General features: G+C 33.0%; 1 protein-coding gene and 1 long non-coding RNA gene across 3 annotated transcripts in view; one reads left to right on the forward strand and one right to left on the reverse strand.

Moving 5' to 3' along the window:
• Window positions 1–1618: 1618 nt before the first annotated feature.
• On the forward strand, window positions 1619–38230 carry LOC149483667 (uncharacterized). 2 transcript variants are annotated; one of them, XM_089702825.1, is made up of 6 exons: window positions 1619–1829; window positions 10989–11762; window positions 12533–12638; window positions 17520–17613; window positions 36356–36466; window positions 36935–38230. In XM_089702825.1, exons 2-6 carry the CDS (start codon window positions 11051–11053, stop codon window positions 37880–37882), a joined length of 1971 nt encoding a protein of 656 aa, XP_089558951.1. In that variant the 5' UTR covers window positions 1619–1829; window positions 10989–11050; the 3' UTR covers window positions 37883–38230. The 2 variants fall into 2 exon arrangements, with proteins under 2 accessions (XP_089558951.1, XP_089558952.1); XM_089702826.1 differs by having other exon boundaries at window positions 12551–12638.
• An 11627-nt stretch (window positions 38231–49857) lies between these two features.
• Window positions 49858–72089, reverse strand: part of LOC149483668 (uncharacterized) — a 35531-nt gene continuing 13299 nt past the window's right edge. The window contains exons 2-3 of the long non-coding RNA XR_016316521.1: window positions 50067–50652; window positions 49858–49940 (exon numbers count right to left, since the gene is read on the reverse strand). This is a non-coding gene — a long non-coding RNA (uncharacterized LOC149483668). The remainder of the gene's footprint in view (window positions 49941–50066; window positions 50653–72089) is intronic.

Below are 72089 nucleotides of genomic sequence, written 5' to 3' on the forward strand. Positions count from 1 at the left end.
TTAAATATAAATACACTTGTTATGTCTTTGCGATCATCGCAAAGCGTTAATTAATGTAATTATTTCCCCCTTTCAGGAGCAATGTCCCCGGGGTGAACGTCCTTCAGGATAATTGGCGATTATTGGGGACACGATAACAATTCCATAAAAATAATGATAGTATATAATTTATGATTGATTGTTGTGTAGGGGGATTAAAAGATAAATCTTCTTTGTTTTATTGTTTCGTTCTGCGCAATTATTTTATTTTTAGCTGGTTGTTACGACTCTGCCTAGTTTTTTTCGCACGTTTTAATTTTTTAGGCGTTTCGAACAAATTACAACGTGGTCACGGGTAGAGGTAATTGTTACGGTTATGATGATTCAAAAATTATGGAGTGATGATAACTACGCATTTAAGCGCGTCACACACGGTGAAGATGCTATAATATTTTATCTCAAGATACTGTAATATTTTAAGGTATCCGGTATCAGCGTTCTGACCATCATTTTTCTTTTTGTCATTGCGTACTAAGACCCCTGTAGAACCGCCATCCTGTTACAAATGACCCGAAATTTTGTGGGTGAGGCGTGAAATATCTTAAACTGCTTGACCTTTTTAAGTGACAGAGAGATTGCTTATGTAGAGATAAAAAGATAAGATAGAGACGCAGCCTTTCAAAAATATAGCCATTTTTGTTCTAAGTATTTCGAATTCAAACTTAAGGAAACTAATACATTTTTTATTATAATTAAAGTCTAATAAAGGGTTTTTTATTGAATGTTATCGGTTTTCAAATGTATTCCCATGTAATACGTATGGTATTTGAACAGTTATAGGCAAGTGAGTTTTTAAAAGAGCTTTTGTATATGTATTCTGATAATATGAAGATTTTTTTTAAACTTAAAAGTCCTAACTAATTTAGGAAACCCGTATTCAATGAGTTGTATATTTTAATGTGTTTAATGTTTATGCTAAATGAATCAATCTTTTCGTTTTATTTTCAAGAAGCCTTTTAACGCCTACGCGCGCAGGAAGCTTTTAGCTCGATACGGGGCATGCAATATTATGTTTAAAAGTAACTCACGTACTTATAGTTCATTTAAAGTTATTCAAAAGAGTAAGTAAAATTCTTTATTTCATATAAAGTATGTTTTCAGGGTATCATTCATTAAACCGCCCCAAAAAATCTAAAATTTTCATAACGACCGTCACATTTCATACACTATTCACATCTTGAAACTCGAACGTGTTTAGACAACAAATTGAGATTATCTGCACTATACGATTTTCCCTCCCTTTCCAGCACACACAGATCCTATCTCTATCTCTTTCGAATTTCCCATTTGACGCCTGCGCGTTAAGGCTTTTCCCGAAGAGCCACTCGCAGCTTCATAAGGTGAAACTTATTCAGAATCGCAAGATGAAATAACACATATGTACATATTGGTTTTCCTATTCACTTCACAGCTGTCGTTTGTTAACCAATTATTCAATAACAGTGAGGTGATAAACGTATAAACATTTTTATTAGCTCGCCAGACGGTTTATCTAATTTACAACAATAGTTACGCAAGAGGGGAGCTGCAGCATACGAAGCTTCGACCGGTAGTCGAGAGTCAGCCTCCGGAGCTCAGGGCATAGCCCGGTCGAACCACGTCCTATAAAAAACACGATTTATAAGTTATAATTATCAAATAATAATGTTTCAGTGTTGCGTCGAGCGTTGGTCGGATTTTAGATTTTTATTTTTTTACAAAGGCGTTTTTTTATCGGCCCGTGAGTGAATTGCCAAATTTGTGACCGAACAATTTATTTGAGGATTTCCACTGGCTTCATGGACTTTCAGGTTCGTATTTTATACAATATTTAAATGATAACATAACAAGAAACGTTATTGGTGGTACTATAATATTTTTTAACATATTGAAACATAATTATTTTTTTGACTTTCCTATAATTCAGGGTTAACCTTCAACCTACGTCTACCGTTACTTTTTATGATATTAGTATAAATATAAGATAAAATATATTCTGTTATCTGGTGTAATGAATTCTTTATGTTTGTTTTCAATTTATAAAAATATATTTAAGCTCCGTCCAATTTTTATTATAAAGATAAGAGAGTTTGCTCGCTAGTAATGCTTTTTCCCTAAAATTAATTTCATTTTGATTTTAAGGGTTTTATATATATTTTTTAGAAATAAATAATGAAAATATGTATCTTTCACTATATTATAAAATGGTCAAATCAATTTTAGAATTTGATAAAGAAAATCCGCATGTTTATCTCAATATATGTAAGTATGGTACTCAATTAAGTCGGAATTATTAAACCCATATAAGACGTTATAGTAGCGTTACATCTGCCTCACGTAGGGAGTGACAAGTTTAACCTTACCACAAGCAATGTCGCGGTTAATAGCAAGCTAGCATGTACTGCTTTTAAGTTTGGCTTATTAAGTTCCTACGTTGAATATTATTTAATGAAAATAGTATGGTTTTGTAGGGTATTTATTTATTAATTTTCATGCATTTTCGGCTTAACAAGATCCTCGGTTAATTATTATTATTATTACATGCAATACCAAGGTTTTGTAGGTGATTTATTTATATGTAACAGCTTTTCAGTTTCTCGTCGATGAAATAAATGTTTTTGAGCGACGTTGCAAAGTAGACGTTGAAATAATATACAATCCATAGGTCTAATTTTTATAAAAATGCCCAAATAAAAAAAAAATTAAACGAATTTCTTTTCAACCAAAGACATATTCATGAAATAAAAAAAATTGTTTCTTTGATATCCCAGAAAAAGCATCATCGGGAATACATTAGTTAAAATAAATTAATTTTATACGCGTTCATAAACTATGCTATAGCAAGGTTTTGTTATACTGTCGAACTATTATGTAAAGCTTTTCATATAGAATTTCTGTATCCGAAGTTATGTATTTCACCTATTCAATTCAAACTCAAACATTTACTTATTCAATTAGACTTCTTCTAGAAGCACTTTTGAATCGTCATTATATAGTTCAATTACCACGTTTCTGTAAGAAAAACAGTATTATCAGTGAAATAACTATTGTAGTTGTTCTTTAAAAATCATGTCAATTTTACATAAGAAGCATTGATTCAATTAAAAATATCGTTATAGCTCATATAGTGTGAATCCGTTTTTGCGTTTATATATATTTATGTATACACAATATAAATTAAAGTTGCTGTTAGCGAGAGTAGAACCTAAAATTAGATGGGTCTGAATATACAGGCACACCTACGCATATGCGGAACATTTTTAGAACAACTCTTCATCAGCAATTATGAGTTAAATTTTTAGATTAGTCGTATATTTGATATTCATTGCTCGTATTCAACTAACATTATATATCACATACCATACGTAAAAAGCACTGTACTTAGAACAAACATGTTATAAGGAAACGGATAATTAAAAAGCTTCGTAGCCGCGCTACGAAATGTCTACGCAGCGTAGCCGCGTAGCAGTTTTGTCAACGTTACGAAACCGCTTCTAGCTTTTTCATTAATTATACGACCGTAATTTGCCCACGAAAATATATGAGATACGTTTTTCTTTGCTTGTGTGAAGTTTATCTACACTTAGGTATATAATTTTTCGTACAATATCATTATTGTTAGTAAGATGGTTTAATTATTGTTAATGGTTAAACAGATCGCTTAAAATTGCTGTATTTAACAATATTTTTATATTGACGAATAAAATACTGCTACTTAATATTGCTATTAATATTATATTATTTGAGTAAAGCTCAATAACGAATACATATCTACTTACACCTCATTATAATCATCAGACCATTATTTCCAAGGACAAACGTCTCTTACGTGGGTTTTAATTCTTACATTTTCCAAGCTCTATATAAAAATAAAATGTAAGTATTGGTCTCCACACGGCTCCTGTAATCAAAAGCTTAATTACAGTCTCCGAGTTGAGGTGACGTATTCGTCTCAATATCTAATTACTGTCTAATTAGAGCTTAGTGAAACCAGCGTAAGGTGAAACTTTTATGTGTTTACTTGTGTTACCGATTATACACTTTTGTAATTAAGGTAATAAAGGATGTGTAATAAATTTAATCCATCTTAATATTATAAGTACGAATGTATTACAACGCATTGGTTTTCTACTTTTCTGAAATTGATTTTTGACTCATAAAACTCAGCAGCTATTTTTATATCACACTTATATTTCGTAGTATAAAACTATGAGGTTTATAATGCATCTAAACCTTTCGATTTCGATGAAGCCTTTGTTCTAAAAACTTTTAAACTGAACGGAATATACGTACGGGTTGGTAATGTACAGATTGGTTAAATTAATTTGCCATTAACAAAACCTATAATCAATTCAAATTACTCCTATAACATTCCATATTAAATTAATTCATCTTTAATTCGAACCCATTCCAACAAAACCGACTATTTAATCAACATCTCATTCATACATACACGCTTGCATTGTAAATGCCTTTAATAAATCCCTTAGAGCAAACACACGTGTGCCTGTGAATATTTTATAGCTAAGGGTCGGTACATAATTTGTTGCCTTTCATAGCTATGCTGGGGGAAATGTGCCATTGGCCGCGGGCTGGATAAGGTACAGGCTAGATTTAGGCTAGCTAGAAGGGTTAAATGTATGTGAGAATGTGCCTTTATATGTTACGTGTCTATTTATTTGAAAAGACTTTCAGGGGTCGTATTATGACATCTTATTTCCAGACAGATTACGCCGTGAATTGAATTGACTGGCAAATTCATATTATGATCGCAATAACCAGCCGTATATTATGGTTTTATATGAATTCGCTAGTCAGTTCAATTCACGGCGTAAACTGACTGAGAATAAGAGGTAATAATACGGCCCCTGAAGTGCTTTTTGAATCGTCGTTATACACAAATTAATACTTACAAATGCTTTGTAGTTTCCATTGAGAATAACCGTAATTGTATTACGAATAGAAATGGGGTTCCATTTCATGGATTTCATTTAAATATATTCGTTATTATTGTAGTTGGTAATAAAAATATGTTTGAAATATTGCACCACAATAAAATTCCTCGTGGCCTGGCTAAGCTATGTGTCCACGAATTGATTATTTACCTTAAAAAAATACATATGTACTTTAGGACGTTAAAATGTGTACACTCTTAGTACATTCCCTACACGTACAATGTACAATTCTACTAGATACATTCCCTTTTTTGCGTAGTTGGGTAACAATTTGCATGCAAAGAACCTCCAAGGCCGAAGTAGATGTACACTGCGCTTGACATAGGTCTCGTCAATCATTATTATCTTGATTCTAGACTAGTGTCTACGAACTAAAATCACATCTAAAACTGCGAACAAAGCAAGTCGAACATCTACTTTATCATAAAGATTTTGCAATTTATAAATACACACGCTTTATGTTATTATAGAACTTAGAAAGATTTGAAAAAAAAAATGTCTTTGCTAGTCTTTTTTAGTAGGTACCTACTTGAAGACCATAATAATCTATCTAAATAAAAACTCATCCAGTTCTGATCAGCAGTTTGACGTTTTTAATTATTTCAGTAATACTGCTAAGTAGATAGCGATTATACACAAACTCTGTTATTTTTCGCAAATTATATATGAAAATATAAGTCAGAATGGTTTTAAATAGCCTATCAGTAACTTTGTAAACGCGTTGTGAAACTGGCCCTTGATCTTACAGTACTTCTGAAATGCTCTTGAGTCTTGGAGCAGAGTCGATTGGACAAACTTTGTTCAAGATTAATCGAAAATACTAGAAACTATATTTCTTCAACCCATCTTCATCCGTATTCTTACCATCCATATTCTTCTCTTACGAATATATAAATTCGGAAGTGTGTTTTTCTTTCTTTTATTTCTAAACAGAGCAATCCCTACTAATATTATAAATGCCAAAGTAACTCTGTCTGTCTGTTACCACTCAACCGATTTTGATGAAATTTGGCACAGACAATCTTTAGACCCTGAGAAAGAACATAGGCTACCTTTTATCAAAAGCCCACGCGGGCGAAGCCGCGAGCGGAAGCTAGTTTTATAATATTTTATGTGTGGAGAAAGTTATAAGGCTAGAGAGGAATACTAAAGGCGTTTTTTGCCGCGATAAAACATCTCAATCCCATGGGAATTTCCTTTGGCTAAAGGAAACTACGGAAAGCCATTTATAAAAATAACATAAAATAACAATAAACTAGCTTCCGCCCACGACTTTGTTCGTGCATCCCCGTTTTTCCCAGTTCCCGCAAGAATTTCGGGAAATCCTTTCTTAGCGGATGCCTACGTCCTAACATCTACCTGCATGCCAAATTTCAGCCCGATACGTCCAGTGGTTTGGGCTGTACGTAATTGATAGATCACTATATCAGTCACCTTTGAGTTTTATATATATAGAAGATAGTATATTTTAAATACGCGGAAAGTATTGTTATTACCTCACTAATATTATACACATTTAAATATGTATGTATGTATGAATGTTTGTTCCTTTTTTACTCGGAAACCACTTAATCATGATACCTTCTTGACAGTTATACGTAAGCTTATGTACCAGAATACCACGTATGCTGAACAAAAACTTGCTTTTGCCCGTGGGTTTGTCTGCAGAAACCTCGTGGCACAGCTAGATAATATAAACGATCTAGAATCCATACTAATATTATAAATGCGAAAGTAACTCTGTCTGTCTGTAACTCAATCACGCCTAAACTACTGAACCAATTTGCATGAAATTTGGTATGGAGATATTTTGATACCCGAGAAAGGACATAGGCTACCTTTTATTGCGAAATATGTACCACGGGCGAAGCCGGGGCGGGCCTCTAGTATTATAATAAGTATACAAAGCTTTATATGCCAGGAGGCATGAATACCCTGAGGTCAGGTCTCAGGTCGACACAGTTTTGTCTTAATTACCTAGCCATTTGGTTCAAGGCAAGTCTAGATTATTCGTTTCTATATTTCTATTTAACAGAGGACTGGGCATAGCTTTTAACCAACGAAGAAGGGAGGTATTATATTCTATTGTATTTTTCTTACGTTGTATATTAGTTTATTTGAAAGGCATTTGTAAATTATTTAATAAATGGTTAAATGTAGCTTATTACACACCACATTTTTATAATTACAATAATGAACAACTGAATTGTAACAATTCATTTTCCTATAAGAAAAAAAGGTGGACACTATTGTATCCTTGTTAGATAATTAAATAATAGATATATATTTAACTAGGTTTCCGCCCGCGGCTTCGCCCGCGCAGTCAAAGAAAAACCCGCATAGTTCCCGTTCCCGTGGGATTTCCGGGTATCAAAATATCTCCATACCAAATTTCATGAAAATTGGTACAGTAGTTTAGGCGCGATTGAGTAACAGACAGACAGAGTTACTTTCACATTTATAATATTAGTATGGATTATTCTCTGTCTTTCGTATAAATGATGCTGAAGGTAAAAATACCGTTTTAATTAATATTCATTTACGTCTTCTACCTCCAATCTTTATTTTTTTACGTAAAATGCTAGCAAGTAACGCCGCGGGCGAAAGCCTACCTAGAAAAACTATATTGTAAGAAACAACACGGGAGGCCGGGTTAAATATTAGTTTGAATGTAATAAGAATGTACTGCGATTCTACACAGCTACCTAATTGATGTAGGTAGTTGATAACAAAACGCAGCAAGTCAACGACTATTATTAAAGTGAGGGTAGTTGGGTCGAACGTCGTATAAACAACGTCTGAGCACCATGGCACGATTCGTACGAATGCGCCACGAGACAAAGGAACGCGGCAATTTATAGTATTCGACAGCTAAACATGTTCGGGCAGGAAACAGTGACAATTATTCATCCACAAAAATATTAAATCAACAGTTACGTCTAACAATATAGCAATTAGTTGCAATGAGTAACAACTTAGGAGCCGAGGTAATATCGATTGACACTCGCTTCCTATAACAATGGAAATTCATTGAATAGAAGAGCTTTGATCAAAGCTGAAAGCTTAAAGTTCCGTTTTATCTTTGGTTGGTGTGGTTAGTAAGCTTAAAATAGACGTAGTGATAGTTAGGAGTATATATTTGTTAATAGTTGTTGAAATAAGATGAAAAAAAGCTCTAACTATGAGTAAATAATATTTATTTATAAAGTATTGTTGATTAGGATAAAAAGAAAATAAAGCTTATGTAAGAATGTAGCTTTCTGATGAAAAAAGGAAGAAAATTGAGTGTTTCCATTGTTAATAAACAAAATATCAAATATATAGGTAAAAATATATAAAAAAAAATGTTTGTTTAAGTCTTGGTTTGGTATGTTAATATTTATGTGCTACGATCCTAGACTTAACGTAGTTCTGTTCATTTGAAAGTAAAAGTTTTAAAGTGAAACTTTTATTACATCGTCTCTTCACTTTTTGGTCTGTGTAGCGCATGTCGCGTGTATCGCGGCTGCCGAGTAGGTATACCTACTCGGCAGCCGACCGTCACGCGACATGCGCTACACAAAGCAGTGTTCGGAACCGTTCGAACAGTTTCACTTTTACCGTGGTTTCATAAAACCACACAACATTTTATATTTATTGGTGTGTGTTTGATAATAATAATATTAGCAAGGTTGGACGTTTAAATAAAAATCTGTGTCTAATTAATAGAAAGATAAACAGTTTTATACTGCGATTAAAATGTAGGTCAAAGCCGAACGTTATATAAGATACCCCTTTTGATATAAATAAAAACAGTAGGCTAATAAAAGTCTAAACCTTATTTTATATTAACCACCGGAATCTATTTAATCTAAACACATAAATTTAAACACCATTTTAAGAAAAAATGGCGGTAAAAACCTTTTTTCATTGGTGTGTAAAGCCAGATTAACAAAGGTTCTAAAGCGCTGACAGCGCTCGTTAATCAATACAGGAGATTTGTTGCAGCGCTGTCGTAATCGACTTCAAGCGCTTGATATTTATCTTGTTGAGGATCCTTCCGAGTTCAATTGTAGCTTTGGATAAAGGATGTTTCAGAATCAATGGTTGTGAATGAATAAACTACGAATTGTTAGTTCAACTTCGAAATGTGAGGATTGGTTTTAGTATTAAGAGAACTAAACAAATACATATATTTACCTACAAAGTTACTACTTCAGTTTTTTTTTGTTAATTGGGTGAACTAATTTATTAATACAATGAATAGATTTAATCTTTTTTGGGATCATAGAAAAATTAAATAATACCTTACGTATAACACTCTATATTCTGATAATTTAGATTATTTTCATAAAATAGTATACCTCTGTTGCTTATGTTTACAGCTCTTCGAGACTACTAAAAAGTTTTTTTTATTGCCAAAACTAAAATTAAAGGGGAAAATAGTCGGAAAATTTGAAAGGACAACAACTGTTGATAACGTGATGTGCAATGTGCATGCGAGAAAAGGGGGTTCGCGGGTGGAATCTATCTAGTGTCTGGTTACTTATAAAAATATAATGTGTCAAAATAAACAAATAAGGATTTTCAGTTACATAGTAGCTTGCTTTGTTTAATTTGAAACTGGCTGGTGTTTCATTTCTTTAGTTTTATGCAAGTTTTATGTTACCATTATAAAGAATAAAATACTAGACGTGTAGATAATAGCGCTATTCTCAAAAACCATCGGTAGTAACTACTCCGTTATCCGTTCTGCTAGTTCGAATTATTGGAAAATACTGTACTATGTGCTCATAGCTAATTTATCGAGGAAGAGCAAACGAATTCGAGGTATGCTAATAAAAACCTGAACATTGCAAGGGTATTTTAAACGTTAATATATCCTAAATCCTTCTAATATTATAAATGCGAAAGTTTGTGAGGATGGATGTGTATGTTTGTTACTCTTTCACGCAAATACTACTGAACCGATTTCATTGAAATTTAACACACATATAGATAGTAACTTAGATCAACACATAGGAGAGGTTTTATCCCGGAAATCTCACGGGAACGGGAACTATGCGGGTTTTCTTTGAAAACGCGGGCGGAGCTGCGGGCGGAAAGCTAGTAACTATATATAGCAAACCAATTACTGTTTAGTTACAACCGCTTTACTCAGATTCAGCATAATGTCATAACATGCATGACATTAACATCCTCTGAGTTCGCATTCAGGGCGGACATGACAGTTCGACCAGATTGGTCTGTGTGAAAACGTAGGGTTACATATTTTATAAGTCACGTGTATTGTGAGGACCTATGTGAATTAGATTTTTAGCAACTTTAATTCTTTTAGCTATGGTATTACCTATATTGAAAGTATGTACCACCTTGTATAAGATGTTGTTTATAAAAAAAAGTGTTTTGTTCTTGATAAAATTTCAATGCGATAAAATTTACTCAAAATCACAAAGTGTGTTCGTTATTTCTATACCATACAATCCTCAAAAACAACTGAATCGATGCGAAAAAGATATTGTTATTTTGCTCAATAAACTTAGACGAAAGCGGGAGAAGTCGGACGGCAAAGTATACTGGCGTTATTGTAACAGCTGCTCGCGTGTGTAATTAACTGAAATAGCATTTTGATATTACTCGTAAATAATTATTCAAATGGATATATTTATTGGTATACAAAATTGGTTTCCGATATTGCTGCCTTCTGTTAGTTATTCTTCAATTTTGTAGTTTCATGTCATTTTTTTTATTATTTTATTTTATTGTGGTTATTATTTAAGTGCTTAGAGTATAGAACTTAAGAATTTAGTAATAGAAAAGGAATGAAAGGACCATTCTTTATAGCGATCACTGCAAGTTCGATAAAATTTACTATTATTAAATTTCTTGATTTTATAGCAAGCTGTCGTTCCCCAATAACATGTTTTTCACTATTTCCAACTCGTAACTTCTTCAAGACTTGCACAACGTGAGCTAACATTGTTCCTCCCCTAACGATAGTAAAAACTTTTGTTCAATAGTTTATTTTGTTCCCAGGGCCGCATCATGTCTCCAAGAATCGCGTAACACTTACTATGAAGCCTTGATGATCACTCAAAATGACAAACGTTAAATTAAAACTACTTTTCTTCCTCTTGAACGCGCTCCTGTCAGCTGATTTGGTGCACTCTCGTCCTTACTCCAATAAAAATGTCACAGAATTCTTCATGAACTTTTCTAATAACAGCACATACACTATACCAGTTGATACCAATTCAGACACTCTTATCGTAGCTAACGAAGACGATGAACAACGAAACGACGATGAAACACCGGAAGAAACAAATAAAAGTTCCAACAAACAAATGGAAGCAATCATGAATGCGGAACAAGACAGGGACGAAGCGCTATCAGAGAAAGTTATAAAAGACCAAGTCAGTATTCTAGAAATGACGAAAAACGAGGCTGAAGCATTCGAAAAACAATTGAACACGTCAAGTCCGTTGTTAGAATCAATGATTGATTCAGAGTCAGATCGCGAGGAAACTTTAACTGATATTCTGTTCAGGCCTGAATCAGAATACATTGAAGGACCAAGATTTGAATTCCTAATCGCAGCTAGGGTTAACGAGAGTGATGTAAACAGGACTGCTGTGTTTAGTGATAATAATTTAGATAAAGTTGACAGGAACTCTAGTGATGTTCTTCGAAAAGTGGACTATGTGGAGTTAGTAGAGGTTGCGAAGCCGAAAATTAGTGAAAACAAAAGTGCTTATACTCTTGGTAATATCACAGGACATGATATAGATAACGATTCTGCTCCGGACACAAGTGAGTAAATATTAAATGTTTTACATTCATTTCTATCTATTCAATATTGTTTTAAACCAATTATCGAATGAATTATATCTTTTAATTGCAATTTCTTTTTAAGAGATACAAAGTCTGTAGCGTTATTATTAAGTCTAGATTTATTCAGATCTCATCTCGTTCCGCATTTACTATCCATTGACGGTTCAATTAAACGGAAATCTCCGGGATTCGGATGAATTTATGTTAAAATAAACTCGTGATAAATTCTCTTTTACGTAGAAATGGGATTTACTTCTACATAAATTAATGGCATGAATATTTTTTTCTCAATTATTATTGAATTTAAAAAGGTCCATTAGTTAATTATTTTGCTAATGGAGGCTAATTTAACAATTATTTTTATAGTAGCTCAATATTTATATTTTGTTTATGAAAATTTAATTATGGATTTATTGGATTTGTATCAGTTTGAACGACCTGTACATTAATAAATTAATTTGTTGAATTATGTAATGATTTGTCTTGTCGTGATACTGTCATTTAACCATCGTAATTCCCCGTATGGGATCATCATGGGATCATGTAATCACGTGACGTGCCATTCCCCACACGGGGTCACTCGCACCTTTACATTCAAACTGTCAGTACCCCGTATGGGACCATGAACCTTGCACCTTGTCGATTTGCACCATTACATTCAAACTGTCAGTACCCTGTATAGGATCATGTTACCAACGTGCAGTTCCCTATACGGGGCCACTGGTGCCCTGGCATGTGACCTGTCGCAGTTCTATCTATGTTCTCAGGCTTCACGGATATGCAGACTCTGTTTCTGGCCTGCTTCGGGACCCTGCTGCCTCTGCTGTTCGTCTTATTTGCTACGCTGCTTGTCAGGTAATTTTGTTTATTCTTTACGAAGTAGTTATATTATTTTTTGAAGCAACTAAATGATTAACTATACTACTACTAGATAGATAAGCTTCTTGCTAGTATCACAGTAAGTTATACCAAGACGAAGTCTTACCTACACTGTAAATAAATTGATTAATCTTTATAACACAACGTACATATTTACAAGAAAATAGCATTGTATAACTTTAAAAATATTTCATGAACTAGGTTACATGCGCGGTAGTTCGAAACAAGAGATTTATGTTTAAACTTCTCAATTATAGAGTTCATAATTAAATGTAAAAAAATTTGAAACATAGAAAAGCATTCGTTTGCATAGGGTTGTCAAAAGTAAAAAGATGTAGGGGGAAAATATGTTTTCATGGATTTTGTAAGAGTAGAAAATGTTTGCGTATTAAGTTTGTGTGTGTTAAGTTTATTTATCGTTGTGATATTTAGTTCAAAATATGAATAAATGCATGATAGGAATATGTGGTTTGTGGAACAGTATATTTATTTATGAAACGAGTTGCCTGTGGATTAGACAAAAAAGACAATCTTAAAGCGCTTCAATAATCGACAGATTATAAAAAAAATGTTGTGTGGTTTTATGAAACCACGGTAAAAATGAAACTTAGGCACAAAATTATCCTAATTGTACGATAATGACTCCGAACACTGCTTTATACCTACTCGGCAGCCGACCGTCACGCGACATGCGCTACACAGACCAAAAAGTTTGAGACGATGTAATAAAAGTTTCACTTTAATATTCAATTTTACATAGCGCCTCCTAACGGCATAAATTAACACATTTTATTAGCGTTAAAAATAATGTTAAATACCACCAGGGACAGCCCTACACCGCAGCGAACAGGCATGTTCTACAATCGAGCTTTACGTTATTTTTTAACCGACTTCAAAAAAAAGGAGGAGGTTATCAATTCGGCCGGTATGTTTTTTTTTTTTTTTTTTTTTTATGTATGTACACCGATTACTCCGTGGTTTCTGAACCGATTTACGTGATTCTTTTTTTGTTCGATGCGGGATGGTGTCGAATTGGTCCCATAAAAATTTTATTCGGATAGGCCCAGTAGTTTTAATTTTATGAGCATTTTTGTCTGTATTTGTAAATGTTGCAAGTGCAAGTTTGAAGTCGGTTGTTTTTAACGCAGTTATTGACTTGTCCAACATTAAAAACGTTGAATTGTCGGTAAATAATGCGAAACGAGTGCTCAGTTTGCTTATTAGCGTGGAAGCACTCAAATGGATAAGAGTACGGAATAGTACTTTGAAGATCAACTCTGAGACCATTGCTTCGATAAAAGAAGTTTCACTCTATGGAAGAGGCTATTATTATTTTTTTTTAAAGGCACCCGCCATCACAGGGTGTTCGCGCCGCCTCTGGAATATTGTCCAGAGACATTATTTGCATTTTTTATTTATTTACAAAAACACAATTTACAGCCACATAATAAATTAAAACTAAAATTATTTACATAAAATACAAAATTAAAAATATGAATACAAACGTTAAAATACTGGGTAAAATAAATACAATATAAAATAAACGGCACAAAATTTCAAACTATCCCTAATATCACAGAATCACACGCCATTGTTTCGCTTATAATTGACTACTTCCAGAGGCAATTATTATATTGGTCCGGGAGCCAGCAGCAGATTTTATGACCAAGTTCCTCTCAAGCGGTAATTAGTAAAATGCATCAAAGTATAGTATTATGAAGCCTCGTGAACGTCAGCTGGAGCTCGGTTGGGGGGAAGAGCGGTTGTAGCCTCCCGTATCAGCTAACGGTTTTTCCACCAAGATATAGCCAGCTGACATATATATTTATCCACAGTTACATATAAGCTATCATCAGGTAAATTTTTGTTTGAGAGGAAATAACGGAAAATAAATTTTTCTTTAAATTTAACTTTCATGTTCGAGACACCAGCTGACGTATAATACACCATGTTGTAACCAGCTGACTATTTTTTTTCGTTGAGATATTGGGTTAGCTACAATTTGACAAATTTTTAGCTGAGAGGAAATGAATGAATGAATGTATTTTTTTTCCTATGTGCGTGGGAGGCTACAACCGCTCACCCCCCCAACCGAGCGCCAGCTGACGTTCACGAGGCTTTATAATACTATACTCTCATGCGTCTGACGAATTATCTCTTGAGAGGAAATAGTTAACCAAATTTGCACCTGGCTCCCTAACCATAGGTTATGGTATTGATAAATGCTCGTATTAGTTACAAGTGATTGGTTGAGAAAATTGGCGATGCTAGAACGTCCGAGGAAGAATAAGATTAAGAAATATTGTATTGTTTGTTTCCGAAAGATAAATAAATAAATAAAATCCGCTATCTGTTATCCATAGTGGATACAAGCTATTCCCAGTTTCACTAGATATAGTTGAAATGTTCACAATTAATTTACCTACATGATTGAACAAGTATAATGATACTGTGACCCGCGGTTTTACTCGCAGTGCTCCCCTCCTCTTGGTCTTAGCGTGTTGATATAATATGCATAAGTATAACTTTTCCTCGATAAATGGGCTATCTAATAACGAAAGAATTATCTAACCGACTTCATTTGCATATTATTGTTAAATTGTTATAAGATTGAACTTTTTTCAAGATGGAACTTATAGGTGGGCGTTGGCATCCGTGCCATAGCTCTTATGCTTTTACGGATGTCATCGAAATTTAAGTTTATGTTAAATTTGTTTTTATGTTCCAAATAAAGAATTTTTGAATTTGAATTTTTTAATTAATTAACTGGACCAATAGTTCCCGAGATTAGCGCTTTCAAAAGAACAAACTCTTTCATTTTATAAAATGAGTGTGGATTTGAATTATTCACAAATCAATTCAATTTATTATCTACTATAGGTAAGTATAAATTAATCAACACAAAATTGCTAAATCCATAATTCTGAATTTGCATTGTCTATTATACAATACATGAAACAGCAAATGCGTTGTGGCCGGATGACCGGGTCGGATAATCCGCCATGACCGGGTAGACCCGGGTATCAAATTATCTTCCCCTAACGGATAACTGTGCACGTAATAGGGTGTGAAATGTAATTGCTTTGAATGTACACTCAAGAAAGAAGGATGTATGGCTCAATTTTTTTAAGAGAGAAAGAAAGAAAAATGTTATTTTTTCATTATCACAAAAATAGAGGATTTTGTTTAAAGGAAGTTTATCCATACAGTTCACAGATTTAAATAAGAAGAACATTAATTTGATTCGTTTACACGAGAACGTTTAAATACTCACATAAATAACATGATATTATGAAGTCTTCAAAATTAACATATATATGTTTGTCCACGAATCTACGAAAGATTTCTTCCGTAGATTCTTTCAACAATAACATTAAAATAACATTAAAATATACAATTATCATTTTTTACTTACTGAACAAAATTGCTTCATTGAGTTACATAAAACGTAACAGACAACCCGACAGGTTACTTCATTATATCACATATAAAAAAAAATACATGGATCACATAATATTATTTCCTTCTTGAAACATGGTTGATGTTTTTGTATTAGCAGTACCAAAATATGACAAAGGAAACTCTGCCGTAAGTATATCTATTAAAGAAAACACGAAAGGTATAATTCAATATGGCCGCCGTGGTTCACTCGGTAACAAATTGAATTACTGTATATTTGGGAGCATAAGTTAATTTGCTTCAATTAGTTTAACTGGATGCGTAGAAAGAATCGTGTACTACAAATATTGTTACAGTTAGCTTCTCGGGTTTTACTAAAGTGATAATGCGATATACCTACATACAAATAAAAGTTATTGTTTATGAATAGAAACAGATTTATATTTACTTACGTTTTTATTTTGGTCACCCTTTTTTATCGCATTATCCAATTTGATTCAATTTATTTTATAATATCCAATTTGTTTTAAAAAGAATCCCGCTTTGAAATCACACATTCGTTGAATAGTTTTAAAACAGAAGAACTTTAAAAAGAAAAAAAATGTAGCACAGAATATAAAATTACAGTCTATAATATGCCATAACTTCAAGCGCAAATCTTGAGCGCAAATAATAAATTTTAATTGTAATATTTTATTATTAACTATTAATTATTATTTAATTACTTAAATAATTTTTAGGAAGCATTAGAAATAGTAGTGGACTTTCTTAGGATCTTAAATTCTTACCTAGGTACATTACATTTTTAAAACATTACCTAAAGCATGAAATAAAAAAAAACATCGTTCTCAATTCAAAGCAATAAAATTCCACAATGCACATGTTGGCACAATGTTTTGATTGCCAGTCATCAAAAACTGTGAACTAACTATATATTTTTTAATCTGTTTCGATGACGTTGGCTTCGCGCCAAAACGTAGCAGTGTCGATTGGGTTTGATAACGAGTCGAGTTGATTCCTAATTTCCTGCAAGTTCTAGTTTTAGGTGGATTTGTCACAATTCCAGTGCTTTGCGAACGTAGGTACGCGTACGTTAAAAATATGTGATTTATAAAATATGCCACCTAGTTGTTAAGAAAGTGATAGGCGATAGGTAATATTATAATAGTTGAATATCTACTGTTGAGTTATTAATAAATGCAGTTAACGTCTATTGTATTTGAATGAAACCATATTGCAATTATAAAAATATGTGTCAGTCTTGCAGCAGGCTTTACCGATTTTCACGAAAATTTTTATATGTATTTTCGACAAGTCTGAAAATAGGTTAATCTATTATTCATACAAAAGTGATCAAGGCTTTTATCGGGACAACGTTTAACTGTTGCCAAATTTAATGGCCAAATAAGTTATTTTTCATATAAATGCAATTACAAATAAATAATATTTTGTTTATAGATGCATGTGCCGCCGCTGGTGTCCCGGGTGTGCGAAAAAGACATCCGAGTCGTCTGTCTCTATCAGCAGTGATAAGAATGAAAACAACCAACAGGTAAGACTATATTTTTTTCAATACTAATTGTTTCCTGTTATTTCGTTCACGTGATTTTAATAATTATTTAAGGAAATCGTACTCAAATTGGTAGGAGTCGCCATTATTCATATAAGCTCGAAGAAACTCATGGTTATAGAGACAAAAAATGTAATTTAACAAATCTTACATATTGCTTCTGTTTAAATATAAGTAATGTTTTTATCGATGAAAAACCTCTAGGTATTAAAAATTCCTTCATCAAAGCAATGTGTTATATAATATATTGTGAAACAAACGCTTTGTAATGTACCTACGTACCTACTATACTAATAACGTACTAGCAAGTTCAAACTAGCTAAAATATAAGCTAAGTTATTGTTCAATAAATATTTACAAGCACAGTGCTACTGAATAACATTATTGAAAGGTATAAATTATGAAGTGGTTTCGATTGAGATCTCGTAAATTGCTGTAACAATCTCTACATTATACGTACACTATTAACTGTTTAAAATTACAAAAACATTCGGCTTTTACTAGAAGTGCTCAAAAGCCTTGTATTTGTTAATATATTTCTATCTATTATGGATTTCCGTATATATTTTGGATAGGAGGTGATAATAGAGAGTCGTCACAGGAATCCATTATTAGAATCTCATACAATAAGACGTGATAAGACATCGGAAGTGTAATTAATTTTCTCCTGACGATGTACAATAGCATTCAGCGTTGAGTCGGCTTTGCTATTACATTTCCACAGGCGTAATGCATTTAGTCCGTTTTATTCGGAAACTGGTAATTCCTCCTACTTCCATTGAGAACTTAATAATATTATATTAGAAGAAGAATTACATTTACTTAATGGGGTTCCACATAATATTATTAAAAAGTTACTCTAGGACAAACGATATCGCTTTCAGAGTTATCTAACAAATTATAAGACAAATACTCGTAAAATACTTAAAATCCTTTAACTTTACGCCGATTCGATAGATATAAAGTAGATCTGCCGACTCAATGGAGGGCTGATGCTCTCGAGCGGCGATTCAGTGAGTGGAAACGACGGCTCGAAGAGCCCAGCGCAGGAGTAAGGACGGTCGAAGCAATCCGACCGGTCCTACGTGAGTGGTGCGACAGGCGGCATGGGGCCATCACCTTCCGCCTGACACAGGTACTGTCCGGACACGGATGTTTTGGGCGGTACCTGTGCAAAGTCGCCAGACGGGAGCCGCAAATGGCTTGTCATTGGTGCGACTGTCCGGAGGACACGGCAGACCATACTCTCGCCGTGTGCCCCGCGTGGTCAGAGCCCCGTGCTCGCCTGGTCGCAGTCGTCGGCCCTGATCTCTCCCTGCCTTCCATAGTTCGCGAAATGGTTGGCGGCGACAGATCGTGGTCCGCGGCTATCACATTCTGCGAGTATGTGATGTCGCAGAAGGAGGAGGCAGAACGGGTCCGCGAGAGAAACCCTTCCGCGGATCCGATTCGGCGTCGTCGTCCTATTGGGCGTCGTCGCCGTGTCGCGGCCGCTTTACACGGTCGCGACCTGCCTCCCTGATGATGGGCACCGGATGATGGAACGGGGATATAATCCATCATCCGGTGCGGAGAGGCGGCGTGAGAAGTGTTCCACTCACGCCGCCCCCCCAGGAAGGTAGACCTGGCGGCCTCCCGCCACATTCGCGTTGGGCCTGGAGATAGGCTGCCGCTGACGGGTCTGCGGATGCGGTTCTACCGAATACCCGCGGCCCCGTCAATAAAGCGGCACGGCGGAACAGAGTGGAGTTTAGTCGGTAGGACCCTGCACTCAGCAGGGTGAGTCCGACATAACCCAGGGCTCTTCCCCCGAGTGCCCTGGGTATGCCTGAATTAAAAGATCGTAGATTTTTATTATTTACTTCGGAGAAAGTCGTAAATGTGATCTAGAGTAATCAAACTTTAAGATAAATTTTTTGTCCGTTTCTAAAAGTAAAATTTAAAGTTTCAAAGGATTTCCATCGAGTTAAGGAGAATAAAAGTATCCTTATAGTTGGAAAAGATCTGGATCACAATGGATAGCTCTTAGCTCAGTTTTTTAGTTCTTTTTGCTATGGAATCTTTTCGTTTGACGAAAGCTTGGTTACACGATTAAAGAATTAGCCAAGTTTCCTTTTAGTAAAGCTAGTTTAAATTTTATTAGCTGACGCCCCTGACATTGTCTACATTACTTTACTTTTAAATGTATTTATATCAAGAAATTTTTATAGTTCAAAATATTCAACTGTTTGAAGAAATGTGTAAGTTTTCTTTTAAAAATATATGAAGTGGCATATATAGAAGTAACTATATTTTTCGTTCGGTCATATTTAATTTCCGCATCGACTTAGTCCAGTTTGAAAAATAACATATTAATTAAGGTAGGTATTATGATTTAATTTATTTTGTGAAAAAGGATATTTTTCTAGCATCAAGCACCTTTAACAAAGATTTCGTACTTTAGATTTAAAACATTGCAATACCTATTGTATCAAAAAACTGTTTTTTTTGCGTATCCCATTGGCCAAACTGCATTTCTGCAAGCTCTTTAGACAATACACCCATCTCGCTCTCCTACACGAGTGTGAGCGAGACGCAAGAGTGCGCTTGACCTATGCGCTGAACGACCGATTTTGGAAGTTTGCGCGCGTGTGCGTGTGTGTAAGCCGTGTACAGTTCGCAGCAGAAGTTGTGTATGTGACTTTGGAAACTAATTTTTAACGTGAATTCGATAATGTTTAAGGTTAAATTTCCATCATAGTTTTAGTTGTAAAATAACACATCAGTTAATTCAGTTTTATTTAATAACGATTTAGAATACCTTAAAAATAGACCTAATACCTAGTTAACTATATGTCCGGAAGCACCATTTTGATTACAGGCCAGCTAGGCCAGTAGTGTTACATACTTGTTTGTTAATTTATTTGAAAAAAATATACAAATACCCGCATTAACTTATAACATTTACTAAATACGATAAAGTTAAGCTAAAGTTACCAAAAGAAACGAGGTTTATTTCACAAATTTGCATTTCAATTTAAAAACTGAACTTTTCCTTTGAAGTTAGATTTAAGCAAAGCTACTAAGTTAAGGGGCTGTAAAGTTAAATTAAATTTGATTTTATTTAATGTCGCGTGTTACGTTGAAGTATCGTCAAAATATGTTTTATAAAAATACTAGAGGTCTACCCCGGCTTCGCCCGTGGTACATATTTCGCAATAAAAGGTAGCCTATGTCCTTTCTCGTGTATCATAATATCTCCATACCAAATTTCATGCAAATTTGTTCAGTAGTTTAGGCGTGTTTGAGTAACAGACAGACAGACAGAGTTACTTTTGCATTTATAATATTAGTATGGATTATTTCTAAGGAGTACGTATGTACTTACATTAAAGCCAGCGAGCTTGCCTGGTAGAGAAAGCGCCTCGCTATGTTATTGTTGGGACAAAATAAAAATATAACCAGTCACATGGGGTATGGTTTATCTATAATATAAAAATGAATCCCAAAATGTGTTGGTAAGCGCATAACTTGAGAACGGCTGAACCGATTTCGTAAATTCTTTTTTTATTATATTCCTTGAAGTACGAGGATGGTTCTTACGTAGAGAAAACGTAAATATGTACCACGGGCGAAGCCGGGGCGGACTGCTAGTCTTATATATAAAAATGAATCGCAAAATGTGTTGGTAAGCGCATAACTCGAGAACGGCTGAACCGATTTCGATAATTCTTTTTTTATTATATTCCTTGAAGTACGAGGATGGTTTTTATGTAGAGAAAACTTAAATATGTACCACGGGCCAAGCCGGGGCGGACCGCTAGTTTAATATACAAATTTATTAGCCATATTATCATTCTTATCGTTAAATAAATAGCATATTAAGTGCATTTAAACAATCATACATGACAGCTAAAATATAAGTACTGGCTAAATGGGTAATCAAGTAAAAATTGTCTATGATTTTGGAAATAATTAAATTCGGCTGAGTAGTTACAGGGGTACCTCCTACATCACGGATGAATTCTACACATACCCGTGGCCCCGTCGTTGATGCGGCTTGACGGAACACAGTGGGGTTTTGGTCGGTAGGAATCCGACATAACCCACGGCCTCTTCCCCGGAGGCCGTGGGTATCTATGCAAGATTTCCCCACTAAAAAAAAAAAAAAAAAAAGGGGTACCTCCTACATAGATACAATTCAGGTTCTATTATATATTTAGTTAAGGCTTAGTCATAGGGTTGTAATTTGGTTGTAATATTGATATTGAAGCAGAAATTTACGGTTGAAAAATTATTCCGAGTGAACAATGAATGTCAATGACCCTGAACTTTTAAACATTTTCTAGCGATAGTTTTTGGACCGGAATTAATGCCTAGAAATAACCAGTATTTCGTACCTTTGTACTATGTTCAGTAATCAGTTTGTGGTTTCGCTTGCCTTACGAAAAACTATTTGTTTATTTTTTGTTATTATTTGCTGCATTAAGAACAATACCAACAAAGCAATTTGTAAAGACCTGATAGAAGATACCTTCTCCATCTCACGAAATAAAATTTATGGGGTCGAAATAGAGGTTGGAAACATTACCTATCTGAATAGGCTGTCACGTGATATTATAAAGCACGCAACCAAAGCAATGAAAAAAAAAATCATGAAAAATAAACATTAAAAAAAATTGTCTTGTAATTTAAACTTATTGGGTGCACTGTAGCCCCAAAATCTATATGTACAGTGTTCCTATCCTCTAGTACTTACGAATAATGACCGGCTTCACACTCACACACACATACACACACACACGCGATACACACAAGGACATTTTTTCACATTAGTGCATTAATGACGATACGGCCGAATATGGTGCGCGAAATTCTGATTTGTTATTTTGGAATATTTTTTATATATCTATAATAATAATACTAAAGTTTATTTGTATTTTTTATAATCTTACAAAAAGTAAAAAGGATAACAAATGTGTATGCAGGATTTTTATAAAAATACTTCGATTAAATAATGTATAATTTTACTGTTAATAATACGATATTTAAATGTCTTGGTTTTTGAGTCTTATCCTTATCTCTTTTGTTTTTGATGAAGATGACGATATTTTGATTACACAATTACGCCCAAAGAAAATATACTACTACAATAATAGAAATTAGACTTGCTGAGTGTAGTTTAAAGATTGATGTAGTTTAACTAAGTGGAAATGACGGCACTTTCCTATTTGAACATTGATTGGCATTCTATTATTATAAAGCGTCTCTTCGTATTATTGCACAGGTTTAATATTCCAGTTAATTTATTCAATAAATATATAAATAATAAAATTAAGGACAGAAAACAAATAAAAAAGTCATAAAGAAAATTCATCGTTCTCATTCACAATAAATGTCTAACTTTACGAACCTAAAATAACTTCCAAATCCATCATTAATATCTGCCACACTGCACAATAATATTATGATTTGCTACGTCATGTTTATGATTCTTAAAGTTAAATTTGAATTCAATGACCTTTCAGAGATGTGGCTTAGTGCTTAGAGTCAAGGGTTTACACAAGGACATAACAATTCTTTGGCATCACTTTTTTATATGGAAAATTGTACAGAGTTCGTTGCTGGCTCTTGTATAGAATATCTGCTTTAACAATTTGTCATCATTGTTTTCTATGTATTATGACGATTAAAAAACGATACGAGTTATAAAAACATGTTTGAATATAAATAAGTTTTAGTTGAGTTTCAATGGAGAGTAGAATTCATTAAAATTTTACAAAACGATATACAACTACCAATCTGTACTTGACCGTGGTGAACGTGGTGGATTAATTCCTATAATATCTTCATATGAGGCGAAATAAAGGCGAGAGGCTAGATAAAGTTTAAATACTCAAGCTTTAATGGTCAAAGCGTGTTGACCTGATATTGATGCTTGAAATAGAAGTTGAAATAAAGTTTGTTTTCATACTGCAGATAATTTTAAGCATAGATTCACTTTTTTAATTATTCGACTTCAAGTTCAAATAGGTGATTTTGTATGCAGCAATAGGTTTTTATAAATAAAAATCTTGATAAAAACTTGTTTGAGAACTATTAAAGCAAATATTCAAATTCATATTAAATTGTATCTTTAACTCAATGACTTACTTATATGCAATTAATTATATATTTATTTTTGTATTTGTAATCGCTATTTGAGTGTCAAATCAATCCAAAAGCGACACAATCTGATAGAGTACAAACATGTTAAAGTCGAAAATGACTAAAACTAATACTAGTTAATACTACCAAATTATTACATTCACACATACACGTCGAATTGGTAATAAACGAACATTTATATCTAAAAATACTACTGTCATAATCTTCCCTACACATCCTCATTATTTAATCACATTTTAAGTTAACCACCTATTTTTAAACCAGTTTAAAAGTTACACCATCTCTTGTCAGGCGGGTTGTACAGCAAATTATTGCCAAAATTTCCCTTCGTACTTTCCACGCATGTGTGCGTGCTCGGGCCGGTTTCGAAAGTGCACTTAGGTACCTATAGGGCATTTTTGGAACCGCTATTTATGGATAGGTTTAAGACTTTTATGTACTTTTATGTGGTTTGGTCGGGTTATAGTTAGCTGAGTTACATTTATGTGTTCAAAGGAAGAGTATTAGAGACCAATAGGTGTGCAATATTATGAAATACTTGCTGATAAAAAACACACAATAGCTAGCCACTACATTGCTTATGATATGTTATTCTGGTACAAAAACTATACTGCTGTCTGCTACCTATGTTTCTTCAAAATTCGGTTAGTAATATTTGCGTGATTGAATAACAAACATTCATATTATGTCCATCAAAATAGCTGAACTTTCATATTCATAATATCAGTATAAATGATTACGTGTTCTTTGTATTAATCATTTGGTTAAGCTTATTATTGTTTATAGCTTCTAGGTGTAGGTATTTTTTAAATCTTAAAATTTCACGCAGTCGTAATTTTAATTAGTTGTGTTAACTACACCATTCTTAAACTAATTATCTTATGAAATGGATATTGAGGTTTTCAAAATAATGTTTCCTTTCTTATTATCTGAATAGTTTAGGGTCTTCGTTCTAAACTATTTTAATATACGAACGCTACAGAAGGGTACGAATTTAGAAAAGAAATGTTATTATAATTTATGAAAACTATTTCATCGATCTTAACACAAACCAAATGAGATACTTCAATAGTCTTGTGAAAATAATATATAAATGCATTTTAAATCCATGAAAAATTCTTTAATTTTTTAAGAAAAACATTGTGAAGCATGAAATGTTAATTAGAGAAATTTTAATGATTCACAAAACATAAGTGTACAAAATTGTGTAATTGTTATAATTGCGTATACAACTCTCACAGAAATGCACTTGTTGCTAAGACTAGCCGTTCGTCCTGGATTCGTCCCAGTTGACCAGGGATAAAAAAAAAGAAAAACATAGCTCGAGGGCCTCGGTACAGATAAAGCTTAATAATGTTAAAAGTATTTAAAAAAGCAAGGATAATTTTTAAACTTCATATAAGAAATACCGATGGCAAGAAGGTACTTAGATAAAGACCGACAAGACTAATAAAATATTTTTGTAACAAAAACACTCAAGAAAACTGCCTTTTTAGAAAATACTAAAACGATTTGAAAAATGTTGTAGTTAACATTCAAAAACGTTGTCGCCTTGGCACATATTTCGATTTTTTATTTAACATTTTATGAGTACATTTTCACTTTATTTTTACCACTAGTTAATTTTCCGGCAAACTTTCAGCAAGTAGCTTTCTACGGATCAACGAATTTCCTAAATAGTTTCAGTCGTTTTTGAGAAACAGCTTTGAACGAGTTTATATTATACATTTATTTTACACTAGAGGTCCGCCCCGGCTTCGCCCGTGGTACATATTTCGCAATAAAAGGTAGCCTATGTCCTTTCTCGGGTATCAAAATATCTCCATACCAAATTCATGAAAATTGGTTCAGTACTTTAGGCGTGATTGAGTAACAGACAGACAGACAGAGTTACTTTCGCATTTATAATATTAGTATGGATTAATATAAAGAGTTTTTTAGTGTGTTCATAGCGATAACCGAAAATGAAACATTTTTAATATTTGAACGTCTCAATAAGCAAAATATTAACTAAATCGGAACTGTAATTGGTAAACCAAATAACCGAGCATGCCGATTGAAAAGGGGATTTCATAGCCACTTCATCGTAAATAATAATAAAATTAAATAGTTTTTAAACAGGTAGGTTTTAATTTGTGCTGATGTTTTAATTTGTGCCTCATTATTTTACAAGGCAGTTTAAATTTGATAAATTATTAAATTTTTTTCGAAATACATTCAAGAAAATAGGTACATAAAACGAATTACAATGATAGGTACAATTTTCGAAATTATTTGTACATGTTCTTGTAGGTAAAATAATAATTAGAGAAATAGGTTGGTCAAATTCTTCTACTATTTTACAGAACTATATTATTTTAATTTTTTTTTATTAAATTTAAATATAATTTTGTTTGGAATTCCCTTAAACAGCAGCTTCTTTGTTTTGAAGTAACGGTAGGTCTGGTTTGCAAGTCGAAAGGTATGACTGTACAAACGGATGTATATTTAGTCGATTTCTCTAAATAAATTGGTGAAAATCTATACTGAGTAATTTGAATTGTAGTTACTTATGTCAATAATAACTGCTCACCTTGGCTATGTCCAGGAAAATCCGGGAAAAAACTGCAAAGCAAATTCGATCACACGTCATGATAATATTGTAGAATTTTTCAGGAGAGTGTAGTTTAAAAACTATTAAGTATTTTTTATTTGCGTTCTTTCAGGGATATCGTTTAATGACGATATATCTTACAGCTATAATACAGTAAATCCATACTAATATTATAAATGCGAAAGTAACTCTGTCTGTCTGTCTGTTACTCAATCACGCCTAAACTACTGAACCAATTTGCATGAAATTTGGTATGGAGATATTTTGATACCCGAGAAAGGACATAGTCTACTTTTATTGCGAAATATGTACCACGGGCGAAGCCGGGGCGGACCACTAGTACATAATATATCTCTTTATATTATACTAAATACGTAAAAGACCATTTATATTAAAAGTAAAAAAATATCCCGTTTTCAGTTAATTGAATTCTTCTAAAACTTTGAATCAATGTAGAATATTTTACTTTCAAGAATTCACTCTATTAAAAGTTATAAAATACTAGCGGTCCGCCCCGGCTTCGCCCGTGGTACTTATAAAAGATAGATGTTGGCCGATTCTCAGACTTACCCGATATGTATATATATGCACAGAAAGTTTCATGAGAATCGGTCCACCCGTTTCGGAGGAGTATGCAGACTAACATTGTGACACGAGAATTTTATATATAAGAAGATTTAGTCATTAACAAACTTTACAAAAGAAAATTTTTATTTAAAGAAAATTTTTTGTTCATTACAAAAAGATTTGAACAAGCTTTAAAAGTTTAACTGGGACGTCAAATTACAGAATAACAAATTATTATGGCTCACTGTAGTTTAAATAGAAGAGAACTAAAAACTTAAAATTTACTGTAGTATAACTTCAATATTTTACAGCTTTTCTTACATTGAATAGTGAACTTACTTAACTTAATTCAAAACTAAATTTTGTAATTGATGGACCACTCTATTAACACACAAACAAAATAATAATACCTATATTTATTTCTAGCTTGCACGATTTGGTTCGCGTGTACGGAGATTCAAATTCAAAGTCAATCTTCAAATAAGTTATAGCTTACAGCTTGCATATGTGTTGCCTATAAAAAAACCATAAAATATCATCAAAATCCCACCAATATTTTTTGCTTGAAACCCGGGTAAAAGACAGTCTTGATGCAATTTATGTATTACTAGCTTTCCGCCCGCGGCTTCGCCCGCGTTTTGAAAGGAAAACCCGCATAGTTCCCGTTCCCGTGGGATTTCCGGGATAAAACCTATCCTATGTGTTAATTCAAGTTACCCTCTATATGTGTGCTAAATTTCATTGTAATCGGTTCAGTAGTTTTTACGTGAAAGAGTAACAAACATCCATACATCCATACAAAATTTCGCCTTTATAATACCTAGTATTAAGATTAAGATGAAAAATGAAAATTGTTAAGTTGAAACTGCTTTCCAAACGAGTTAATATTAAATGATGTATTTGTGTTAAAAGCGCTTCTAAAGGCTTTGAAGACTTTTTTAGTGGAAGGTATAAGAGATATCACTACATAGGATAAAACAAAGTCGCTTTCTCTGTCCCTATGTCCCTTTGTATGCTTAAATCTTTAAAACTACGCAACGGATTTTAATGCGCTTTTTTAATAGATAGAGTGATTCAAGAGGAAGGTTTTAGTATATAATTTATTAGGTTTTAGACAAAGCGTAAGCTAGTCAGTAATAAAACAATAGTGTGCTTGAAATAGTTTGCAAATGCTACACCAACAACCTGGCTTCGAATCCTGGACGAATGAATCAAGCATGTCCTCATTTACAAGCTTTCACCGTAAAGCGCAGTTTCCAGTGATTTGGCATAATTCACTTTGATTGCTTGTCATTATTTCATCGTCATGTTGCGTAAGGTATGCAGGTATGGCTTTTTATTTATGACATGAGTACTAAAATCTACTAAGTAAAATTCTTAGCTCATACTTAATAACGGCATTTGTCGGGGAGAGAGTCCTTATAAATATTTTAATTTCAGTAGTTATATTTGTAGTTAGTGACAAAACGCCTGTCCCCGTATTTGGTTAATTATTATTTTAATATCGGTCGGTTAAAAGTTCGGTACTTATCTTTACTTCCAAAGATCCATACTAATATTATAAATGCGAAAGTAACTCTGTCTGTCTGTCTGTTACTCAAGCACGCCTTAACTACTGAACCAATTTGCATGAAATGTATAAAGATATTTTGATACCCGAGAAATAGACCGGACTCTCAGTGGAGTTTCGTTTGCAAAAATACCGGACCTAAATGTGACTTCTGATATATATTGTATAGATCCCAGACATCCTATAGACAGATGTTGCCAACCAGTTTTGTGGTCCCCCTCTCCCCACAACGGTAATTAAATATGGCATACAAAGAAAAAAATAAAAATTTCCAAAACATGCCGCGTGGGGTATCAAATGAAAGAACTTATTGAGTAGATCACGAATATATAGCATACTATAACATTTCTTACACTTTCTCTAAGATTTTTTAGAAAATTTACGAAAATGGTCCATTTTTGAGTTAACTTTAAACCACGATAGATTGAAAACTCATGAATATATTTTTTAAATTATTATTTTAAATAATTAACAATAGTCCATTGTTTACGATTCAATAGTTCGTACAGTGAAATAGTTGCATGGGGGAGTGGGGGGAGCATTCAAAGATGGCGAGTATATTTTCAAGTTTAGAAGAGGCTGATGAAGTTAAGAGGCTGATTCAAGAATGTTCTGCCATATTTTTCATTCTGTCAAACACAACGACAGTGCAGAGATAATTATTCTAAGCCCTGACATCGATATTTTTGTATTAGGCCTTTATTTCTGGCATAAACTTGAAAATATACTCGCCATCTTTGAATGCTTCCCCCACTCCCCCATGCAACTATTTCACTATACGAACTATTGAATCGTCAACAATGGACTATTGTTAATTATTTAAAATAATAATTTAAAAAATATATTCATGAGTTTTCAATCTATAGTGGTTTAAAGTTAACTCAAAAATGGACCATTTTCGTAAATTTTCTAAAAAATCTTAGAGAAAGTGTAAGAAATGTTATAGTATGCTATATATTCGTGCTCTACTCAATAAGCTCTTTCATTTGATACCCCACGCGGCATGTTTTGGAAATGTTTATTTTTTTCTTTGTATGCCATATTTAATTACCGGGGTGCGGGGAAGGGGACCACAAAACTGGTTGGCAACATCTGTTTATAGGATGTCTGGGATCTATACAATATATATCAGAAGTCAGATTTAGGTCCGCTATTTATGCAAACGAACATCTCCTTGGAGCCTGCTCTAAAAGGACATAGGCTACTTTTTACCCCGAAAATAGGATAGGTTTTATCCCGGCAATCCCACGGGAACGGGAACTATGCGGGTTTTTCTTTGACTGCGCGGGCGAAGCTGCGGGTGGAAAGCTAGTTATGAAATAAAATAGGTATAAATTCAACATGACAGAGATGTATTTATTTATACCTACTAGAAGGTCCCCTAGACTTAAATAGATAAAGAATATTTTTATCAAACGTTCGAGCGAAAGATTCATCTTTTATTCCTGCTTCAAGATCAAAAAGGTCTAAAGAAATAACTTAACCTATTTTCTTAGATTTTAAATTTATGTCAAAAGGGAAAGGCTCTACGGTTATTTATTTGAGACATTATAGTTAACGATATAAAATCAAATTGCTAAGAAAAAATAAGAAAGTATGGCATCTTCCGGGTGCGGCGAGATAATCCAAGGGCTGAGGAATGCTGGTACCGTCAGCAAAAAAAGACCAGCTGCAATGAAACATTATTTTAAATACTTGAAGTAAAGATTCAAATATGAATTAATGACGATTCAAAAGTGCTTCTAGAAGAAGTCTAAATGAATAAATAAATATTTGAGTTTGAGTTTGAATATAACATATTGATGATATGAGATAATATGAAACTATTGTATGCCTCAAGATGAATATTGTATTTTTTGTTGCTTTTGTAACAATTGTAGAGAATTTCGACATTTGATGTCGAGCAGTAGCAGTAGATACCTGCAGTATCTAAAAGCAATAGGTAGGTATAATATTTTTAAAGCTTACCTAAAAAAACATTCATGCATAAATTCACCCTGAAAATACTTTTCATATTTTGAGCAGGTTAATTTATATAAATGTATAAAGAATAGAAAAAATTCGATCACGAGGCGGGACTCGAACCCGCATCCTTTCGCGCCATTCCGGGGCGGATGCCTGACCAACTCAGCCACTCGTGACCCGCCAGAGCAATCGAATTTATTCTATTCTTTCAGTTTTATGTGTCTGGAGGGACACACAATAAATTCGATTGCTCTGGCGGGTCACGAGTACGAGTGGCTGAGTTGGTCAGGCATCCGCCCCGGAATGGCGCGAAAGGATGCGGGTTCGAGTCCCGCCTCGTGATCGAATTTTTTCTATTCTTTATAAATTTATATTTATAAAGCATTTGAATGCCATAAAACCAAAAATATAAATTCAACAAGTTAATTTAATTATCTTTATATAGAAAAATATTTACAAAAACGGTGTCCCAATTTATTTTCCATCGCTACATCGCCCGAGGGCTGCCTCGTGGAACGGGTTTTAGTCCCAACAAATATATCTTAATCAGAAAGGAAACTGTAATGTATCGATTTGAAATTAAATAACCGGCAACACTGCCTGTTGAAATATAAAATGAGACAAATAAGTAGTTTTAAATTATTTTTATTTAGGATATAATATATGAGATACGTGGGTGGTGTAGAAAAATACAAATCTAGATTTCTACCGCGGCTTCGCCTGAATTTTCAAAGAAAATTCATAGCATCCGCATAGTTCCCGTTCCTGTGGGATTTCTGGGATAAAAAGTAGTCTTATTCGGGGTCTTCAGCTACCTACATACCAAATTTCATTGTAAGCGGTTCAGTAGTACTTAATTTCGTGAAAGAGTAACAAACTTTCGCATTTATAATATAAGTAGAATTGGAATACCTAGTTATTGATTTTTAAAGATCCCAACTATCTTCATCAGCCTTTATTTATTCCACGAACCTTCCTTTCATCATTTTTGATCCCATATGTGTTTCTTCTCCCAACCACATCCTTCAAAATGTCACCAAAATCGGTTCAGCAGTTTAGCCACAACGACTTTCACATCCACAACATTAGTATGGGTAAAATAACAAGATTAATTATGTTCGAATACGTTTAATTTGTAACTCGTGAAAGTTACTACAAGTTGTCGTATCGATTTCTCATAATATCGCCTGACATAACTCGATAATGAATTATGAATTTAAATTAATATTATAATTGCGTTAAAAATTCGTGTCATATATTGGTTAACGTAATATTATCTATATTATAATGTAGTTATTGAGTGTTTGTGACTAAACTCCTCGGAAACAGTTATAGCGATTTTCATGAAATTTTTCGTGTTGTGTAGATCTGAGAAAAGTAGACATGGCAATAATACAAGCTGCCATATGTACAATTTGCTTTGTTACAGCTTTTTTTCTTAATTTTATTACACCAATTATACAATAAAGAATAAATAAATAAATAGGTCGTAAATTTTTATTTACGAATCTTCAATCTTGTCAAAAAAATGTCTCGTTCTGGCAGGACATAGAAAGCTGATCACCTACTTGTCCCTAAAGAAAATCGATCAGTGAAACAGATGTATAATGCATCTGCCCCTTACCCCACCAGGGGACATGGGACTTCACTCACTACAATCTTGTAAAGATAGTTGGAATATACATATTACTAGCGGTCCGCCCCGGCTTCGCCCGTGGTACATATGAAAAATAGATGTTGGCCGATTCTCAGACTTACCCGATATGCACAGAAAATTTCATGAGAATCGGTCCACCCGTTTCGGAGGAGTATGCAGACTAACATTGTGACACGAGAATTTTATATATAAGATTATCTAAAAAATTGATCGTAAGCTACTCGAAATAAATACTTACCCATAATATCTTGTATGTACTTCTTTGTTCATATAAATTTCTGCAAATAAAAAGTAAGGTTAGCCAATTAGCTGAAAAATAATACACAGACAGACGGAAAAACATCAATTGCTTATTTAGGCTACGCGCAGACATACAGCGTTCTGCGTTCTGCGTTCCGCGTTCTGCGTTCTGCGTTCGTCAGTTCTGCGTTCTGCGTTCTAGCGCACACAGGAGCCGTTCAAGACATTTGCGTTCTATTTCGTGACTCTCCGCACGAGAAACATGTCTCTCGAAAGTTCATCTTCCGAAGATGAAGCCTTGCTTTTGTGGAGTCTAGAGGAGTCAAAAAAAAGTAGAAAATGTTGGGTACACCCTATCAACACGAAACGAGATGATATGGGAGAATTTAGTATTCTTATCCCTGAGCTGCTTCAAGATGTAGAGAGATTTTATATTTATTTTCGAATGTCAATAAATAGCTTCAATGAGTTACATGACTATGTAAAATCTGAAATAGAAAAACAAGATACCAATTGGAGAAGACGGACCAGCCATAGCGAGAACGCGAGTTCTTTGTAATTCTGTACAGAGAACGCGAGAACGCAAGCGTTCCGAATGACCGCCGCGGTCTAACTGCGTTCTGTGTGCGCCGGCGCTATAGATCCTTCACATTACAAAGAACGCGGAACGCAGAACGTAGAACGCGGAACGCAGAACGCTCTCTGTCTGCGCGTACCCTTATTATATGTACTGGATAAGTAATGTACAGATACGCAAATAAATATGAATATATTATGTGAATAGAATATACAGTGTGGAAATTTTCGATGGGCCCTGGAGGGAAAGTACTTGAAATACTGAAGATAGCAAATTTTGTTGAAAGGAAACATTCCTTTATTTTTAAAAAGAAATAGAACTGCATTCAACGATTTTCGAAAATTCACTTGCATCGATCGAAAATTTCCATATTGTATACCCATCTGAATATATTATAATATAATAAATACTTATAACTTAAATATATTATGTTGGTGATGGTTGACGCCAATAAGAGATATTTAGATTTGTTTCTTATTGTTTTTCATTTCTTGTTTATTGTATGAAGATTGTATGCATTTTATTCTTTTTTTTGTCACACTGTCTCGCTACATAAACGTTTTTTTCTTTCTAACCATAAGCAAAACCAGAGCACGCAACTATATCATAATAATTATAAACCGTGCAAAAAGAGCAACATCGAAAAAGCTAACACAAAAAGATGCCTAAGTCATCAAAACCTCATAAAAGAATGCGGGGGGTGTCGCAGGGGCGCGGGGTGCAGGGTGCGGGGCGCGGGACTCCTGCGCAGGCCGACTGCCAAAAATCTAGTCAAACTGGCTCGTATAGTGCAACGCACTGAGAGATGAATGCGTTGGGGACAAGAGATCCGTGGAGTCGCTGTTGGTAGATTTATATTGGAAAATTTGAATGAACATTATATCGGCACGATGTGTGATTAACGAATGTACGTTGCATACTTTCATTCTTGTAAATTGTAATTTAGGGATACGCGTATCATTAAAAAAATGAAAACTTAAAATCGCAAGAAAATCTATACCATCTGATTGGATGTAAATAATTTATGGACGTAGTCTATCTTCAGTCTATTCATTCTACGGTTCTTAAATTGAATTTGTTGAGTGCTCTCGGTTATGAAATAGAATAAATACACAATAAACCATATATCTTATCAGGATACCTTAAAATATAAGTAGACAGATTACACATCTATATCTCTATCGAAGTACAAGAGGCAAATATGACAGCATTATAAAAAAAAATAAGTACAACTTAAAAAAAAATCCAACAGCGTCTCCACAGTTGCCACTGTCCAGCCGTTAGATAGTCCGTACGAAGTAGGTGCATCTAAAAAGTGCACGATGCAAGCGCTCGCGAAAAATTTTCGGCTCCGCGCGTCGCGGCAACGACCGGTCGTTGAACCCAAGGTAGGAGCTAGGTTTTAACACCTAAGTATTTTGTTGGTTTTTGGATATATAATATGAATGTTCGTCACGTGATTTTGATATTTGTGTTCTTTTTTCGATGGATTTGCGTGCGACGTTGCGTTGCTTTTCAGAAATTTCCATATCACGTTTCACCTAACGTATAGATAGTATATTTTAGTAACATTCTTTTTATTTTTAAAACTAACCTTTCTGAATTGATTTAGTTAGCAATAGCAGCGAAATGTAAATGAAATGTAGCCTAAAATATTTTATTATTAATTATTTAGTAACAACTGAAAATAAATATATAAAATATTTACATATTTATATGACTTATATTATCATTATCTATGCCTAAGTATTTTTAATTTTCACATTCTGTCCCTGTTACTTAAATTTTTCCGCGTAATTTACATTCGTGAATGCTTCACTCCTATTGGTCGTGTAAAGAAAACATATTTTTTTATCGTATATATATGTATAGATTATAATAGCCTAGGCTTTCTAATGGTATTTTATTTTCAAGTCGAATAAGTACTTTCTAATCGTTACAAACAAAAAAATGTGTGCGTGTACACACGTAAGAAGTGAAACTTCTTTATGACCTTATTTTTAAAAAAATAATTTACTTTATTTATATGCAACTTTACAGAAATACGTCGAATCAAAGATGACGCGTAACGGAAAAATGTCACGCGTAACGAAAAAATGTTACACTAAATTTTTTTCCAATCCCGATAAAGAAGTTTCACTTTAAAAATCCTCTCTATAATATTAGTATTGTCGTATATATGTTTGTACATTGCAATTGCAAAGGTCAAAGTGTCAACCACAAACTGACTATACCGTTTGTACTAATGATTCGTATTGATATATCATTCACCCTGGCCCACGCAAATTTGATCCAAAATGACTGGCTTTTAATGTGCAATAACTTTGGTGTAAACAAAAAAAAATTATGTGTTTGTTCAGGCAATATCTTCAACAGACGAACCGCGTCCGCGTTAAAATGTAGAAGCCCTTCTGGCTAACATTGAGAAACACCACACAAAAAAAAAACAGACGAACAAATATGTAAAATTCTTTCGCTTCCTGATAGGTTGGTATGCTAGAATTTTAATGAGTAATAAGTAGGTACATTATGTCTATCTAGACTATAATTTATATTCGATCAAATTTCGTATAGGTGGCCTTTTGTGTGAGAGTAACGAATACCGTGACAATTATTTTTGTTGTGTTTGTAGAAAATCCTTTTTTGGCCATTTATTTTTAACTAGCTGTGCTCCGCGGTTTTACCACCAGTGCTCCGCTCCTGTTAGTCTTAGCGAGATGATATACAGGGTGTCCCACTGTTGGTATACTAAGCTCAAAGGAGGTTATAGTTTTGCATACGCTGAGTATGTAAAAAATACTTAAAAAAATACAGACGAATTTTTTTTTTAAAAAGGTGAATTCTTAAAACTCTATGTGTACACCCATAACAAGCAACCCGCCCATTTTTGCCACTAGCACGTGAGCTATCGTTTAAGATTATATTTTCATAGACAAAATGCTCACATTAGAGAAGCGGTATATGACGGCTGCGCGAAGCTAGAGAAGAAAACATGGATTTTCAGGAAAAAATTATCAAAAAAAATTTAACGTAATTTTGTTGTTTATGTATTTTTTACGTGATCAGTGTATGCAAAACTACAAGTTCCTTCGCGCTTAGTATACCAATAGCGGGACACCCTGTATACACCGAAAGAATTTTTCAAATCGGACCAGTAGTTCCCGAGATTAGAGCGTTCAAACAAACAAACTCTTCAGCTTTATAATATTAGTACAGATAAGAAAGACAAACAGAATATTATATTATCAGAATATTATAGAAAACTTAACAATTATTGAATTTGCGCATTTTACAGGACGTCTCGGGTCAGCTTATTAAAAAAGCCTTGGCTTTATCCAGTGCTGGTCTCTCTATATCTGACTTAAGCATTAATACATATTTTCTTGTACTAAAATTTTCTTATTCCAGCTCAAATCAGACGATGGCGGTACGGACGGGGAGTCACCACCAGCCAACGGCTCTGTCTTTACCATGACGCTGAAGAACAATCACCTCATAGTGGAAACTGAAGAAAGAAGTGTAAGTATAAATATATTATCTATGTGACATGAAACTACTTACATAGCATGTATATGGAATCTTATCTTTATATATAAAAATGAATCGCAAAATGTGTTGGTAAGCGCATAACTCGAGAACGGCTGAACCGATTTCGATAATTCTTTTTTTAATATATTCCTTGAAGTACGAGGATGGTTTTTATGTAGAGAAAACGTAAATATGTGCCACGGGCGAAGCCGGGGCGGACCGCTAGTTTAATATAAATATCAAAATTCTTCAAAATTTTAAGATCAATACTTAAATTGTAAACAGTCATGAACGTGTACTGTAGCGAAATTATGTCATGATAGAAAGTTTCTTGATATAATTACCCATTAAGGAAAACTTAGTTCATTTCCTCGAAGTCATTTTACTCATATTTATATACTTACGTTTATTTTAATCAGTAAGTACCATTCTATTAATTTCTTACCGTTTACTTTCCAGGATATAATGAACGGTCGAGAAACAAAAATGAAATACTCCCCAGACAACGACGGTATCTTCGTCGTGGAGGTCCAACAATCAGCCGCTTATAGACCTAATAAAATTCACAATTCCCCTCCCCACGACCCCCAAATTTCCACCAACCAAGCTCTAATACACCGCGTACCAGAAGAACTAGACAAACGTATTATTGAAGATGATAGTGAACGAAGCAGTGAAAAGTTTGAAAGACAAGCCTTGGCCTTATCTAGTACTGGTTTATCTATATCAGACTTAAGCATGTCCTCTATTGGTTCTCATAACGTTAGCTATTCGTATGGCAGTCAAGTGGGTTATGAACAAGGACCATTTGGATACCCCATATATGCTGGTTATGATGTATCTAAAGAAGATACAGCAGATGCTCTAATTCACGACAATTCTCAAGAACCGTTAATTGGTAAAACACCTACAGATCCCGATAAACCAGTGGTCACTGCAGCTATTTTCAAACAAGACTCGATTATAAGCAATGATATTCTACAAGGACCAGGTTATTGTATCGAAGGGTCTTCAGATGGTCCCTTACTATCCGATGTTCAAGCTAGAGAAGTGAGTCTACAAAAGATACACGATCAAAAAGAAAGAAAACTTGAAAATGGAGTAGCTATACCCATCGCTGAGAAATTTGAAAGTCCATTGAAGACATTAAGTAGACCCGATGTTCCAAATGATGGAACGAAAATGATGGAAACGATTATAGAAGATAATCCTAACGATTCTAAAGGGAAAAGGTTACCAGCAATAAGATCAGATGTTTACGAATCTGTTAAAGAAGTAATACAAGCTGGATCACCAAAATTTGAGAAATTTAATAATGAAATGTCGCCAGGGGAAAGCGGTTTTGATAGTCCGCCAATGATAACTATTACTGAAGAGAGTGAAACCAAATCGGATGATACTAGTTAATTTTAAATTATGTAAATACGCTGGACGTTTAAGCTTCTGTGGTGGTTATCACTAATCTTTAAATTGTTTTTAAACTTTAAACTTATCAAAGTGTTGTATATATTTAATTGAAATTAAAGACTTTGCAAATGGTTTTGCTTTTTCTTTCGTTGATGATGTTTTTATGAATAATTTCGATTTAAAATGTTAGAACATAATGAACAACCAGAACTGTTTGTAAAGTTTTTAAGCTATTATAAACATCTAAAATTTTAAAAGGTTCTTGTGTTTTATTTTTTTCTATTTCATCTACCATTTAGAGTCTATTTCCTAGATAATAGTTAACGTTAATTTTCGGTTTCGTTCACGTTTAAAAAGGCTATTTCTTAGATTCTAATGTAGTTAAATTGTTACTTTATCTAAACAAGTCGATGATTAGTACTAGTCTGCATTAGAACTATTTTTACTTATTTTTGTTACTAATACTTTAAAAACTTTCCTAAATCAAAAATTCAATAGATCTTCTAATTCTAGATATTTAACTAAATACGTCTAGTATTAAATCATCGATAGAATATCAAATTTAGAATTAAGATGTGATACAATAATGATAATTTTTATAGATTTCTCTCTTTTTGTATTAAAACGAATCTCTTTCGATTTTTTCGGTACTTATGTTACCAGTTTTAGGGTTAAAGTATTAAAAATTAATTTAAAAGAGGAAATTTAATAAATATTTTTTTTGCAATGGAATTAATGACGTTTTGGAAGCGAGGCACAGAAATTATATTGTAAGTGAATTTTTTTTAAGAATAAATGTGAACCTCTGTCCCATTTTCTATTAGGGGAAGTAGGATCATTGTTTTGTTATTGACCAGCTAATAGCCCATAGTTTCTATTTTTAGTTATTTTGTGTCGATTAAAAAGAACGAAAAAAAACAAATTCTCATTTTTGCTCAACTTTTCATATAAGTATTATATAAATGGCTACTTTTAATACAAAAAAAATGTTTTTTTCTTCGCATTGATTTATTTTAACCCATTGAGCCCCAAACGGCCCGATCGGTCCACGACACAATAGATTTTCTATTGTGTCTGTGATTCTGGGGCCTGAATTATTAACAAAGAGTAGACCAAAACTTTGTTAATAATGTTATTATTTTTTAAACATTATTGTAAATAAAAAATCATTATCTGTATAGTAATTGTGCCAATTAGATTTTATGCCTTTTTAAAATATGATTAGCTGAAAATTTAATAATAAATGAAATGCATAAAATATTTTGGAAAATATTCATTACATAAATAAAAATTATGACTTATTTTTGTGATTTCAACAAAAAAATGTAATTTTTAGTTAACATAAAGGAAAAAAAACACGCTTTAAAATATATATATATTTATATATGTTTTAATGTTTTTATGTATGTATAGTCTTTAACTTCTAAATGCTCGTTATATTAAATCAAAAAATCTTCAATTCCTTTCGACAATTCGCTTTAAGATAAAAAGAGCGTGTGTGCCGAGTACACGTGTCATAAGTGAAACTTCTCTGGCAAGATTGAAGTCACCAAAATTGCCGTACTCCCTTAAAATGCTCTCAACGCGCCTAAAGAAGTTTCATTTCAAAAAAATAAAACGTATAGGTATATTTTTTTAAACAATTACGATTATTATAATGGTTGCTGCTACGATCGGCTTTATGGTCGCAATTTGCATTTTTAATGATTTTATCATGACACTTGTAAGTGCATGACACGTTCTTGGTTGGTATCGATTGAAAACTCGATTTTTTGTGAGATCTTTTCGATAAAAATAATGACAGTCAAGTTTTTAATATCTATATGATATAATATATGAAAATTTTTAAACAAAATATGTGAATTTTTTACTGTTCTGTTTTTTTATGATGAAAAGTCAATTTTATGTGAGTATTTTTTATTAAGTACAAATATTTTTTATCAATAAATGGATTGAAAATGATAGTTTTATTAAGTAAATAATGAAACAAAATCACTTTTAATTTTTTATTTGAGTTACTATTTTTAGGACGTAAAAATATGTAGTTTATAATAAATTTCGTTTTCTGCCAATGTACATATTTTTTTTAATTTGACTTTTATTCAAAAGTTTAGAAAGGACGCATAGTTGAAGATTACAATATATTAAAATAGTTTGGAAAATCCAAAAGTGCACGCCTCATAATTTTTTTTAATAATTATTTATTAATTATTATTTTTGTTTATTTAATTACAATTAAACCACATCGAATCAGACCCTGAAAAATGAAAGGGTTCTATTCCTGAGCATACTCAAGCGTAAGAGAAAAAAAAAGACTCGATTAGTAAAGTATTTCGGTCGCTATCGTGTTAACAAGAAAAAGGATCCGCACATACAGACACACGGACGTCCAAGACAGAACTTTTTTAAACTGTTTTTTAACTAGTTTAAATAACAAAAATGACATCAAAAATATCATGAACGTTAAAAGTAGTGTTTTTTCTTAATATGTGTGTGTATGTATTATCTTACAAGTGCAGTAAAGACATTTTAAGTTTGAAAAATCAGATGTTTTGCGCGAAGCGACAGTAGTACCCACCTCAACGCTTCGCTTATGAGGCGTGCAAAAAGAAACAGAAAAAATGTATCCATGAAATGGCTATCTATTATAAATTGTCAAATTAACTCGCTATTGTTAAGACGCTGACATTAGTTTTATTAAAATAATTCATAATTTTATTTCAGTTTTACTGTTCGCTGTATTTTAATGAACAGTTTTAATAATTTGACTTCATACAATTTTTTTCCGGTTTCTATATTTCAATAATACTAATATTTTTTTTACATATGTCACACCTACCTACCTGTCATTTGTGTCTAGAGAATGTGAAAAATTTCAAGGCATTTCATAAAAATTTGAAAATAAATTTTTAATTGTATTTTTTTCATTCTTTTATTATCTGTCGGTTTTCATTCAAAAATAAATATTAATCTATTGTCAGCGTTTTAAATTATAATCATAATTATTATTTACATTTATGTTTGTATAAAGCTTCTATTATTAGCAGATTATGAAATAGAGTTCAAAAATTATTTATTTAGTGCCGTCCTGTTTGATCGAATCATGTGCCAAGCAAATTTGAATTTTATCTCGTGTTAAAGTTCAATTGTAAATATATTTTGTGGACAGCGAAGCAATCGATTATAATCTTCTTCTTATATATAAAAATGAATCGCAAAATGTGTTGGTAAGCGCATAACTCGAGAACGGCTGAACCGATTTCGATAATTCTTTTTTTATTATATTCCTTGAAGTACGAGGATGGTTCTTATGTAGAGAAAACGTAAACATGTACCACGGGCGAAGCCGGGGCGGACCGCTAGTATTATATATATAATCGATTATAATATTATTATAATATTATAATATAAAAAAATACATAACGTATATAAAGTTGTATACCTATTTATTTTAGATCTGAGAAAGTATTTTTGCAATCTATTCATTTTTCTTCTTTGAAATAGATTTTAATATTTAAAGTAATAACAAAATACAAGAAGATATAATATTTGAATGTTTTTTATCATCAGTGAAAATCGCGGAAATCCCACAGGAACGGGAACTATGCGCGTTTTTCTTTGAAAATGTGGGCAAAGCCACTGGCGGAAATCTAGTTATTATATACCTATAATATATGACGGAAGAAAGGGCCCAAAGGCTATTTTTAAAAGAGTGACGTCAGCAATTCCGATGTCACCATCATCAGAGCAGACGCTCATACTCGAAGTAGAACGCCTGTAGTTATTTTTTACTGCCTTTTTAATCTACGTCTAAATTATAGAGAGAGCTCCGAACGCTCCAACGGCCGGCGAGTGAATGTGCTCTGTGCTTTTTTTTTTTTTGTGTGGTGTCTCTCAATGTTAGCCAGAAGGGCTTCTACATTATAACGCGGACGCGGGGGTGAACTGAAGCTTCACCCTGGTAGCGACATGCACAAAGGCGTCCCCCCTTGACGGGGACCACGAACCTCGGCTTGAGCTGTCGCTTGAGTGGAGGAGGCCAGAAGGGCCCTAATCGGACGGGATGTGCTCTGTGCCATCGGGCGCTCGTATTTAAAGCAAACCATAACTCACAAGAATTAGTTTGAGTTTTGCCACTCGGATTTTTACGATGAATTTTTATCATTTTTAACAAACATTAATTATTTCGTTAATTTAATTATTTCATTAGTGGTTGATTAATGAATCAACCACTTATTTAAAAAGATCAAAGTAAACTTTAGCTAGTTATAATTATTTAGCAGTTTGAGGGTAGTCGTATAACGTCGTTGCGCCGACATAGGTATATAATTTTAAAATAACAAATATTATATTATAATTGTACTACATATATCCATACATAAAGAAAACTACAATTTTTCGGCCTTAGACTTCAAGATAGTAGAGGCCCATATAAAGACCTAAGTGCCCGTATTACCTATTTTAATATGTCTAAAACTATATTATCTTTGCTTCTCTGTCTCACAAATCGTATATAATTATAAAAGACTACTGGTTATTTAACTCCGTTAAGTATTTTATTTGCATAAATTAGTTTATATTTAATTTTATAAATAAATAGTTATTCGCTATTGAAGTTGGAGTTTTATTTTTATCTTATAAATTTATAAAGAGCCTATAGGCACAATATACAGTCGTAGCTGAAAGTCTATCTAAAATAATTAATCCCTACTAATATTATAAATGCGAAAGTAACTCTGTCTGTCTGTCTGTCTGTCTGTTACGCTTTCCCGCTTAAACCTCTCAACCGATTTTGATGAAATTTGGCACAGACAAACTTTAGACCCTGAGAAAGAAGATAGGCTACCGTTTATTTCGAAAAATGTACCACGGGTGAAGCCGTTGCGGACCGCTGGTATAAGACAAATTCGTCTTAGTAATACCACTCATAGGTTATAACATCGGAGCTTAAAATACTTAATCGGCTCGACGGATTTTAATGATTTTTGGTTCGTCTCATGTGTCTGTCACTTGGATTAGAAAAACTACAAAAAGCAATAATTTTCCGAGTCTAATGGCTTCATTCAAAGCTTTTGTATAATTGTATAGGTTCTAAATGGCAAATAATATATGAAAATACACATTATAAAGAGTCAAATAAGGCATGAGGGCCATTATCAGAAAAATCTAGGGTACCTAAAATTGCAGCTGTTGCTTTTAAGTGGGTAAGACATATTGTCTCTTCAGAGGAAAAAAATAGCTGCATGAACAAAATATATTTTACAGTTCTATCTTACGCACATTAATCACATCAAACTAATAGAATAAAAATAATAATAGTTTAAAAAAACTAAAAAACACGCTTTTTATAGAAACCGAACTAAAAAATGGAATAATTTTATCAAATTATTGTATTGTCATTGGTCTTCAATAAATCTACAAAGTTTGAACGAAATCTGGCCGTTTAAAGTGGGTCAAAATCGCGCCCAAAGAAGTCGGTTACAAACATACAAACATACAGGTGAAGCTAATATAAAGCGTGTAACAATGAATTGTTTCACGTTTTTTGATAAAGATGGCGTTAATATTTAATTAACTACAACGTCTAAATTCACCCTTTGTTTATTGTTGAACCCTTATTTACGTTTGATTACAGCGCCATCTCTCGGGTGGTGGAAGTAAACATTAAAAAAATATAAAACGCAGAACAGTTACCACTGTTTTAGTTCCAAACAGTTTTTATAGATGGTTGTTTTACAAGTTTAAAGGTAATAAATAATAATATGATGTACAGGTAAATTAGCTTGGAGAAATTTTTGCATTTGTAGTAGTGTATGGTCAGCAAATAAAATAAAACAACATTTTATTTTTAGTTTTTATTTTATATATATATAACTAAGGGATTTTAAATTAAACTATATGTGTTTCTCCTCTGAAAAAGATGAGACTTTATTTTAATATTTGCACATTTAACATACATATAACTTCTACATTAACAATGTTACTAAAATGAAAAATTTACTAACCTGAAAAAGAAACGACATTTAAAGTTTAATTCTTTAGTTTGAGAAGTCAAAGGCTTGCCTCGACCATGTATTAACACTGGAGCCATTTTGAATTAACAATATAAAGTTACAACACTTACACACAAATTAAACACTAGTTATGGCCCTGCCTTCATACAAAACTGCTGAATACGCCGTTCGCACGGGAATAGAATGTGGATGCGATTTCCCTTAGTTAGCATCCAAGCTTACGTCTTTATAATTATTAAACTGTATAAATTATTCATTCTTTAACTCCGGTCTGCATCGTGCAGGCATGGGTGTAAAAGTCTCATTTTAGCTATTAAATGTAGTTTTTAAGTACATCTGAGTTTTCATTTGGGGCCTCCGGCTGCGGGACATGTAATTCACTTCAACAAATTTTATAACAATAATAACAAATAATAACAACAATCAACAAATACAAAATTTATCAATTAAACTACGTACATAATAATTATAATTTTTGAATGAAATGTGTGCTTTATGTTCACGGTACCAAACGACTGCACGTGGCACCTGCGGACAGCGTAAACTGGTTTATTCTGGTTTTGTGCGTGTTTCCACTTTCCACTATCAAGTGACGATTTATTTATTTGTTTTGTTTCGTAATTATTATGGTCAAATATTAATTATGAAACAAATTATTATGGACACGATATTTTATTGTTTCACGGTAGTCGCCTTGTCGTTTGCTCAAGGACGTAAAATTGAATGATATATTTTTTTTTATAAAGTCAAAACCATTTTCTTTCAAATAAAAACTTGTTTTTATTGAAAACAAAAGTGTTGCTAGGAATAAGTATAAAATTAAATAGTAATGTTAGGATATCGAAACATTTTTGTTCGCCAGAACGATATAGTGGAAACGCGCTCTAAGATCTGAGTAATATACACACCACTACATATGCAAAAATTTCTCCAAGCTAATTTACCTGTATCTCATCGTATTTTAATATATGTATGAACACGTTTTCCTAAGGCTGGTGCAAATGAAGGTTCTTCCCACATTTTCAAAGTGGACAAAAAACGAACTTGAATTTTATATTCCCATATTAAGAGTAGTTGACTCTTGCTTTCCTAGACTCAGGTTATTTTTTAAATAAGATCTTTTGAGCTTGCGCCATATTTATTTCCAAAGTAAAGATTAAAGCTACTTCCTAAGGTATCGTGGTACCGATCAAGCAAACACCGAAATATGTAGGTACCTACCTTCTTCTATTTTATTAACGTGTACAGTTAACGTAATAACAGATTCCTACAGATTATGAAAATATTCTCCTAAAATAGCATGGGTTATTTATGGGTACTGAGCTACCAATTATTAAGAAATACATCTGATATTTCTAAAGGATTTTAATGACTGATAATATAAAACTATGGGTCTATTTCTTGTTATGTGTGTCTGACTCAGTCTGACTGAAAACTTATTACATTACATTAATATTACATATTTTGTTTTTCAATAATATAGGGTATATTATTATCTCGATGTTGATAAGATAGTGGTTAAGTACAAGTGAACCTACGTACAGCATACTATAGTAGCATCTGTTCCTTATTCCATTTATGAAAACTTAGTATCTACTATTAGCTAAAAAGCTAAGCTATTACCTACGCTACACCTAGACCTACCAATCCGTACTAGACCAGCCGTGCTAAAACCAAACCCGGAATGCGACATAACTAGCAGACAATTATACGCATTATACATAAAAAAATGCGTGACATGTACCCCTCATCTCCGCTATTGATTCACTAGGGATAATTGAGCACACGCGTCGCCCCCACGCGTCACCTCATTTGATTACAACGGAAAAAGCGGCGAAAAATCGAGTAGATGCAGTAATCGGCCCGTTGCTATGGTAACCGATATTAACGGGGGTGAAGGTGGCCATGTTGTTTGATGTTGTGGGATATTGTTATTTATTTATGGGGAATAAATAGATAGATATGTGTGAGTATTTTGTTAAAATGAATGTTAAAAATATTAGTATAGATAATTAGGTTTTAAACAAAAAAGTGTAGTGTAGCGCGAGCGTTGCTATTTGCAAACGACATAATATAAAATTATAATATTGTTGATCATGAAAATGGTCATAAGTTCCAATTTCAGGTGTGGATTTGTACACTATATAAAGCTCTGTTGTTTGTTGTTCTTTTACAATTCTATATATTTCTATATGCTCTATATGTACAATTATAGTTCTATCAGTACATCTTATTTCACAATTCACATACAATTGTAAGTAGTAAATAGCAGAATAAATAAGATTTAAATATGTTTTCACAATAGACTAAAAATATTCCACTAGAACTATTTATTAGAACTATGTATTTATTAGAACTATTTATTAGAACTATTTAGTAAAACTGTTGTCAAAATAATCGAGTCCCACATATCCTTACTCATTACAAAACGCGTGGCCACTCAGCACATAAATAGATTCCGCACATAATACATCCGATTCCACCCCCACACCCCTCATTTTTGTTAAAAAGCCTAAAACAGCCCGACCCAGTTTAAACCCCTCATGCAGATTAGCTAAAACTACGCATTTTTTACCCCCACGTGGGGGTTCCCCTTTTTTCTCCTAACTACCGAAATGACGGGGGTGCGGGGGTATTTTAATATGTCCAAAGGCACGCTTAGAGTCGAATAGAAATCATAATACCCTTTTGGGTCTGATTTTTAGTTGCGTAATTTCTTTTGATAATAATTAATTGTATCACGCATACATTTAATTATTATCTTTTATAGAAATCAATTTCGGAAGGTTTCTTGTGATAGTTGTTCTTAATTACTCATTTTAATTTCCCATTGTTTGTTTTAGTTATCACATACGTTTTGGAAAATATATAATAATTAACTAGAACAAACAGAGCTATTCATTGCAGGTTTTAAATATAACAAACAATTAAACCTACTGTATAAATAGTAAGAAAGATAATTAATTAATTATTCTATTATTAAATACTTATTACAAAATACCTATGAAATTAACTGCTTTTTCAACTCTTCTTCTAGTAATTAGAAGAATTAATAAGTAAGTTCCTATATTTGATCCTAGTTACTTCTCTACTGAATCTCCTAACATGTAAAATATATTTAGGAGCTTTCCGTAGTTCGACCTCGTAGCGAAAGGAATTTTCCATGGGAATGAGGTGTCTCACAGTAAAAGTAACTATTATGTGTAATGTGTTAAACTCAAGAACGGCTCGACCATTTCGGCAATTTTTTAACGTTTTTGTTAAGGCACAAGGAAAGTTTTTATGGAGAGAAAACAAGAAAATGGGGCAATAGGGCAGAACATCGTTTGCTAGGGGAGCTAGTGTTTATAAAAGTTTATGTAATAAATACCTTTTTAGATAAAATAATTTATAATTATTAATATTTTTTCTAGAAGAACATTTGTAGGGTAAATACAGTGCTTATATAATAATAATTTATCTTACAAATGGGTATATCATTCTCGCAAAACACACGCCGGGGTCAGAGCCCATAATTATTTGCCGATTTATTAGTTCCCTGCAAACCCTCTAATTCCGGCCGGAGCTCGCGTTTTATTTCTAAAACGATTTTAGATAGGGGTAGGTTTGACCTGTGGTACAAGTGATAGGCTTTTGCAGATTTTAATGTTTTTAAATAATTAAAAATACAAATTTATTTATAAAACACAAGGTTGTAGAGTACAAACTTGTGTTTTATAAATCAATTTTAAATAGGAATAATACTTAGATGATGAACAAATTAGATAAGAACAATGTATTATGCTTAGTATATCACATATTATGATTCTCAATCAGATAATTTAAATATATAGGTTCTAAATAAAGAGTTAACAAGGAAAATTTACGATTTTAATAAAATAAAGCATATATAGACTCTACAATACAACACCGATTAAAATACGAGACTATCACACACCCATCGAAAAAAGGAGTAGGTAATATAACTTTAACGTAATATTTATCGTATTCTACACTTTTTCCTTTGTTTTTAGATATTTATGTTAGAAATAGGTGTCACGAGAAATATGGATATTCAGTTCTTGAAAATTTGTGACAGGATCCCGGCTTGATCTCAGCCTATAATCAAACAGGGTATACCAAAGGTATGTTTCAATTTTGAAGCCTTTCTTTTTCACAAAGATACTTCTTACAGGATACTGATTCTTACAGGCATAATCGTTATTTCTAGATCATTGGTTACATTTATGCTCTTAATTATACTTAATATTATGAGAAAGGATTTTTTGCTGAAGCTGAAGAGTTTGTTTGTTTGTTTGAACACACTAATCTCAGGAACTACTACGGTTTGAAAAATTATTTCGGTGTTAGATAGTCCATTTCTCGAGGAAGGCTATATTTCATCACGCTAAAACCAACAGGAGCGGAGCCACGCGAGTGAAACCGCGAAGCACAGCTAGTTAAGACGATACACAAAAAAAAATCCACTGCTTGGCGGGCGGAGTCTAATAGCTCGCTATCGCGAACGCGGGTATGCGCGAAGTCATTCTTGCAAACTCGCCGCGCTGCCGCTGGCCGACTCGGGACAAACATGTATGGAGTCGTCATACAGTTATAATATTGTTATACATTTATTCAATTGTTGATTTATTGGTTTTATTTTCTTGCTTATAAACAAATAATCTTCTTTCCAACAACTACTTAGACATTATTAATAATTATTATTATTTCGTAATGTTTACTTTATTACAAAATAATACAGGTTATAAATAATCTTTAAAATAACAAAAATATTGTTACTCTGAAAAAATGAAATGGTAATCAATAACGCGGACTACTGAATTGATTTAGATAGAATTTGATGCTGACGTAGATATTACATCATGCCCAGAAATGAAAGGTACTATTTCTGAAAGAAATTATAAACCCTAATTCTTCTCAGTCAAAGTCAAGAGTGGAAGATATCACTAATACAGTAAATGTAATAAAATACAGTAAATATCACTAATACTGATGCGAAACTTTGGATGTTAATTTGTATATTTTTTTGTTAGTTGTTACTTAATCACGTCAAGACTACATTACCAATTTTGATAAAATATAGCTAATTGCCTGGATTTACACATAGGATACTTTTTATCCGAACTGAACACTTCTGTGGGATAAAACAGGATTCACGATATAACCTAATTCCAAGCGGGCAAAGCCGCGGTCGGAATGATATTTTTTTAAATAGAAAAATTGTTTAAAAAAAACACAAAATATATTGACGCATGTATTTATTTTTTGCACTCTAATATAATTGTAATTATTCATTACAAATAATCAAAATAAAATAGCCAGAACAAAGTTAGGCCCTGGTAGGGTAGGTAGGCAGGTACAGCAATGTGAGACGAACACTGGCTTATTTATACCAATAATAATGTATTATAAACATTAAATTAAGTTTACAACAAAAATACATAATATTAGCTAATGTGAAAACGAATCAACCAATCATCCCACAACAATGAAATGTGCACACAAATATTCATCCAAATCGGTTCATGTGATTAGGAGGAGTGTCTGCAGCGCCATCTTCCGGGCCCAATTGTGTTTCCAGATCACCCAGGAACTCAATTTAATATACTTACACAAAATTTTTCGAAATGAAAACTCACATTACTATGTAAATATGAATATAATCCTGTTTTAGTACTAAGCAATTTCCCGCACAGGTGTAGTAAGTATAAATGAAATAAATATCAACATCAAATTCTTTATACAACATACTTATCTACCACCTACTAAGAAATGTAATTCTTGAAATTTTTTCGTATTTTTTTTAAATATAATACTACTCCAATGAGCTCCTGTTCCATATCACGTCCGCCATACATCCACTAAGTTCACCATGATTTTTTATTTCTTTGCACTTTGTTGCTTTTTGCTAAAAATGGAATCATGCGATAAAACCAGTAGAACGTTGATAACATACATTTTCGACTGAATAAAGGTACTTACGAAGGAGTGGGTTCACATTGTGAACAATCAGTGGGTTTATTTTCCTTCTGGATTCCGGATTTCTGAAAAGATTATCTATGCTATAAATGAAAAAAATCTTACACATTCGTTATGTACTTAAAACAGGGGTACATATCAAACATTGTCTATAATACAATTATCATCAAATTTAAAATAAAACCAACTACTTCATTAATTTGTTCCAATTGTAAGCATTCTTTTTTCTCCAACCTTTATGTTTCTTCTTCTTATTTTCTTTATTGTCCCCATTTGTCTCATTTTGTCTTATCGTGTTGTCACCCTTTTTTACGATTGCGCGAGCGACACAAGTTCCCCGTGTGACGGCCGTAGCGGGAATGACTCGTGCAGCGATCGGGGTAGGAAGGTACAGGGCGGCTCTCGCTATATTGGCTGGTCGCGCGCTAATTTCAAGTATTTCTTGTTTATTTCAAAACCATCGCATATTTCAAAATTCTAAATCGGTAGACGTATAGGTTGTATATTTTATAGTTAATATCCAAAAAGTCGTAACTTTACGTTTGTTATTTTGAAGATGCCAGAGATTATAAAAAAATAACAATGAGAACTTTGTATTTTTTTTCTATCGAGAAAATATCATGGAATCATGTTTCTAAAACGGTAGACGTATTGTGTTACTATTGAACTTTCTTGTCAAGAATTTTCATCACGACAACTTTAATAATATAAAAATTACGAAGGTTTGAAAAGGGCCGTAAATGTTAGAAAAATTAATTCATCACCTTAAACATAATTCTTTATTTCTCTGCTCTCAGCGTATAACTCACACCACTAACATACCGATCCGATATGTAAAGAGCTATGTCGCCCTGAGGCATCGTTATACACTCCAATAATGTTTTTTCCTATCCCAACAGTATCTGATACACTCACGATCAATATGCTTTGACCATATTTTTATAAATCATTCAGTTATTTAATTACTCCCCTCTCTTGGGTGAAATATTTTGGTTTTATGCTGTGAAAATGTGCTTTATACCATAAAAATTATACAGCTTAAGTATATTTTGCAAATTTTGTTGTCAAAAGTTCTAGCAACTCCTGATAGATGGCGCGGACTGTTCCTTTCCAGGCTTGAAGAGAAAAGAAAATGTTTGATTTCTGAAATATAACTTAGTATTTAAATTGAAAGAGTGGGAAAAATGATCTCTGAGGTGAGATCTTAAAATTCAAAGGATGAAATGGTTTTCTGAAGTGTACCTAAGTAAGTTCTCTAGTTGGATATCACGGCAAAGTTTTCGAATTCTATCTCATGGCCAATTTATTTGATATTATTGTAGTTTTAAAATTGAAATCTTGATTCAAATCGTGCCGCTTTGTTGTCATAGAGGTGATATGTTTGTCAATCTATAGATGTATTCCAGATACAGCTAATCTTTCTTCCAGTCCAGTATCCTACCAGGTCACAGTGCTTGAAGTTTGCTTAATTTACATTCATCAGGTATCATCAGAGTATTTCCATTCACATACAGGTAAACCTTGGGTTTTTTTTTGTGTGGTGTCTCTCAATGTTAGCCAGAAGGGCTTCTACATTTTAACGCGGACGCGGGGGTGAACTGAAGGTTCACCCTGGTAGCGACATGCACAAGGGCGTCCCCCCTTGACGGGGATCTCGAACCTCGGCTTGGGCTGTCGCTTGAGTGGAGGAGGCCAGAAGGGCCCTAATCGGACGGGGAAACCTTGGGTAAACCACATACATGTAAGGCAAAGATGAAGTATCTCCGTTCCAAAAAAAAATCATCAAAATCATAAACGGCGAAGTTATCCGCGAACACACATGAAAAAAAAAAAAATATACGGTCGAATTGGGAACCTCCTCCTTTTTTTGAAGTCGGTTAAAAATGGTAAAAAGCACGCGGTACGGTAGCGCTAAGACTCTTCTTTGCAGAAAACAATCTATTTAACTTCTGTAACAATTTCGATTCTTTCAGTAAAAAGCTACATTATTGGCAAACCACATACTAAGAAGAGCGGATGCCTGAAGCTTTTTTGGTTAGATTCCTGGTAGGACAAACATAAAAACAGTCACACGGCTACAATAACTGCATGTCTTTAAAGAAAATCGATAAGTGAAATAAATGTCAACCCCATAACCCACTAGAGAACACGGGAATGCTTTAATTCCTAAATAATAAGCCTTTCCGAACTTTTATCCCTAACCTTTCCGGTGGACCGAACAGCTAGTACTAAAAAATTAAAAATAAATACATGATAATACATTTTCTAACCTAACTTTTCAATTAAAGGATTTTTGAGGGTCCGGGGGCTGCGGGCACTCGAACAAATATGCGAAAAGGTCGCAAATTCGATTATGTTATATACAAGTTGGGTTTTATCTGTGTTAATTCATGGCGATAGGGTTTTAGGTCTCTCCTTTGTTTAAATTGTTGTTATTTATTGAGTGTGTGCTTTTTATTTTAGTTTGCGTATTGTATTTTAATTCCTTATAGTTTAAAAGTGAATGAATGAATGAATGAAATGAATGAAAAATACTTTATTGTACACCTTATAGAATACATTTTACAAACTTAAAAATATAATATAGCAATGTACAGTAGGCGGCCTTATCGCTGGCAGCGATCTCTACCAGGCAACCCAGAAAAGACGAGGAAAATAGATGAATCAATAACATGGTGGTGCAAAATAAATAAAAGTGACAGAATAATATTTTATTATATATATACTATACTATACCTTGTTTATTTTTGTAGTGTTTATTTTTTCAGGAACTGATAAAATGTCTATTTAAGGACAGCGTTTTGGATATTAGCTGAATAGTAGTAACCATCTCACCTTTTGAAGAGTCAATCCCAGTGCCAGTACAAGTTTCTTTAGAAAATAGTTGCATGAAAATGAAATTATATTGAAATGCGATGTTTTATAAGTATTCATAATTATTCTTATTTTTAAACTCTTACCAGCTATCCAAATCGCTAAATTCTCGATTGCTATTCTTTTTTAAAGTAACTTTGTTAATACAGAACATTGTAACTGAATTTAAATTTATTCATTTCATTCTTAAATGCAGTTTCATCAAGATAGCGATGTATGCAATGATAAACTTAATAAAAGGTTGACATTGGCACAGTTGCACAAATTATTTGTTAATTTAGGTTTCAAATTAAATGACATAGCAATAATACTCATGTTTTTTTAAATAATAAATAAATAACGTTTATTTCTTATTATTTTCATATTTGTTTAACCCTACTAATATTATAAATTCGAAAGTGTGTTTATTTGTCTCTCTTTCACGCAACCACAGAGAGATTTTATAATATGATTTTTTTGTCTGGAGATAGTTAGGACTCTAGAGAATGACATAGGCTACTTTTACCTGAGTGGAATATCTCATTGATGTGGGAAATGTCTTAAAAACGTGGACCATACGATACGATAATAATTAATATTGTCGAACAAGACATATTGACCAATAGTAAAAGCGTGTTTTGATTTACCTATAAAATTGAAATCATAATTAAGTTTCTTACTTCCATTTAAACTGACTCTACGAAAGAAAACTGTATTTTAAAGTACTGTACATACTGTATAGGTATAGGAAAGCATCGTGAGGAAACCGGAATGCATATAACCAAGTTTGAAGAAAAAAACTATACCAAGTACGAAACCGCACTATAAGCTAGCGTGGTGGATTACGGCCTGAACCCTCATAGGAGGCCCGTGTCCCAGCAGTGGGAACATGTATTGGCTGATGATGTTGATGTTTAATTTTAATTCTTTTTCCTATTATGCTTTAGGAAAAATTGTTAGTGGTATTTTGAAGTGAAACTGCTTTAGGCGCGTTGAGAGTATAATTTCTAGGTCGCGTCATGGCAATAACGTCACGTCATGACGTGGAGTACTCCACGTACTCCATGGAGTAAGACAACGATTTTGGTATCTTTGAATCTTGGAAAGTTTCACTTCTGACACGTGTGCTCGGCACACACGCTCTCTTCTTAATAAATAAGTATAACGTATTTAATCAATACATTTTGTACCTAATGATGAAATACGAGACATACTTACATCAAACTCACATAGGCAATAATATGGCAATTCTGAGAAATTGGTAAGAGAATATACCAAAATTCAAAATATTTTATTTGGTCAAGATACTATTTACTAATAAACACAAGTACACGCTTTACATTATTATAAAAAACTACACTATTTTCTAATTACGCCTAAAACTTATTCCAAAAAGACTGCACCTAATAATAATAATTTGGCTATTTCTAAGAACGGGGTGCACAGCTGGCGTGTCCTTGGGCCCTTGCACGGGATTAGAAGCCGTAGTCCCTCGGTACATAGCCCTGTTTCCCGGAACATGCCGCGGGGTCATCGGCCTAGGTAGCCGAATTCGAATGCACTAAAAACTTTAAAATGGCGCACGACCTGTTACTGTAACATTACTCTATGCCAGTGCATGGTAACATTTGGTTGGTTTTATTTATTTTCATATATCATTTTCAATACATTTTCTTTAGGTATATAGCTGACTAGGTGTGCTCCGCGTTTTCACCCGCATTGCACCGCTCCTATTAGTCGTAGCGTGATGATATATAGTATATACCCAATAGCCTTCCACGATAAGTGGGCTATCTAACACTGAAAGAATTTTTCAAATCGGACCATTAGTTTCTGAGATTAGCGCATTCAAACAGACAAACTCTTCAACATTTTTACGACTAATAAATAAAATTATTAATATTGTTTGTTGATAGGACTGGATGTAGAATGTAGATATAGGTAATTAATCGAAGAAATCAAACTTCAATCATCTAAATCTCTGTGTCTATCTCTATAGAGTTGCTGTTTCAATGATTCAATTCATTATCTCTAGATAGAGCCTGTTTTTTTTAATATTTCAATTAATTGCACGACAGATAATCACTGGTAAGTATAAAACAAAGTCGCTTTAAAAATCTTATAAACTACGCAACAGATTTTGATGCGGTTTTTTTTAATAGATAGAGTGATTCAAGTGGAAGGTTTTAGTATATAATTTATTAAGTTTTAGTCAAAGCGAGCGAAGCCGCGGGCGGAAAGCTAGTTACATATAAATCTGCTAAATATAGCAATCGATAAAGCCTATACAAAAAATGGGAAGTTTTAAAACAGAAAAAAAAATACCATTTAGAGAGTACCACTAGGGACTTAATTAAGACGTGGCTAAGAGACGTCTACACTCAACATCTATATTCATATAATAAAATAAAAATATTTGATTTTGATGTGTTTGTTAAAGAGAAACTCAACAATTTATTTATTAAAACCTTATTGCTCTAGATTAATTACAAATTTAGTCGTAACGAGGATAAATTGTAACAAACGGCTGTCTTATCACTAAATAGCGATATCTTTCAGACAACCAGTTCTATTCTTGGGTGACATAGGTAAACACTTTCTAGGAATTTTTCTTTCGCTTTACTTTGTCACGGTGCAGTCCAATATCAAACGAGGAAATGCTCATTCTAACCCCACTATGTTAAATTCTTTTAGTGTAAACTGGCATAGAACATTTCGTTGTTCTTAGTGCGTTCGAAAGATTCTATGCAATGTTCTAATACCGAACAACACTGAATACGAGTTTTCGTTCACACTAAAATATCACGTTCTTGCTCTAGCTCTATGTTCGTTTCATGCACCGTTAGATCTATCTTAACGCTAATAAAGCTAGGCTAAAGAACTACGTGGTTTAGTATACAGTTTTAATCAATATAATTAAGTAGTTTTTCGAGAAAATGTTCCCAACACCTGTCAAGTCTCCTTAGAACAAGTTACATTTCACCCGGCACGCACACACGCACACTGCACACACACACGCATCAAGGTATGTACGAATACTGATGTATAAATAATTGCAAGCCAAGTACTTGCTTGTTTGATATTTCGGGAAAATTTTAGACATTTTAAGGTCGTAAAGAATTGGAAAAAAGGCTTAAAATGTAGTGAGTACGCAACTAAATACTGAAATATGTTTTAAAACAGTTAAAGTGTAATTAATAAGTACTTATAAGTTTATATTTTTTAGAAATTTAAGATGGTACTTTTTCAAAATGTAGAGTGAAAATAGTGTGATTGGTAACCAGTGATGTAGCGAAAAATTACGTGTTTTTAAACCGTTAAATCGTAGTTAAATATTATATGTATATTTAAAGGCAATATTTCTCGTTCCGACTCTCCGTAGTAAGACTTTTTCTTTAGTTTTTCTTAACATTTAGAATCCCAATCCGAGCGGAGAAATGTTTTACTTCAGAATTAAAAATCCTTAAAGTCCGTTCAGTGGTTCTTGAGGTACAAGTGGTGTAACTAACACGACTTTTCTATCTTGCAAGCGTTCTTTCGAAGGCAACCTAGAAGGAGAGACTCTTAGTATAATTTCTATAGATGCATATATTTTAACATTTATTATGACTTGATAAGAAGTAAGAAAATTTTATTAAAATAATGTTTAGTCTGTCTAGTAAAGCTAAGTTTTATTTAGAAGTGAAAAAATCTTATATTTTCGAAATATGAGATGATGATTTCTGCAGGATTCATTGACACTGATGTCTGAAAAAAAAGTCAGTTTGTAAGGTTTCACTTAGATGTTTATATTTTTAGGGATATATTTAATTAAATATATATAAATCTCGTGTCACAATGTTTGTCCTCAATGGACTCCTAAACCACTTAACCGATTATAATAAAATTCGCACACCATGTGCAGATCGATCCAACTTGAGAGATAGGATAGTTTAAACATGTAGGTACCACGGGCGAAGTCGGGGTGGACCGCTAGTTATATATATTTTCTATATGTATTCCATTCTCTATAACATTTCAAAAATCGCTTAATATAGGTAAATAAATATTTAAGAACTTATATTTGAAAGCATACGATCAATTTATACATTGAAAATAGTGAACTTCACTGTAAAACGTTACAAATTGAGCTAAGCAATTATTGAAACATTGGTTTGTATTATAGAGTACTAGCATTACGCCCGCGGTTTCACCCGCGTTTTGAAAGAAAAAACCCGCATAGTTCCCGGTCCCGTTGGATTTCCGGGATGATAGGTTTCATTTCCTTTGTGTTAATCCAAGATATCCTCTATATATGTGCTAAATTTCATTGTATCCGTTCAGTAGTATTTGCGTACAAGAGTAACAAACACACACACACACACACACACCCTCACAAACTTTCGCATTTATAATATTAGTAGGTAGGATAAAATAAGTAAATAAAAAAAAAACGCTTTCAAAGTCTCAAATATACATCATACAATCACATCTTTAATTATTTCCCCAAACCATGTTTCTATTAACGGTAATAATAACAACTTAATTAAGTGTAAGTGCGAAAAGTTGTAACTTTAAAAACATTTTAGTCTCAACGGTCTAAAAAGTATTATAAGAGAGAACTCTACCGTTACATATTTTTAACACTAGCATGAAGATATAAATCATTTTGAAATTTTCTAACGGACTTAAAACCGGTAATTGTTATTACTAATTATAATTTTTTAATAAATATTACATAATTCATTTAATCACAAGTCTTAATTGGAGAATAGAATGCATAGTATTTAGAATCTAAAAAAAAACAATCAATAAACCAATAACAATATGGGGGTTTTCGAGACCGGGTACCTACTGAGGAGTGAACGGGTACCTACTAGGGAAGCGCGTACCATCTTAGGCCACTTAATAGCTTTCTATCAGGCAAGATTGTGGTCAAGCGCTTCCATATCACTATATAGTATAAAACAAAGTCGCTTTCTCTGTCCCTATGTCCCTATGTATGCTTAAATCTTTAAAACTACGCAACGGATTATGATGCGGTTTTTTTAATAGATAGAGTGATTCAAGAGGAAGGTTTTAGTGTATAATTTATTATGTTTTCGACAAAGCGGGCGAAGCCGCGGGCGGAAAGCTAGTCTAGAATAAAAAAAAGAAGCTACTTAAAATTCCATTAAGAAATTCCTATATAGATTTAAAGTAATTGGTTTTTTGGTCGTATAAATTGTATTATAGAGTTCTTAATTTACATTAATATAAAATCAAATAGGAAATTACTAAATACGTACTAAGAAGTAACTTCTTTCCGTCTACTTCCTATAGCTTATTCTTCTTCTTAGTTAAAAAAGCTTCACTCACTGGGAAACTGTACTAAAGGAATCCAATCCTTAATCCTTAAGTATAAGACATTGAATTGTATTTTCGTAACCTCACATTTCAGAATAAAAACATCTTTTTATGGATGTATCTGTCGCATACAGGATCTTTACTAGTTTTAACAAAGGTTACTCAAAAGCTAAAGCCATAGAAAGTTTAAAGTTCAAAGCTATTTAAATTTCCATACACTATCAGCAAAGGAAATTAAAAACCGTCGCATCGATAATACAATCCGCCATTTTTGAAAACAGCTATCTCCATGATCAATGCGAGCGAAGTAACGCTATAAAGATAGTCAATAATGTATAATTATACAAACCAATTTTTCTACGCACTTTCGCGCTCACATACAAAAAACCGCGCATACACACGTGACCGCAACGCACACACGCCCACAACCAATAAATAGATTGAACTAAACGGTGAAATTTAAAAAAGGAACAAAACGAACGAATCGCATCGCCGCACACATAAACACTAATGCAAACCAATCATTAATTTATCACGCTCCAAATGTGTTCTTAACGCGCAGCAATACGGCTTAAATCTCATTGCGTTGGCCGCTTGTCGAACTAGCATGTTCACATTATGCATGCGTGGGAACGCTACGCACACAGCCGCATAATTTTTGATTATAGGAACACCGAATTTTCTTTCAAGTGTGAATAATTTTTTTGGAGTGTGCGTGTTAATGCATTCTATTTGCGTTTGTATTGTATTTCCTCTCGCCGGTGTGTGTGGACGTTCATGATGGATTTGTATGTATGCGTTTTTTCTTCTTTTTGGCACACATCGACGGGGAAAAAATAATTTAACTGGCACACACAGCATGGTTAATTTTTGAGTTCTCTGTCCCGCGAAATGGGACGTCATTACTTTTTTAAATTACACATGTCGGCGGTCTCGTGTTATATTATTGTAAAGATAACGTTTTGATTGAGTTTATTGTGCATTTATAGTATTACAATAATGTATTAACTAATCTAATTAATAAGATATTGAAACATTTGCTTCGCAGCTGTTTTAAATGGATATTATTTTATTGATATGCTTCTTGAAAATTTGAACGACGCCTTACGATGTGATAGTTACTAGTTGATTACCGCGGCTTCGTCTGCGTTATGATCTTTTTTGGGGACGGAACATATTTACCATATCTTATGGGGTTATTTAAGATACATAAATAAAAATTTGAGTAAATTATGTTGACAAGTAGTTGATCAGCCGACTGTACTGTTGGACCGCGACTTTTTTTTTTCGTCTTCTTCGTGTATCAAACCCAGGACCTCTCTGCTCTACGCTTACGCGTTTACCACTGCACCGAGGAGGCGGTCTTATTACTATACCATAATATTTAATCAATAAAAAGCTCTCATTTTGGTCTTTAATTTATTTAAAGATTCTTATTTATTGTAAAAGTCTTATGTTATTTTCCGTTTTAGGTTTACGTCGTCAACTGTTGCAACATCGTATGACCTATAGGATGGCTATGGTCTGGCTCACCTTGTCACTTAAAGGGTCAATTTCTTAAATACACACACTTTTGACTAGCTGAAGCATGTGGCATTGTTTGAATGATTTTTTTAAACCAGTTCTTCGGTATTTTGGTTTGTCTTTGTGTATAGAATAATTATAAAAGCAAGACACTTAAAAAATAAATTTCATAATAATAAATAAAAAATATATTTGTTTATAATGTTATCAAGAGAACTTAATCATTGTTTGTGACTTTTTTTTAAGTTATATGAATATTATAATCCCTTTAAAATCGGTCAAGAAACCATTAAATCACAAAAATCCGTATAAACCTTGACAATTTAACTAAAACAGGTAAAGTGATTCCTTATCGAGTTAAGCACGGGCAGTGGGTTCGATTAATTTAGTATGCGTCGCCTGCTGGGCACATCTGCATAGATCTAAAATGCATGTACGGTCTGCAAATTAAAATTAAATATTTTTTTTTCTGTTTGGAACTTTTATTAAGACAACTTACAGGCTTTAATTTTGATGATGTTTTATGTCTTTTTATATATTATGTATGCGTGTTTGAAGTGTTTTCAAATACATTTTTATCTAAATATTTATTTATTATCTTAAACGAGTAATTATATGTTTTCCTCTATAAAACTAGAAAATTGCCAAGCTTAAATTGTCGATTACATAATTTACATTAAATGATGAACTTTTAAGGGGTCGTATTATAAATCATAATGTCCTATTATAAGATAAGTTAAGTATAAGTTTCCGAATATTTGATAAAATATATTGAATTGGTTCAAAAATAAATCATCAAAAGTTTGCACTTTGTTCTTTACAGTACATACATTATTTCAAATTTCTTGAAGATGTTCTTAAGAACATGATACTTTTTTGCTGACGATACCTTCTAACTTATGTTCAAAGGTAACCTTGTGAGGTCAGTACTCTTGTAAGTCCCACATGGTAGATTTTTTAGCAAAATTAATCAGCTGCTTGACCCCTATCTAACCTGATTGAGATTCTCTTTTACATCCTTTAAACATAAATTAAACTAAGAAAAAAATTACTGCTGTTTAATCTCTTTTTGGGGTGGAAATAACACGCAGGTCATAAATATTTTGTAATTTATAGAAATTGCGTGTAATACATGTTTGAAAAGTATGAAATAAAAATATTGTAAGGTTATACCTAATCGATAGTTTTAAGGCTCACTAATAAATTCATACATAATATTTAAAGGTATTTTATACCAATTAATCGAAATGGAAATGTGCTTGTTTGTCTCTCTTAGACGCGCCGCAATAGCAGTCGCAAAGATATGATTTTCACTTATATGAGGAGACTAGATTTCCGCCCGCGGCTTCGCCCGCATTTTCAAAGGAAAACCCGCATAGTTCCCGTTCCCGTGGGATTTCCGGGATAAAACCTATCCTATGTGTTAATCCAAGTTACCCTCTATATGTGTGCTAAATTTCATTGTAATCGGTTCAGTAGTTTTTACGTGAAAGAGTAACAAACATCCATACATCCATACATCCATACAAACTTTCGCCTTTATAATAGTATGAGGAGATATGAGGAGATATTTAAGAGGTTGGAAAGTACAAATACAGTAAAGTACAAATACAGTAAAGTACAAATACAGTTGTAACGCCGACGCTTCGACGACTGCCGTCTACATGTGGCGACGGGCGACGGCTGAAGTCTCAGCCGTTCGCAACTTGCCGTTCGTCTGTTAGAACGCTTACCAATTGTGGAAAGATCCAGATGATGAGTTTTTTATCAGGCTTTACTACAATAAAACACAGTGAAATTTTTAAATGTCAACAGAAGCTACAGACTGCAGGTATAAATTTGAAGTTTAGGAACAGTTGCACCAGAACTATGACATTATAAACATAAAAAGTCGTTATTAATTCATTTTGAATACGTGAGGCTACGGATGATATCAGTTTACACATGATTATTACATAATACCGCCTCCTTGGTACAGTGGTTGACGCGTGAGCGTAACACCGAGCGGTCCTGGGTTCGATTCCCGGTGGAGACGAAGAAAAAAAATTTCTCGGTCTGGCAGGACACAGAAGGCTGATCACCTACTTGTCCCTAAAGAAAATCGATTAGTGGAACAGATGTATAATGCATCTGCCCCTTACCCCACTAAGGGACACGGGACACTTTATTACATAACTAGCTTACCGCCCGCGGCTTCGCCCGCTTTTTTCTAAAACCTAATAAATTATATACTAAAACCTTCCTCTTGAATCGCTCTATCTATTAAAAAAAACCGCATCAAAATCCGTTGCGTAGTTTTAAAGATTTAAGCATACAAAGGGACTAAAAAAAGCATACAAAAAAAAATTTAAGCATACAAAGGGAAATAGGGACAGAGAAAGCGACTTTGTTTTATACTATTTAGTGATAAGTAGGTCTAAGTAGGTATATTTCTTATGCAAAATTTACTGAGATGGAAAAATCAAGTACAAAGGCGTAGCCATTCGTAGATTTACCATTGTTTGTATTGTTGATAACCAAAATAAGTAGTTAACAGATTTTTATTAAATTGTTTCATGTAGTTTGAGTTGATATAATTTTTGAGTTGTGTTTGAGTTTTATAGACCTCTATACAACTCCCATTCACAAGATTATCATGGTGCCTTGATAATTATTGAAGAAATCAATGACAGATTTTATAAAACACCAGCACAATTTTATTCAGACGTTTTCTATCCGTCGCTAAGGAAGTATTTTTGTTTCATATGGAGTCAGGAAATTATAAGGATTAGTTTAATTAATACATTCTGAAGTAATTATAACACAATAAACACAAAAGATAGAAAATCGCTATCTTATAAAACAGAATAATTATCAAAATTAAATCATTCTTCTAATCCTAAATTAAAAAATAGCATACTCTTGGAATACGTTTAAAAACAAAAATAATACTTAAACATATTTTGTAACTAAAAATCGTCATACAACTACTGCGATAGAACTACGAAAAAAGCAACACATTTTACCGCGCAAACTTTTCAAATAAAGAAACATTGAAAAGCAGACCCTCTTCCGCTCACACGAGCCACTTGAAAGAAGGCTGCGCTAGTTACGCGCGTGTGTGCGTGTGTTGTACGTGTGATAGTTGTGCGTACGGATAGCAGATAAAACGGATTAAAATTTTATTAATTCTTTTTAATATTTGATTTTTTAATATATTTAATTAAAGAATTTAAGGATACAAAAGTGTGCTGTTTTCTCTAGAAATCAATATACATATACATAATATATATACTTGATGTTGAATTTAGAATCTAGGCAATGTTATTAACTAAATATTACGTTCATTGAGATTATTAAAAAATGGATAAATATTTCGTTAGGTTTTTTTTAATAAGTAGATTTTATTGTTGAAGTAACACGCTAAACTATAATATACCTACTATAAAACAAGTAGTAGCATTAATCAGCAAGTAGCCAATACTAAGGCCTAAGCAGTTAAGGATTGTTTTTCTTATTAATGTCGTTACTTGTAATGGATGTTTTCGATCCAATTAACCAAATTATTGATCGATGTTCACTGTATGAGGAAGACAATTAGGGACAATAAAGACATTTAGACTGTCAGATTTTGCGTCCAACAGAACAATAAAATTGGTCACAAACTTTGCATTATAATACAAATTTCTCAATTTTGTTGTTGTTTCCGTGTTAAATAAAGGTTTGTTACAGAAGAAATTTCGTTTAATGATTATAATTATTTGTGTGTATAAGGTACAAAACAATTGTTAAAAAAAAACATAATATTCATTAGGAATTACGCAAATGAAAAATGAAAGATGGTTGACAAATCCAATTGGAAATACTTCTTGTATTAACATAGCTGTGCTAGTGCGTTGCGTTGACTTTTAGGTTGAACTTTGACGCTTGCGACTTTAACATTTTTAAAAAACCAAACGCTATACAATATTATTTATTGATGTGAATCGAAGATGTGGATATAGATCTGAAATTCATGAAAGGGATTAGTGTGATTAGAGTACGTAGACATAATTTTTGTGATATAAATTCGATTGATCTGGCGTGAACACGAGTGGCCGATTAGTCAGGTGTCGCTCCGGTATGACACGGGTTCGAGTCCCGCCTGGTGATAGAATTTTTTCTATTCTCCAAAAATTTATAATTAAAAAAAAAAAAAAAATTACTTTCTCTGCTATCCGTAAACTACGCTAGTGTGCGCACTAGACGTCGCCTAGACGTGCTGACCCACTGGCCGACGACCTTGCTTTTCTTATGTTATTCTTCCATCCCTCTCCCTCCTTCGCTGCACTATCGCCGTCTCTGTCATGTGTCTATTGATAGTGAATTCAAGGGCAACCCTATGGAATGTATGGACAAGTTTTATAGACTTTTGTTTCACTGTTGCGTAATACGTTCCTGGTTTACGGGAATGTGTGGACTTTGTTAAGTTTTTACGGTTATAAATAGTGGATAAGTAGTGTATGGGTAATTGTGGATAATAGACTATGTGCATTAAGTTTGATGTTATTAATATCTAGAGGAAGTAGAGTATTTAGGGTGGTTATAAAGTAAAATAGTGAAGTATTTTGTAAAATAATTGTAGAGCTTGTAAGTTTTACGTTTAGTGCTTTCTCTATGTCTATTTTAATGAATATAATATGTTGTCTAGCTTCTTATGTCATCGTTTATTTAATAATAATTAATTTAATAACTACTTAGTATTTTAAATTTTCTTCGCATATATTAATTTTTTGACTAAGAATACTTCTTTGGTAGGTAGGAAGTGTAAAAGGTAGGAAGATAAATAAGGATAAAAGAATTTACCACTATTGTACATACAATTTTAATTATTTAATTCAATTATTATAGTACTAGTATAGTATTATTTTATCTGTGATTATAAATAGTATCGCAATTCGTAACATAATATACTTATGTTGAAGAAATCATAGATATTTTTGTTTATTTCATTTACAATACAACATTTGTAAGTATGAAGCGATTGTAAAGCGTTCAGTATTGTTTGTGAATAGGAGATTTACATCACAATAAAGATTTACATGAAAGACAGACAGACGGGTGTATAGTTTAACACTATTTTTGGGAACATACAAATAATGTTAAACTATTTAAATTTTTGATAATTTTGAATAATCTGTAACTACGTAGACGTATATTATGTATTTAAACACATATTCTTGTTTTTTGTGATTTAATTAAGAAACATAGGACTACGAATTTGCGTATTGATAATTCTGTACTTTTTATATTGTTATAATATAGGAGACTAATTTAATGTCCTATTTTAAAAGTATAAGACACAACGTTACTTATTATAATGTTTCTTACAATCCATTTTAAAACTAGGGACCTGTTTATTTTAATTTTTTAAATTACTTATTTATCTTTTACATAATATATTCAATGCCAACTACAGACTGTAATAAATAAAAAAGAAATGGTATGTCCACATTATGCATATAGTGTAGGGGTTGTTACAAGGGTCAGGGTGATAGTTCAACGGACCCCATGGGTTTAGTGTGTCGTATCGATTTGTTAATATATCGTCTTGAGGGTTAAGTGTTTGTAAATTTACAGGTCAAGGGCTTGGGAAATAAGTTAAAAGGGATAGATAGAAGCTTTTTTGTAAGCTTTTTTTTGAAATAAAATTCGTTCGCAGTTCACTCGTTCCAATAGTGTTTAAACAATTCAATTAAATCTATCATAGAAACTATTATCTACAGTCTATTGAAATCTATCACACACGTACTCTACGATCTACGGTTTTATTTATTATTATTATTATCTTCTGATTTTTTACCATACCACATTTCATAAAGAAAATCGTGAAAAACTATTTCCTATAAATCCATTGAGATAATATTAATAGGGAGACGACACCGCCTACATCACTTATGTTCCACTCAACATACGTCATGTGACGTATGTTGAGCGGTATTTTTTAATGGTTTTAAAGTGAAACGCATCAAACATGCCTTCGTGTGTGTTACGATATTGCACAAATAATACAAATAATACGGAAAAGTGCAAAGGAATAACTTTCATCGTTAAGTACCTAACTAAATAATAATTTTTAAAACTTAGTTAGAGCAAAAAAATGGCGCACAGATTTTGTTCGTGGTGTCTCCTCCATACGTAGTAATATTATCTCAATGTATAAATATCGTTATCTAAACTATATCCACTGTAGCCAAAACCATCTTTCATATCTTATCATTTACTAGCTGCTCCGCGCGGTTTCATCCCTGTGGCTCCACTCCTGTTGGTCGTAGCGTGATGATATAATATACCCTATAGCCTTCCTCGATAAATGAGCTATCTAACACTGAAATAATTTTTCAAATCGGATCAGTAGTTCCCGAGATTAGTACGTTCAAACAAACGAACAAACTCTTCAGCTTTATAATATTAGTATAGATTACATTTTCTAAGCTAAGAAACCTGTTTAGGACACCGACTACGGATCCTGAATTTCCTATTTTTAAAACATATTCTGCAACCTACGTCATCACTTCTCCTATATTCAAACATGACACATACCTGGCACAAAAATAAAAAAAAATCTATTCAAAACGCAATTATATTTAGTGTTATAAAAATTAAGGATGACAAAGCGTGCGCGGGCGCCGATCTACAGCCGCTCGATAATGGCGGCGGGGTGAACGACCTCGTTACATATTTAGAAAAAAATATTTGGCAAATGCTCAGTGCGATGCACTGCACTGCAAGACATGTGGATTGGTATGGTGTTGATTTTATTGTAGACAACTGCGCAGATGATTGACGTCACCTTGTGGGAAGAAGTCAAAGTAAAGTTTTTGGTGGGAAAGATAACTCACCTTTGTTTGGTTTGGAAATAGAAGTAGAGTAAGACTTTGGGAAAGAGGTGAAAGTTTACACGTCAGAGGGATTATTCCTGAAAATAAACAATAAAGTATTAATCACACAAACACACTCATTGCAGAAAGACAAACTCAAACACAAGGCATGCATTGTAGTGATCAGCTAACTGTGGCATGCCAGTACTAATTTTTTCGTTTGCAGATGTGCAGTGAACAACAAAGCGAACGAAAATCTTATAAAAATAATAAAAGTGGAAACTAGAGGCTCGTATCCTTTTCCTGGGCGTTCATTTTATTTTCAAGATTCTCAGATCATTTACGTTGGTAAGTTGGTCTCACAACAAAAAAATAAATAAATAATAAACTGTACCAATTCCCCTGTCCCGCAGTGTACAGTGTCGAGATGCAGTCCATCCGCACACAGATATCTAGACATAGTATTTAGTGCTCAGTATTTGGGCGGGCAATGCTCGGCTGTTGACCCTACGTTTATTGCGTATTATTTTTGAACTATCAGAGTTTTTTATTACTTTAGTATTAGTACGAGTGAATGTAGAACTTAATATTTAAATATTTTTACGAGTTTCATACTCAGAAGTAGTTATGTATTTTGTTACTAGTAGATGCTGAATACATTTTAGATTTGACTAGCCGCTCGTCCTGGCTCCGTCCGCGGTCCGACCTGGGATAAGAACAAATCTCAAATATAGCCTATGTTTATCAGGGATAATCATTGATCGATGGGGATAATGTAGGATTCTAATGATAAAATATTTTATTAAATCTGTCCAGTAGTTTCGGAGCCTGTTCAATGCAAACAAACAATCAAATTTTTCCTCTTTATAATATTATTGTAGATAAAGATTATTATAGAGAAAGTTAACTTAGATATTGTACACTATAAAATATATTTAGTGGTTAATAATTTTATTTTTATTGCATTACATTTCTAGACCTTGTTTTTGTTAACACCCGGCCATTCACCCTATGATGCAAATCAAGTTTAGGTTAGGTATATGAGTGGCTAACAGAATAATAATTAAATATATATTTAACGAATTTAAAATATGATTTTTTATTAAATTATTGAATTTGACGTTTCTTTAACTTTCTGTGCATAGTCAGCGAAAGGTCTTTTATGATTAAAATCGTGCTTTAAATCTGCTTAAAATTAGGTATTTAATTTAAAATTTTAATCTGAAAAAATGTACCGTAAAATCAAACATAGCATGTTTTACTCATACCAATAGTTTTTATTTTCAATTTTTAGTTTTATTTTCAAGTTTATTTACCTGGATAACGTTCCAGACATTCTAACAACTCATCTTTCAGAAAGCGTTTATTTTACAATCGACGGTTTCTTTCAGGATATTGCCCTGAACACACATAATATACAATCCTTCTTTAGTATAAACCCGGATATCACTCGAGTAAAACCGTGGGTTAAAACTAGTACCTATGCGTACGTATTTCTAGATACGCATCAGTCACGTATCGTCCTTGACTAAAGAGATGAACTTGGCACTTTTAACTTACTTTTCTTTATATATTTAGTTACAATATATGTGACCTGTAATGTTAGAAGATGCCCCATAGCACCCATGGGGTATGGGGTAATCTAAAACATACCCACCAATTTTCATCAAACTCCAATAAATAGTTATGACTTATGACCTTCCTCCGCTCCAATTGGTTTTAATTTGATCATAATATAAATGGCCTATCTAAACTGAAAGAATTTTTCAAATCGTGGTTTTGATAATAATATAAAGGGTCTATGTAACGCCGAAATAATTTTTCTAATCGTGGTCCGATATGAACAATTATTTATCTGTAGTTCCTGAGATTTAATCAAACAAATATTTTTTACATACATCCAATCTGAACCACTAAAAATTATAAATAAATTTAAAATACAACATCAAAACTTGTAAATTACATCACCTAATATGTAAAATAAATTCAACACAAAAACAAAATGGCTGACGTAACGAGTGTAAACAAGTGAGTGAACTCTATCTAGGCTAGACATGACCTAGGCTACGGTTGAAGTCTAGCCTTGACTTTCTTCGACGTAATGTTATAACATTATTGTTTGAAATAAAACGTTGTTTTTTCTATCGTTTTGTGATGTTTTTGTTGGTGGATTTAGTTATTTTTTTATTATATGTTTACTTTGGAAAATTTATAGTATATTTTGCGAAAAGTTACGCAACATTTTTTTTAATTGTATAACATACATTGCTTTTAAATATTTGCTATTTCAATTACCTAAGTAAGTTAGGTTCATAATATTTTTTGAACTTTTGATGCTTGATTTCATATTTAGAAAAATTTGATTTAAATTTGAAAGTATTTGTGTAGTTTTCCTAATTGACGTCACAATTTCTTATACGGTTCAATTTTCACATTAAATTATATAAAATTCATATCAGAAACTACGTAATACTATCAAGTATTGGAACGTCAAAAAACCTAACATTTAACGACTTAAATTACAGACATTATTATAATTCAAGGTGTTTGCAGTCGTTGAACTCACAAACAGAGCTGTATTAATAGAAATAACGTTTTAATTTCATACTCAAAATATAACTCAAACTCAATTTTTAAATGTCACTAATCACTATAATAAGTGCTTAGGGATAGGTCAATTTTCTTTAAATTAGTAGTTTTTTTAGTCACATTATTTTAATGATTAGTTTTTTATTTTTATTTTATATAAAAAACGTAAATTCAAAAGTAACTCTTGATGAATTTGTATTAATACAAAGGAAAAATACCTTTGTATTAATACAAATTTAACTTTCGAGATATATTACCTACTATGTGTACCTGAAAACAAACCTAAAAGATGCTGAAATACGGCTCTAGAAAGTAAAAGCTATACGCATTCAAGCAAAACCGTCTACAAAAGCTAGTGTAATATAGTTTTTATTTGTTTTTCAATATACCATTTAAAAAAAAACAATATCCTTATGTCTTCTTATCTCGACATAAGTTACCTGCATCTTAATATATATAAATCTCGTGTCACAATGTTTGTCCTCAATGGACTCCTAAACCACTTAACCGATTATAATAAAATTCGCACACCATATTGTGTAGTTCGATCCAACTTGAGAGATAGGATAGCTTAAACATGTAGGTACCACGGGCGAAGCCGGGGCGGACCGCTAGTATAAACATATGTTTGTATGTGTATATTTACCAAACCCCAGATCTAGACTAACAAATTAGGTTTAACCGTCGGGTCCTCATACATTTTTCAAGTACGATCTTGAATATCTAAAAACGTGAATGGCCGCCCGGCCGTGAACCAAACTTAGACCTTGACGCTATACCTACCTATTGAGCTTTGTGGAAAATATTTTATTATTCAACGTATTTCCTTTTAAAATACGAGTATTTTTTGACGTAAATAATAGTCTTTATTGGAGGATTATCCCTTTGAAGGGCTGAAGGGATTAAAGTTCTTCTTTCTATAATTTTTTTCAGACTTCTTAGTTGGCTGTTTAGAGCAGGCTTTGTAGAAATTTATTTATTACACTTTACTGTAGTGCAATTTTTAAAGACCTCTATCATTTTTATTAATATTTAGGTATATTTTTATGTGTATTAACTTGTTCTATTTGTTTCAGTTTCAGGCGGGAACTGCCCTTAAAGGATATGTTATGCTACGGAGACAGAAGACTTTGCTGATGAACATTGTTATTTTTTGTCACAAAATAATAACTTTAAATTATTATTTTTGTTATAAAGTTATTGTCTATTTTTCGAAATAATAAACCTTGAAGGATTTATAATATTGAGTTTGATAAAACCCGAGGGAAGTCGCGGGTGTTCCAACTTCCTATATTAACACCGTGTTTTGTTTTGTCCTACTTTGAATGAATGACAAAGAAAATGTATATTTCAAAATGAAAACTTTTTTGTAAGTCGGTTAAATAAAATCTGTTTTGTTCCTAGTCCAATCTTAGTCGTAAACAGGCAAATGACGCATTAAATTCAACATGCATGTGTGTGTGAGTCATTTATTAGCACACATTAACAAAACTAATCTATGTAAACATAACGCACACTAGAACAATGTGTTTGCATACTATACTTTTGGAATTTCCCCAAAAAAATATTTTTTAATAATATTAGTATGAGATTTATAGTACTTTTGTGTTAGGAAAATTGTGGTCATGGGATATTTCCATGGAAATTATATGTTCACCGTTGTGACTTGAAAGAAAGACAAAAAAACATACTTTGGCATTTGCTTAATAAGCAAGGATGAGGATTATCATTTTAGTAAGGATTGGTGTGTATATTTTTTATTGTTATTACTAAATCTTTTAGTTATAACTTATAAGGAGAAAGATATAAATTAAAGAATTATACATTTTGTGAAAAAGTAACTTACCATCCATTGAAATTGTAGCCTTGACAAATAGTATACTTTACAAATACTATTGCTAGTTTTTCTCGGAATTGAAAAAAAAAAAAACATTAAAAAACACCACTTCACAATCTCCCCAAAATTTCCCGAAAATCGGGGAAAATTGCAACTAGCAACACAGTTAGTACCAAAAATACATTATCTATCTGTATGTGTGCCAAGCGCGTGTCGGCCTGCCTCAAGGCGATATCTATTGCGTCCGATTCGACCTCTGGGTCGACGACACTATTCGAAGAATAAAAACATAGCGATTTTTATAACTGCTTTTGATAGCGTTTTTTGTGGGTCCCTTTTTGCATTTTAAATTTATACATATTGACAGCCGTGACTTCGTCCGTTTTGGACATATTGAGCGTTAAATTATTTTGTATATCCTTTTGTATCGATAGCTCTTGCGTGTGGAGGTCTTATCAAAATTGGCAGAGGCGTTCCGGAGATTAATACGAACAGACAGATAGATAGATTTTGTATTCCGGTTAAGGTTATACAATTTGCATATATAAAAGCTTGAATTTTTATTATGAACTGAACTATTATTAAGCTTATATTACATACTAGCTGTGCCCCGCGGTTTTACCCACATTGCTCCGCTCATATACTATATATCGTCTTACCGTGATGATATATAGTATAGGAGGTGCCATCTAGGAGTGAAATAAATTTTCAAGTCGGCCCCGTAGTTCCTGAGATTAGCGCGATCAAGCAAACAAACTCCAACTTTATAATAGATCATAAAATACCACAAATTATAAAATGATTGCCAGAGTATGTTCTAGTAAATAAATTCCCCAAATTTACATTGTTTTTACATTCCACGAAATCTAGTTGTTACCGGATGCTCATCAAAATAGGTATGAGTCAAGTGTCAACGACCATTAGAGGTCGCGGCGGACGGAATAGTGCGGTAGGTTATGAATAGGTTACGTATTTAGGTAGCCTAAATTTGTATTTTATGTGTGTTTTAAAAGGTTTTAATTGATAGTTTTTTTTATTGTACAATAGGGGAGCACTTGGCCACAATCTCGCCTGATGGTAAGCTGAGATGTGGCCTGAGATGAAGCGAAATTGATAGTTTTAATTGATAGTGCGGTAGGTTATGAATAGGTTACGAATTTAGGTAGCCTAGATGTGTGTTTTAATTGATTTTAGTTGAGTGGGTTTGTGAATTGTAGAATAGGAATAGGGGGATGGGTGCAAGAAAA

Source organism: Colias philodice, chromosome 13, assembly GCF_061535455.1.
Source record: "Colias philodice isolate Cphi_HAF_F1 chromosome 13, ilColPhil1 Martin Lab GWU primary, whole genome shotgun sequence".
Classification (NCBI taxonomy): domain Eukaryota; kingdom Metazoa; phylum Arthropoda; class Insecta; order Lepidoptera; family Pieridae; genus Colias; species Colias philodice.

Bases quoted from the DNA above. Each gene is read 5' to 3' on its own strand.
- LOC149483667 (XM_089702825.1), top strand. From the start codon at position 11,051: ATGACAAACGTTAAATTAAAACTACTTTTCTTCCTCTTGAACGCGCTC. The intron at 17,614-36,355 runs GTAAGACTATAT...TTCTTATTCCAG, and splicing joins AGAATGAAAACAACCAACAG to CTCAAATCAGACGATGGCGG. The intron at 36,467-36,934 runs GTAAGTATAAAT...TTTACTTTCCAG, and splicing joins TGGAAACTGAAGAAAGAAGT to GATATAATGAACGGTCGAGA.